Raw genomic sequence first — 72,089 nt, 5'->3', positions numbered from 1 at the left:
CGAGCTGGACCAGCTGACCGTCGGCGGCCTGGTCATGGGCACCGGTGTCGAAACCTCGTCGCACGTCCACGGATTGTTCCAGCACATCTGCGTGCAGTACGAACTGTTGTTGGCTGATGGCTCTGTTGTTACCTGTAGTAAGGTAAGTTTGAAGCCATATAAGTATGAAGATAACCAGAGAGCCAAGTGGTTAGAGAACCTGACTACAAAGCTTGAGGTCCTGGGTTCGATTCCCGGCCGTGGCAGATATTTGTATGAATAATACGAATGTTTGTTCTCGGGTCTTGTATGTTTAATATGTATTTAATAAGTAAGTACGTTTATCCGGTGCCTAGTATGCATAGTACAAGCTTTGCTTAGTTTGGGACAAGGCCAATTGGTGTCAATATGTCCCATCCTGATATTTATTATTAAAAGGTTCAACCCTGGTACGTGATTCACTTTCTTCGACTGTACATGTGTTTTTTAGCAACTTGACCCCTCATATTAATATCGAGCTTTCGTTTGAAACCTTGTCTATTTTAATGTTATTTATTTATAAGTCAAACTTGATATAGTATCTACTTAATTTTTTTTATATTTCAAGATCTATTTACCTACTCCTAAATGCCGTCTTCTCGTTAATGTTGCAGGATGAAAATCCAGATCTATTCTATGCGGTTCCATGGTCATACGGCACTCTTGGGTTCTTAGCTTCAGCTGTCATGAAAGTTATTCCTGCCAAGAAGTAAGCCAATGCCTAAGGCAATTATTTAATAAAGTGGTACCTAAACTAAAGTTAAAAATTATCATCATCATATCGTCCTATACACATCCCTCTGCAGGGCACAGCCCTCTCAGAACGAGAGGGCTTGGACCGTAGTTCCCACGCAGGCCTAATGCGAATAGGGAACTTCACACACACATTCGAATTTCTTCGCAGGTGTGTGAAGGATTCGTGTAGATGTTTCAAATTTAAAAAGTAGTTTCGCATATAAATTTCGAAAAACACAGTGTGTGCCCGGGATCGAACCCACGAATCTCTACGCGCCATAAGTTAAACCACTGGCTACCAAGGCTTGTTTGAAATGTACGGCAAATTTAAAATTACTTAATATAATTTCATATCTGTTGGCTTAAATTACTATATTTTTCAGATATGTTCGCCTCGAATATCACCCATATACCAGTTTGCCTGAACTTTCAAAGAGGTTTCAAGAGGAGTCTCTGAAACAAAACCCTCACCAGTTCGTAGAAGCACTTCTCTACAACAAGGATCAAGGAGTAGTCATGCTCGGAGACATGGTGGATGAAATTGGAAGCGATGGCAAGGTATTATAAAACATTATTTGACATTTATCTTGATAAATGTCGTTATTCGTGGCCAGCATCATGTCAGCCGTAAAAGGTCCATTGTTGGCAATAGGTTTTTCCCATAAAAAGAAAGAAAGAAAGTTTTTAATTGCCAACAGTACAAACAATACAAGACAACAATATAAACAATACAAGTGTTGCGGCAGGATATTAATATAAATATATTGAAAGATTGAAACAGATCGTTTTATTGGTTCATTATAAAATTAGGTCACAAATCGCCATCTTGGATTTGGCCAAGCAGTGCAGCGGGGGAGCATCCCCGAAAATGCGCCATCTATCCTCACAGGTTCGAACTAACAGAGAAGCCAACAGTTCTCTCGGTTGAAGAGACCTCTGTTAGCTCGGCTGAAAGTAGATAGATGGCGCTGTGTGTAACAACAAGATAAAATAGTACAATACAGCACAGATTATAAAAAAGAGTATTAAAAAAAATAGGAATATAACTTTGCAAGTAGTCTGTCCTGCGGCAAAAGGAGCAAACTCAGCTAATGCTGCGCTTACGCGGAAGCTGCCAGCGCTGGTTTTCAGTCTGCCCCTGTTGACACATGCTGGAATATCGTCTATAGCGGGTTGGATGGCGGACAAAAGACAGAAACAGTAATACCAGTACAACAACATTACAGATAAACCTACCTCACACCTCGAAAAGAACGATGAAACGAAAGACGAATGAAACGTTTAGCCGTCGACTAAAAGACCTTTTGTTGGAAAAAGCGTTTTATTCCGTAAATGAATTTATGAATCTGAAATTTTAATTTTATTGTTTAAATTGTTATTATTATTTCTTGTTTTATTTTATTGTTTTTACATTGACATTTAAATTGTTACTCAATTATTGCCTAATGTATTAATCTTTACATATCCTTGACATTTTCGCCATTATTCTTTATATACATTTCAATGTGTTTTCAGTCTGACGATCCCTTGAGGAGAACCAGTCTAATTTTAATTGTTTCCATTCACATGACATGCTTAGAATTTTATTTTTTATAATTATTACTAATCTTATTACCTTTGACGATTTTCAATAAAAATTCTTATAACTGACATTTATGTAAATTATAATGTAATGATGTATTGAATGAATAAATAAACTAAACTAAACTAAAAACGAATACAAAATAATTAAACTAATATTTTAAACTATAAGTGAGAATCACGAAAGTTTAATAAAACATAGACCTCCAGTTACAACCAATCCATTCATCTCGTTGGTGAGCATCCTACGCTGCACTTGCCCATCCACGGTCTTCATTCGAGAGTCATTACAATGAGGGCTATCGCGTATGAATTCGCCACTAGAGGCGCTAGTGTAGCGTGAGGTCTCCGAAATGTCAAATCTCATAGTTTTTGGGTGAGCTCCGCGGGTTTATTTATAATTAGAATTTTTTTGTGAATATTTTGCATTACCTGAAATTAATTATGGCAATTATGCGTTACGGGGCAATGAATGTCTGTGTTTTGAGACAGTTTTGTCTTTCGGAAACTTTTGTCCTCCCTTTTTTTCCGAACAAAACGGGACTAAGCAACACTGTTGTGGCTGGATATTTTTATGGTACGGTTTTAAGGTGTTTTAAATATGATTTTAATCTAAACTTTGTTTTAACGCCCGTAATAACAGACTCTGAAAGCCACACTTAAAAACCTCACGCAACAGTGCGCCATCTAGTGAGACAAAAAACGATAGCCCTCATTGCATCAGAACATATTACCTAACCATACTGATTTCGATGCGTTTTTTTTTACTTGAAAGCAAGTTCCCTTACGGTGGTTCTTAGCTATTTTTGTCAAAAATCGATTCTGGCGTTTATGAGATATTGACCTTTGAAATGACAATGCTTTTAAATTTTCTAAGTTGGTTAGCTTATTTAGAACGATGGTAACAGCGAGTTTCTTAATTTTTGTTTGTTTCTTGCAGTACAACCCTATCGGCAAATGGTATTCAGAGTGGTTCTTTAAGCAAGTGGAGAAGCATCTCAATGCAAGACAGTCTATTGTCGAGTATATACCACTCCGGGACTACTATCACAGGCACACCAAGAGCCTTTTCTGGGAATTGCAAGTGAGTTGGTAGAATTAGATGGAGAAGAATGCTTCAACGGCGACTCCGAAGCAGAGCGAGCCACATCAATCGACGCGGAATCGGCAAAAGTCGATAGAAATAACCTAACTAACAAAATGTTGGAAAACCCCCGACTTTGTCACTTCAAAGTTCGATATCTCAAAAACGGCTGAACCGATTTTGATGAAACATGTATAAGAATCATTGCTAAAAACCCTGCTTTCAAATAAAAAAAACCGCTTTCAAATCGATCCACCCGCTTAAGAGCTACGGTGCCACAGACAGACACATAGTGGTCAAACTTATAACTAGTTATGACACCCCTATTTTTGCGTCGGGGGTTAAAAAGCTTTACGTCCACGTAATAAGAGCTAAAATGGGATGGTTCGGCTCGGATCGGCTGACGCCTGCCGACGCGGCAACGTCTTTTTCGCTCTTGTTGCGTAGACACAGCTTTTTTCTATCGGCTTTTGCTGATTTCGTGCTGATAGATGCAGGGAGACCCTTACAGGTTCTTCGACGTTTTCTGACTGATTCGTAGGCTTTAAATCTGATCGACGACCGATCGAATCTGATCTACCACATCCAAACAGCCGTATTATTCATGCAAGTGTCTGCCCCTGCCGGGGATCGAGCCCGGGACCTCAAGCTTCGTAGTCAGGTTTTCTAACCACTTGGCCACCCGGTCGACATATTTTACGTAGGACGTCCACCAACGAGATGGATGGATGACCTGAGGCTGTATTGCCTAACGTTTCTGACGCTCGCGATCGCAATCAAATGACGGTTTTTGTATGGGAAAACTGTCATTTGATTGCGATCGTGAGCATCAGAAACTTTAGGCAATACGGCCTCTGGTTAAAGTCGCAAAGCAACTTGAGATCTATGGGGAGACCCATGTCCAACCGTGGACGTCCCACGGCTGATATGATGATATAATTATAAACTTTAAATCTAAATTTAATAGTTTAACCTCTGTTTTATAACTTGCATTGGTTTTTTCTGAGCCTCTTCTAACACCGCGAAACTCCTACCCAGGACATAATCTCTTTCGGCAACAACGTGATCTTCCGCTACCTGTTCGGCTGGCTGATGCCGCCGGAGGTGTCTCTGCTGAAGCTGACGCAGCCCGAGGCGGTGGGCAGGCTGTATGACCGCGCCCACGTTATCCAAGACATGCTGGTCCCCATACAGACTTTGGAGCGCGCTATACAGCTGTTCCATGACAAATTCAGGGTAAAACACTTGTAGAGATCCAGATTTTTTTCAGTTTTTTCCCAAATGAGTAATTCTCAACTGTTTCATAAAGACGAACGAGTTTTTGAAACTGTAAACTATTCAGGATATATTATCTGCGGTTATACATGGTGTTCGAATAGCTTGTTCAAACGGAAAGTTTAAAAAATGTATAGGCGGTAAATTAAACTATTATTTACTTGAATACCTAGTAGTTATTTTAATTTTCAACACACTTGCTCGTAAACAGTGCCGTAACATGCAGGCTACCTTGGTTGCAACCCCCCAAATAAAACCCTTGACCTTAATATGCTTGTCATGAAACCCGTGGTCGGTAAATGAGTCATCCCGTACCTACTAATTTTCATGTCATGAAGCCCAAGGTCGGTAAATGAGTTTGTTACTTAGTTTTTCTTCTACAAATATACAATTTTACTCGCAAATGTGATGAAAAACATTGTATGTCGACTCATTACAGCCCTCAATCTTCGACTTCGGGCTTCTAATAGACGCTCGTTCGTAATTCCTTATTTACCGCCCTTAAGACACAATGTACTATTTAATATTTTCTCACATTGTTTGAGAAAAGCACTATACAATCCTCGGCCACCACAGGGATTGCAGGACTAGTTTTATCCAGTCTCGTTTACGACTCGGCCGTCTAGCCCTAACTTGTCCATCAGTCCCTTACTTCATAGCCTCTGCAGTAATGTACTATATTTGACAGGTGTACCCTATCTGTGTTTTGGTGTACTGATTGAGAAATGTAAAGCATGTTTACTTGACAGGTGTACCCTATATGGTTGTGCCCTTTCAAAGTACCGAACAATCCCGGCCAGCTGCGCGTGAGTGGCGATTGGCAGATGTTCGTCGACATCGGCGTCTACGGAGTACCTAAAGCTCCTGGTTTTGAGACTGTAAGTTTTATCAACACAACATCATCATCACCATCATATCACCCGTAGGACATCCACTGTTGGTCATAGGCCCCATAGACCTCCAGTTGCTTCGGTTAAAAGCGACCTGCATCCACAGTGCTCCAGCTTTAACCAGGATTACGTGTGGTAGAGCCTTACTGTAACCAGTTGCTGGCTGCAATATGAATGGGCCGGCTCGACCGGGTTAGTACCACACTCCCACAGAATACCGGCGTGAAATAGTAGTTTTGCTACTGTGATTCGTACGGTGAGTGGGAGATCCGGAGACCCATCTCCCCTCTCCCCTTTTACTCCCCTCCCCCTTCCCCGCAGTCCTAATTATGCTGTAGGTGTACATGGGTGGCGGTGATCGCTTACCATCAGGTGACCCGCATGCTCATTTTCCAGCTATTTGATAAAAAAAGGTACATTGGTAGCCGGGTGCCTGCCGGGGATTCTTAGGCACCCCTCAACCCCTGGAATGCTTAAGACGCAGATCCGTGTCAAATTTAAGGCTACCTTTTTTTTATTACATATGAAATTAGCAGAATTTGTGCTTATTAAAACAGATGAGACTAGAATGCGCTGCACTTTTTTTAGTTCCCGCATACGAGGGACCTCTTTAAAGACCCCTTTTAAGATAAGATGTGATGGATTATTTTCACCCGCAATGTATTGAATTCTCTGCTTAAGCTAAGATGCACCACTACTTTAACCTCTTGACAGCCACATTCATCTATTCGTGACAGCCAATGGAATGCCTCACACGCCACGGTCATACATGACCAACATTCAACTCGAAATTAATCCTTCTCCAAAGGAATTAAAAATCAAATTGATTTTTGACACTGATTTTTCTGTGGCATACAGAGTCAAGCCCGTCATTTCGTAGTGTGGCGGTCAAGAGGTCAAACGTTTAAGCTGTAAGAACTTCTTTCACCAAAAACTGACTACAAAATCGTTGTCCCCAGGTATCAGCCACTCGCAGCGTAGAAAACTTCGTGACCAAAGAAAAAGGCTTCCAGATGCTATACGCAGACACTTACACCACTCGCGAGGAGTTCCGGCAGATGTTCGACCATACCCTGTACGACAGAGTGAGGGACACGCTGCCGTACTGCAAGGAAGCTTTCCCAGAGATCTATGGCAAAGTTAACAGAAGCGTAAGGAAATGAAGCAAAGCTAGTTTTTGATTGTGATGTTTCTCATTATAAACAATTAGTTGAAAGTATTTGTTTTATTTCTTCCCCGATTCTTTCGTAACGAAAATTATAGTACAGTCGGTGCCCTAACATAAGTATGTATTTTCCTATGCAACTAGTATGAAAGAGTGAATAATAGCGTACGTTTCGGTTAGCTTTTCTAATACTCTATGAAATGTAATAATAATAGTATGTATATAAAAACTAGCCAAGTCCGACCTTAGGCTTCAATATATTATTCTAAGTTATAAGAAGAAATGATATTTTAAGTTGTTATAAAATATTTTATATTGTCATAAATAAATTTCAGGGCTGACCATTGAACTTGGCACCTTGGCACTTGGCACCCATTTAGATCTCACTTCTTTTGTCGTTAAAGACAACAATCAAGGCATATGTCATAATATTGAACTTGGCTCTCATTTCACATTTATGTTTTGATGGCATATTATTACTTTTTGTACAAAAATAATTTAATTTAAAAATTATGATAAAATGATGAAAAATTACTACTTTCTGATTTATCCCTTTGTATTCACCCAACTGCCTATCTGGATGCCAAATTGGAACTTTCTAGGTCTCCTGGAACTGGGTTAGAATTTTGATCTATAGGTGAGTCAGTGATAAAATTGACGATTTTTGGATGGATGGATGGATGACATGTTTATATGAAATAGTTTTGAGTTATGAGGGGGTCAAAAGTGTCGAGGCGTCGAAGTCAAACTGACTTAGGTCGGACAAAACTTTGACCGTGGATCGAACTTCTTACACGCTAGTAAACTAAATAGTCTACTGTCTACTGGAAGTACTGGATATAGGTCTTGCTACTCCCAGACCAGTGTTTTTTCCAAACTTTTTCATGACGCGACCCCCTCGGTTTGAAAAATATTTGGCGACGCCCTGCTTACCTGCTTACAGTTATTTGTATTATTTTACGTTGATAACACATCGAATAATCATACATAATAACTACCGTTGAATTTTAAAGTTACTACGACCCCCTCTAAGGGGTATTTGCGGGGGAGCGCGACCCATAGACAAGGGAGTCGCCAACCGATAATCAAGGGGGGGGGGTAGTAGAAACATAGAAGATGGGAAAAGTATATACAGTCGAAAGCTTATGAAGCAAGCGAGAATTTCAAAGCGCTCTTGACTGTAGACTTTAATGGCAACATTGATTGAAATAAAGGCTATTTTTTTTTATTCTCTAGGAGAGGGCAGCAGCCCCCTTTGCCGCCCCTTGGTGACGCCCACAGATTGATAAACACTGCTCTAGCTAGACAATAACCGAAAACCCAAGTAGAGTTCCTTCTCATGGATGTTCCAATTTGTAAATTAAATTAACTGATTAGATGAATAAAAAAAATATAGGTATTTTATTATTTATCTACATACAGGCTAGGAACGTATTAACCTCAAATCAGTAGAGTAATTTCTCCTCTTAATACTGTAGTGTTTGGTAGAAGGCCGTTAATACTGTAGTATTTTACGTTCAGTTTAATTTATTTGGCGAAAACATAAAATACATAAGACTTATTCTAGTTCTTACAATATTATGCACCCTGGTAGGGTATAGCCACAATCGTTATGTATGTAAAAAACTTGCTCTTGCCCGCGGCTTCGTCCGCGTGGAATTCGGTTATCGCGCTGGAACTGTGAATTTTTCCGGGATAACAATTATCCTATGTATGTCACTCTCTGGCCCATAAACTATCCATAGGCCAAGAAATCACGTCGATCCGTTGCTCCGTTTCGACTCGAAAGACGGACCAACATACAAACACACAAACATACAAACACACACACTTTCTCATTTATAATATTAGTATGGATATGGATATCTTATTTTATTTACTATTACACAACTAAATACACGTTTTATTCGTCTTTGTCCGGAGGGTAGAGACGTATAATTCCACAATCAAGCTTACTTACAACGAAGAAACTAATAAATAATGCGTCTATAGTATTTACCTTTGACAGATTATCGTGTAAACTCTTGCAGCGAAGATAATTAAAAACACACCAGATTTAGTAACAATATTATTGACTTGAATATAGCAATATTATTAGTGGGTTTCTGATTCGTTTGTTTTTAAAACCTGTGCAAAGATGAGCGTCCGATTACAGAACAGACATCTAGATTATACTTTTGCAATTAGAATTGACACTCGTTTGTTTGACAATATGAAATGGTACAGTTACTAGCTATCACTAAGTGTTATTCTTACTACGTAAATAACTGAAGAAACTGTGACCAATGAGAAAAATAAATAATGACAATAATACTGGCATTTGTTTACTGATATCATAAGTATCCTCAAAGTATTTATTTAATTTTGTCATAAAAACTAGATGTTGTTTTGTAATTTTTGCGATTTCTGATATTACATTTTTTCAGTTCCCATATGGAAATTTATTATTACGGAGCAATACACAAAACAGTAGTTAATCATTTAATTAAATTACTACTGTTTAGCTAAGCAAATACATAAATTAAAACAACCAGGGTGAAGCCTTTAACAGGAGCAAAAAAATTAAATCGTGGATTCTACTGCTCAAACGGTAGTTACCTTTGTTCAACCACATTTAAAAACAATGGAGTCTTTTGATTTTCTCTTTTTCGTACAAATTAAATAGTATTACAATGTACTTACGCCATCCTAGTCCTTATAGCCCAGACTGATGACGTCGCCTGTCACGCTAAAATCATTAAAAATTTTGCTTTGAATTGGTTCTTCGTATAATAGAAACAAAAAAACTGATATCGTTCAGGCTGACGAGTTACGACCTTTTTTTTATTTGACTGGATGGCAAACGAGCAAGTGGGTCTCCTGATGGTAAGAGATCACCACCACCCATAGACACCTGCAACACCAGGGGGATTGCAGATGCGTTGCCAACCTAGAGGCCTAAGATGGGATACCTCAAGTGCCAGTTTTTCTCCGGCTGTCTTACTCTCCACGCCGAAACACAATAGCACTGTTGCTTCACTGTCGGATTAGCGAGCAAGATGGTGGTAGCAATCCGGGCGGACCTTGCACAAGGTCCTACCACCTGAAAAAACCTGCTAATTCTTTAATTAAAATTTCATCAAATTTTTAAAATAATTTTTTTACTTGTTCTTGTTGTTTTCTGTTAGTGAGAAACGTTTTCTTTCGTCTAAACATTGCCGATCACGCAACACATTATTATTTACTTTTTGGTAAACTACTTATTTACATATTATCTATGTTTATAAATTTTCTCCGTCATAGTCGCAATATGCAATTACTATTTAACTGAAAGTATGATGTACAGTACCAATACCAAGAGTTTACAGTGACCGTACTCGATAGCGACGGCGTAAATTATTTGTATGAAGAATTGTACCTCAGAGCCTCTACAAATAATTTACGCCGCCACTATCGAGTGCGGTCACTGTAAACTCATGGTAGTGTACAGAATGCCGGCTTTGTCGATGAGTTTCCTCGACATTTTGTGTGCTGACATTTTCCCGAGCTATAAAGTAAAATGTCTGATTGTCCGCGGCCAGGAAACGCAGACGTACGTTACAAAATTGTACGCAAGTAATACCTACATACACTGTAGCCTGAGATCATAGGTAGAGCAAAAAATTCACAAAAATGATATCATGGTCTTCATTAATGTTGCACTATAAGTAAAAACCAACCGTGCCATATCACATGACTCTAACCCAGCGGTTGAGACTTTAAGATTTTATCCCGATCCTGTGTACCTAACTGTGTTATTCCAGATGTCCAGCTATCTGTGTACATACCGAATGTTTCGCATTTATTATATTATTTTATGCTCGTATATAGTGTCTTAAGACCAACGTGATGATGTCATAAATTTCTTGTCATTCGAGTCGCTCAAGAACACAGATTCAAGTATTACCGCGAATGAATGTGTCCTGTCCTTATAGCAACCTAGATGGAACGATGGATTGGATGGATTTCGGCAACATCGACCATGGGAATTGCCGAACCGAAGTGACATCACATTTTTTTAAGGGTGATTCATGTTTTGACGGCTCGGCAATAAATACAATTTACCGGTTTTATTATAAAGGTAAAGTTATAAGTATTGTACAGCCGGTGCCTTAACATAAGTACTTATCCACTTTTCTATACAACTAAAGTATGAAAAAGTGGATAAAAAGTTAGGGAACTGACCGTACATATACCTAGCCTTTTTTCCCGATGGTACTTATAGCCCTATTTGACATAAGAAATCCTAGGTATTTTAAACAGATTTTGTAGCAGTGTAAAATATATGACGATAATCTTGAACCTATTTTTTAGCTCGTTCCTTATTTCCTTCCTTCCTTAGATCTAGACGTACAGTCAAGTTCATAAATATTATGTACGTTGCCAAAACGTCAAAAATATAATATATGTAAAGATATTTTTAGAAAACGTACCTCTTAATTATTTATTAATTAAAAAGGATGAATTGAGGTTACACTAAACTATCCTAAAAATAAATTAACTATATATACAGTTCGCCCAAGTCTTGTCCCTGAGGAAGAGTGCCCCATAAGGCTGGCTGCATTTCCGCGCTGGATCGTGATTCCAATACGTTGGGCGAGAAATGCACCAGCCCTATGGTCATTGGTAATTTCGATTTTTTTTTTATTTGTCCAAAAAGTTTGTGAGCGTCCGAACTCCATGGACCCAAAGTTTCAACAGCAAAAGCTGTAAATATGTAGTCTTTAGAGAGACCTGTATATTTGCGGCGTTTTTGCTGTCTCTGCCTGCGCTGCTGCTCCGCCCGCCTTGGTAGATGAAGAGGCTAAATACATTTTTGTGCAACTAAATAATGATGTCAGTTCAAACATTTGACGCGAAGGCCGTAGGTATACATACATATTTATGGCCTCAAGTGTACAGTCAACCATTTTGATTCCAAAGCCACCATAGAACCGTGTTATAATGAAATCTTACGTCGTTCGATAAACATTGTTAAAGATGAATTAAATTTGTTACTATAAGGTTCCATAGTGGCCCAGGAAACAAAGTTGACTACTTACCTACACATTTATTTATGTGTTACGGTTTTCCCGTATCAATGTATAAAGAATATTTTCTTTTTAATAAGTAGGATAAAGATACCGAATGACTAGAATTTACCTAAAGTATTTATTCTTGTATTATCAGTGGCATGAACTTGACCTCATGGCCGTGGCTAATTTAAAGATATGGCAGTATGGCAGTTGTGAGCGACTGACTAACAAAAAAAGATAATTTATAAATTGATATATGGTCGGTTTGAACCTTGGTTTATCCTAAATAAATTCCTGGATTAAAAATTGTTTTCACGAATCAACTTTATACCGGGTGTGGCCTGTAATATGAGCAAATAATTAAAACATAGATCATACTCCTCAAACGAACAACATGTTCAGCGACTTTTAAAATTAATTAGTTTTTTAATTTTTATTACACTTTTAAGTTTATTCTAAGAAGCAATGTTTGTAATGTGGTTGTGTTCTAGGATGGCGTCGGTACATTGATTGCAGTAAGTATTTAATTTGTATGAAAAAAGGAAAATTCAAACCTCCATTATTTTTAAAAGTCGCTGAACTTTGACGAGGATGATCTATGTTTTAATATTTTCCTCGTATTACGGGCCACACCCGCTATACTAACAAGAGATGTATCCGTCGACGCCCGACACCATGGGTCAAATGAGAAGCAAAATGTCGTGCCTATTTTGGTAGGAGAGTATGTACCTACACTATTTATTTATTTTTATTTATTTGAATGTTTTGTCAGCGTAGTTAGCAAGTACACCCATGCGAAATTACGGCTTTCTATTATAGATCTCCGTGCTAACCCACGGACAGACAAGCGGGCAGAAGGACTCGGAGAAACTACCTATATACATTTACATTCAAGAGTTTCATTATTGCTATTTTCACTAGAAATCCGAAAAATTTGGGTTATCTTTGAGATAAATTCTGTCTCTACCATAAGGGCACTCTAGCCGGCCTTCTGTCCGAGGCCCTAAATACCTACGGAAGGGTTTTTTTGTCACCCCCTTTCTTGTTAATCCTTCGATTTTTTTACTAGCATAATAATAAGTCGTACTGCTGGGCAAAGAGTTCTTCTCTTGACCTCCACAACTCCCGCCGCAGTGTCTAACGCCTGAGCTCCCGCAATCATATTCACCATCTCATTCTCCCATACTACTGTGACAGAAAGAAGTCGTGAAAACGATTGTGATTCCGAATGCGTTAGACAATAAGGCCTTAGGTCTGGAGCAGAGGTTCCCAAAGTTTTTTTTCTCATAGACCACTTTCAAAGTTTTACTGTTTTCGGTAGACCCCCTGCTGCTACATACTACTATATTCCCAAAATATCCATGTTTTACGCCTACATGTTTTCCGTGGGTCCCTGGGGGTCCACCTGGACTACTTTGGGAACCTCTGGTCTGGAGCAATGTTAGACCAATTCTTGACGCGTCCTAATCATCCCGCCATCTCCTTTGTGCCGTATGGCGAAACGCTATCCTCGATTTTGGTGATGTAAATTCCATCCAACAGCAGCTTAATTCAGCTTACATGCATGCCCTAATTATTTAAGCTACTTTTAAGTGGCACACGTTCATTTATCTCGACTCTTGGGCATCTTAATCTAATCGTGGCAGCAATGGCGCGGCGTGGACCACCGGACGCGAGTTGCGATATTTCGCAAAACTTAAAATTGATAATGATAATACTTAGCATCTAAATACATTAATGGATGTGATGTGGAAACTCTTCGAAATAAACGATTTAATTTATTATGAGTCACAAATTTCTTTAGCACCCTGTGGTTTCATTTTAATTAATTTTGTATAGCTTAAAACAAACAATCAATCAAGCAAATAATATTTTTATTCGTCGAAAATAGGTTATATACACTGCTGTTGTAGTTACTGTTGAGATAATGTTCAGCTACATCTTACCCGTTCGGGGCATACGAATTATTATGAGTAGGTAAGTACCTACATTATGTATTAAATACTAAATTAAAAAAACCGGCCAAGAGCGTGTCGGACAGACCCGAAATAGGGTTCCGTAGCCATTACGAAAAAATTAAGTAAGTACCTAATATTTTTCTAAGGATTTCGTATTTTGTACGGAATATTCCAAGTTTAGGTATATTTAAACTTTAGGCTGCTATTTACTCTTAAACTACTAATAATTCTCAAGAAAACTTAGCCGTTATAGTTTTACTTGAAAGTTTGATACGCTTACTACCATCCTGAATTTTTTCAAATTTTTCCATCATCCTGTTTAGAGGGGGGGGGGGGGACGCTCGATTTTAATGAAAATTTGCATTTTAAAGTTGAATATTTCGCAAACAAATCACTAAATCGAAAAATCGTCTTAGCAACCCTCTAATCCACCGATACCCCACACTATAGGGTAGGATGAGAAAAAAAAATCACCCCCACTTTAGGTCTATGGGAGGTACCCTAAAGAATTTTTTTTTAAATATTTTTTTATTGTACTATTTTGTCGGCATAGTTTACGTATATATCCGTGCAAAATTACAGCTTTCTAGCATTGATAGTCCCTGAGCAAAGCCGCGGACGGACGGACAGACAGACAGATAGACAGACATGGCGAAACTATAAGGGTTCCGTTTTTGGCATTTTGGCTCCGGAACCCTAAAAACAAAATATTACAGAATACAGATACAGTCGAGTTCATAAACTTGTGACCAAAAATTTGGTCAAAAATATCTGAACACGCTTCTAAGCCGTTAACAATAAAATCGTGTTCAGATATATTTGATCAAATGCGTATGCTCACAAGTTTATGAACTCGACTGTACAAGTTGGATTAAACTCTCGTTTTGGTGCAAGTATTTAGCCTTTGGATTAAATTAAGTGATTGCTACTTTATGTACTCGTAATGGTTAGGTATGCAGTACTTAGTTCTATACAATACTCGTAACCTAGCGTATAAGGATACTTCGGCATCAACCTTTAAATATCCACCCTGCTGTAGCGTAACGTAAAAATTATCGTTAAATAACCCGGAGCAAATAGTTTTTTAATATCAGGAGAAAAGCGTAGCATTGGGGGATACAGGACACACAGGTAGGTACAAAACAAACCACATCACATCACTCATACCCATTTATTAATTAGCAATGAAAGTTTACAACATTACAGTTTGCATATTTCAAAAAACGAGACCCATATTTAGATGGGTCTGAACATGAACATAATATTCCGAAATGTCGACAGCGAATATAATCATCATAATAATCATATTTTTGTAATATTAAACTTAACGTAATAATGTAACATTTGTTTACACTGTATATGACCTCGGCCGCAATATGAGTTAAATTGGGAAATATCAATCCATTTCTGTTTCAATTTCTGTAAATTAACTCTAGCATTTGAAATGCTAGAGTTGATTTACATCATTTGTTACTGTTAACTCTGAGAGAAAGATTTTTCCCAGATACAGTTGTAAATTGAATCCATATTTAATAAACTACATCGATTTCGAATGTTTTAAAACTACCTACTTAAAGTTGGGTGAAAACACAATCTCTACGCCGGTTTTCTCATCGTGATTATACTTAAGAAATTTTGGTCTGTTTTCTTAGAAACGTTGCGTTGTTTGCGAACTGACATGCGCAGAAATCTTATCATACACCTTCCAACTATGACCCGCCGCACTCTCGAGAAAGACACGGCGACGTACGCGCGTGAAGACGTTCGCGGAAATGAAATATCATTAACGAAAACAACCGATAATTAATAATGAAATGATTATTAATGATTAAACTGTTTCTACTTGTGATATTTCAGTGGATTTAATTGAAAATGAAGTTATTTGAGTTGTTGTTTTTGTGTTGCGTGAGTTGGAACTTGGCGAGATGCGACGGTGAGTTTTTAGTTCATTTTGCATTTGTATAAACATTAGTCATATTGTTAATATAGGTATGTAATTCGTGTTAGCCGGCCGGCGTATGAAAGAGTTTTTTAACTACACCATTTGTTTTCAAGCGCTCTACCTACTCTAGGTAAATTAAAACTTTCGTGAATATCTTATATGCTTTAAGGGCAGTTATATTGATTGTTTTATTGTATTGTTTGTTTTTCGAAATTCATGTGCGGAATTACATTTGAAATTTAAAACGAGCTTTACGGTGAAGGAAAACATCGTGAGGAAACCTGCACAAACCTGCGAAGCAATTCAATGGTGTGTGTGAAGTTCCCAATCCGCACTGGGCCCGCGTGGGAACTACTGCCCAAGCCCACTCATTCTGAGGGGAGTCCTGTGCCCTGCAGGATGATGATGATGATATTGATTGTTTAAAAATTCCATCTTTCTACTAATACCCAACAGATTTTCAATAAGAAGCCCAGATAACTTCGCTATTTCTTGTAACCTAACAAGTAGTAACGTCCCAGTTTCGTAACGGGTAGGTACCACTAATACGTATGATTTGGTTCCTTTTAACTAAAAAAATAGAAAATTTTCAATAAAAAAATTAAAAAAAATTCGCTTTAAGCAATCAATCAATTAACATTTTAGAATGCAGAAGTTATTTAGGTACTAAGCGTTTACAAAGTTAAATATTGAAACAATAAATAAAGTTTATTCTATAACCACCAATTAGATACCCTTAAAGCAGGCTCATAACTAATAATCTACTTCCCACTTTATCTCCAGTTCAAAGGTGTGGGTTGCCGGTTCAGTTTTGTAGAAACACAAGCAATTTACGATTTGGCCAAGCAGCTCGATTACCGAGAGGAACTTGTGTGATCATGATGCCCTGAATTGAAATGCAGGAGTTCATATAAAATTAATTAAAAAAAAATATGGGACAATTTACACCGAATGACCTAGTCCCAAACTAAGCAAAGTATTGTGGGTGCTAGGCAACGGATAAACATACTTATATAGATAAATTCATACTTAAATACATATTAAACACCCAAGACCCGAGAACAAACACTCGTACTATTCATACAAATATCTGCTCCGGCCGGGAATAGAACTCGGGACCTCAAGCTTCATAATCGGTTCTCTAAGTATTAACTATCCAGTCAATACAATTGAATAACAGATCTCGTTTTGGGGCTTAAAATAACTAAGGTTCACAGTTGGCCTGACCTAGATTTCGATTTAGTGCTTAGGATGAAGGTTTTGGGTCGACCCACGGGAAATTGAAGGCGTCAAGTTGCCAGTTCCAGATTCCATTTGCAGACTGTTTACACGAAATAATAGGGTGAAAACGAGCAGAGTGTCAATGAAGGAATCTAACCAAAATAAAATATAAATATAAATATCATGGGACACTTGACACCAATTGACCTAGTCCCAAACTAAGCAAAGCTTGTACTATGGATACTAGGTAACGGATAAAGATACTTATATAGATAAATACATATTTAACATCCAAGACCCGAGAACAAACAATGGATAAAGGATTAAATCTTCTAATGCGTCTTAATTGTCATTTGACATATAAGTACATCATGGTGTTCAGAGTCTGAACATGGCTTTAAGCTCTACATATATTGTCTATTTTTATAAAATAACTTTATTCTGTGAATCATTCATTCGTTCTCGCTTTCTTACTTTTTCACCTCAACCATCAAGTACCTACGTATACGCTCTGTAAAATTGTGAATTTAATTAATAAAACCCAGTTTTCAAGATAAAAAACTTTTAATTTATGTTCCCACGAACACATAGAGTAATTAATTATTCAACACAATTCGTTCAAATATTCAGCTGTTCTAATTTTATTTGTAAAGCTATAAATTATCATCTTTCACGACGTAACGCACCATTTGTGTAGGTAAAAAGAACGTACCTATTGTATGTAACGTATGTAATGTATTAAAAAGAACGCGGACAACAGCTTTGGACACCTTATAATGTACCTATTTATGTAAAGCGAACGTGTCTGTGTCAACTCATCTAATGAGCGGATATACGAGTATATGCTGATAGCTTATTGATTATAGACCCTATAACAAACCTTGAGGTCCTGGATTCAATCAGCCGGGGCAGATATTTCGTTAGAAAATATGAACGCCTGTTTTTCAGTCAGTGGACATTTAATATCCATTCCTCCAATTTAATATCCATTAATTCCAACGGAAATACTCAAAAATTACATTGTGGACGTTTTGTTTCGGAGATTCTCTATGTGGCTGATATCCCACTAATATAATAAATGCGAAAGTTTGTAAGTGTCTGTTTGTTTGTTTATTTGCTTGTTTGTTTGTTACTTCATCACGTCTAAACCGCTGAACCGATTTAGATGAAATTCGGTATACAGATAGTGTGATTCCCGGGGAAGGACATAGGATAGTTTTTATCCCGGAAAATGTCATAGTTCCAGCGGCTGCAGCGGGATAGTGAAAACCTAATTTACGCGGACGGAGGCGCGGGTAAAAGGCTAGTAGTCACCTTAGTGTACTTAAGCCGAGTCAAACATAAGACTTAAAAAAACAGTAGCTAAGTAAATACCTACAAACCATTTGGCTTGAAAACATAAAAAGCAGACTCGCTCATATTTTAAAGAAACACTACTTAGTTATAGATTGTTCAAGTAATAGGTGCTAACTTTACCCCAGTCATTACCCGTTTGACCCAGTACCCGAACCCATAGTAACAAGACGATCGGCTCGAGTGTCGCCTAATCTGCTTTAAGACTAAGCTAATCTATCATGCTTAGGTGGACGAATACATGACTTCCAATTAATTGGTAAATTGTTGAAAACGATCATAAAGACATAAGTAAAAGTGATCTTAACGCGTTCTCCAGCTACTCTTAAACTAATAATAATTCTCAAGCAAACTTAGCCATTATAGTTTTTCTTGTAAGTTTGATATACTTACTACCATCCTGAATTTTTTCAAATTTTTCCACCCACCGGTTTAGATTTGAGGGGGGGGGGGGGGGGGCGCTCGATGGAACTTTAAAGTTGAATATTTCGCAAACAAATTACTGAATCCAAAAATCGTGTCAGGAAACCCCTGATGGTTTTAAAACACCTATCCAACGATACCCCACACTATAGGGTTGGATGAGAAAAAAAAACACCCCCACTTTACGTCAATGAGAGGAACCCCAAAAATTTTTTTGTACCAATTTGTCGGCATAGTTTACATATATATTCGTGCAAAATTACAGCTTTCTAGCGTTGATAGTCCCTAAGCAAAGCCGCGGATGGACAGACAGACATGGCGAAACTAAGGGTTCCGTTTTTGCCATTTTGGCTCCGGAACCCTAAAAAGTGTATAAAATTATATAGAACTAGCTCTTATAAAGAAAATCTCTTAGAAATAGTTATTTGTTGCGAGTGATGATTTTGAATCCCGAGTAAGCGAATTAAGGATTCTATAATTGATTCACGAGCGTAGCGAGTGATTCTATAATTGATTTACGAGCGCAGCGAGTGATTCTAGGTTAGAATCCTGAGAGAAACAAGAGATTCAAACACAAGAGATGCAAAAAAACTTTGGTCTCGTGTGACACATACAAAACGTTAAACGCTAGAAAACGTTAAACGTTATATGTATTATTTGGTATACACATATATCAATCCGTGAAAATTTATCTATTCTGTATATAAGTGATGATAAAAACTATCAAAATCCGTTGCATAGTTCAAAAGATATATATAGGCCTAAATACATACATACATACATACAGTTACTTATATACTATGTAAAGAAGATACAATAACAAAAAAGAAGCATCAAATTCTACGTAATCGATGATTCATCGATTCATCTTCCCTAATATATTGACACATTATGTGTCAATTCGCATATTTACATGCAACACCACAAGGAGCTATGCAAATCGAACAAAGATGCGCTGACATTAACATAAGGCAAACATAAGGCACATTTATTGTTAACAGCTGGAAAAGCAAGGCTGCCTTGGATGTCTCATTCAGTTGTTTACTTCGATATAGCTCCGGGTACAAGCGTCATGCAAGTATCAGCCTGTAATCCCGTATGCTTAAATTGATTATTAACATCCTAAAAAAATAAAAAAATCGGTCAAGACGTCGGGCCATGCGCAGTGTAGGGTTCTCTATGCGACAAATATTTAATATTAGTTTGATTGATTCCCGTACTAATTATGTTTTTTTTAATAAAGCAAAAAATACGCATTTCCTAATAACCTCCTCGTGAAAAAAAATAGGTTAAAGTAAAGTGTAGAATGTGCCGAGTGTATTTGAAAAAGCATGATTACAGTTTTACTTCTTTTTCCTATCTTCCCTGTTTAGACTACGAGTACGTAGGTAGTACGAGTCTTTGTAGAAAGACGATGTTAATAGTAGATTATTGTCGTGGCCTGGAAGTAGGCAATTGCTGGCTGAGTATGAGTATTAAACGGACGAGCTTGCGAGTCCGTTTAACTAATACGAAGCCAGCAATTGCTATTCCAGCCGAGACTAATATAAAGCTTTTCTCAAAAATGGTGAATAATTCTGAAATAGAATAAACTTTTTCTCAAAATATATTGTAAAATTTAATTTTATTCCAATATTTTTCTTATGCTTTCCCGCCTTTTTTCATCAAAAATAAACTGCAGGTGTATTTTTCCACCGAAAACACCACAAGCTATTTCAGACCCAATAGAAAAAGTCCGGAGTTTCAATAAAATATCTGATACCGGCCATTAAACTTGGCTGTATACGACTTGTGCCAACATTTCCATGGCCTTTTTAACTTAAAAAAAAAAATTAGACTGATTGCAGGCGCGCTAATTCATTATTGTCGAGCTAGCGCGCCTGCAATCTTTTTAACTTTTTAATTTTTCGCTGACCATAAACTATGCACTTCACCTTCTGATATGTAAAGAATAATGTCAACTTTTACGGACATTTTTGAGAAAAAATCAATCTCTGCCAAGTCCCTTAGACGTTCTCGCGAGTAACATCCGCCTGCTGATTAAGGATTTATCAGGTGTTTTGAACTTGGGAATTACTTTAGGCTGTCATCATAGCTATATGTAGCACTAGGTCATGACACTGAGTAATAGTACAAGTGGTCACATGTTATATGTTTTCCTATCAACAGTGTCACAAGATCCACCACACAACGATTAGAATACCGGACTAGTAGTAATAAACTACAATATGTTTATATCTATACTAGCTGTTGCCCGCGGCTTCACCCCCGTTGTATTTTTTCTGTATTTTCGTCCATAAAAACCTTCTCAAGACAGTACCGAACACAACAAAAAAAGAATTAGCGAAATCGGACCAGTGGTTCCCGAGTTTTGCGCTTAGCAACACATTTTACGGTTAATTTTTATTTATATAGATAATATAGATAGATAAGTATATTTATCCGTTGCTTAGTACCCATAACACAAGCTTTGCTAAGCTTACTTTGGGACTAGGTCAATTGGTGTGAATTGTCCCGTGATATTTATTTATTTATTATTTATTTTATTTATGTTTACCTCACTTCTCCACTAGACAGAAAAAGGCGCAAGGTAAAAGATATTATGTTGTAGTATCCCACTTATATTTTGTAAAGTTTGTAAGTGTTTGTTTGTTACCTTTTCACGTCCAAACCATTGAACCAATTAAGATTTTAGATTGTTTGAGTTCCGGGAAATGACATAGTTTTTATCCCGGAATATTGCATAGTTTCCGCGGGGTAACTATAAACAAATTAAGAAAGAAAGAAATAGTTTATTCGGCAAACTTTAAATAGCATACATCAGGTACATAAATTAATGTTTAATTAAAGTCAACTTATAGCTAGCCGAAAGGGCTGGCAGCTCAGCAATGCTGAGGTACGGAACCAAAGCGCTGATTTTCAGCTGCAGCCAAATAAAGAGCAAAAGAAAGAAAAATTGTGCATGCCTATTTGACACCTTGAAAATATGTTATACGTATATGTTATACATTATGGCCTTCTGACGGAGATTCTGCAAAGGGATTAGCCTTTGTACATGATATATGTATCTCATTATTTGAAAATGGAATTATTTCTACATCTTTGTATAGGTATTTCACTTAATTCTAAATGTTTACATGATACATGATGATACTGTACAATATCGCCAATTAACTGACGCTTTGGCAAATGATCCTTTAATTTTAGCTTAAAACTAGCAATAGAGAGCTTCGATTATAAAATCTACGCGGATGCAGTTGTAGGCGAAAACTAGTAACAACTAAAATAATGTAGCATGGGAGGTAGGTGGGAATCACAGCAGTTTTCCGATCGCAAAGCTACTCTAACTATCGCGGTGAAACTTTGTCTCTAGAATGGTAGAGAGCGACGTATGTAACTATTATGGACATTCCTCATACTAGTAGAGCTCGTGACAGAATTTATCCCATTAACATTTCAATATATTAATTCTGCTAACTAGCTGTATAATTATGAATCATCCTTATCTAAAAAGGTCAGGTAGGTCGTTATAAAACTAATTACTTACCTATTTATGGCGTTACCAGAAAAAACTTAAACGCTGCCTGCTGTCTGAAAATTACAGTTTTAATGTTGTGCTTTGCAGCTTTTTCGGCGGTTTAATTTTTTGTTATTTTTTTTTTTTTTTATATTTTTTCCCATCCTTAGGGTAGGATTTATTTCCATTTTTTTTCCGAACTAATATCTGTTGGACACTCATTCAACGATCGACTATTAAGTCAACAAAATCGCAAATCGCAACATATGTATACATAGTGGTCGTAGCGTCTAGACGGAGACGCGCGTCTTCTTAAACCAAATATTTTATTTACACTGTGTAATGTGTATACCTGAGGCGTATACGATACATCAATACCTAAGTATATCTGTGAACAAGTACATCAAGTGATATGGTCATAAATAAGGCACTGAGAAGAGTGAGATTTAAATCAACATCGCTTAACGCAGTTGACGTCCATTCAGCTAGATTGGATAATCGCGTATCTATTTTAGGCCTAAATAATGTTGTGAGTTGTGAGATTACTGTCGACGAGTGTTGATCGTGAGTGACGTGGTCTATGTAAATAATACATGCTCATGCTAAGGTCCCACAAAATGGTAGGTACAGATGTAGTGAATAATTTTCTCGGAAATGTTGGTTTTTTTTTTCAGTTAGCCTCAGTCAGTATTCATCAAGACAGTGTAGGGGACGATCGCATCGAGAGATTATTAATTGATATAGAGCGGTTAAGCGAGCGGTAGGTCTGACTGAATAGGACGTAAACGCGCGTAGACGACGTAGAGTCGCGGGCAACAGCTACTTCTCTATATAATTTGATTGTGGGAGTGACAATAACAACTAATATTAACTATAGCTAACCTAATTAACTAACTAACCCTAACCAACCAACCTAATTCACCAACTTAACTTAATTAACCAGCTAAAAAGCCGTGTTACCCTAGTCACTAGAGCCTAGTGGTTTGAGAGGAACGTAGAGGTTCAAACGCATTTCACGCATCTCTGAGTTTTAGGAATGCAGATGGATTTTTAGCAATGTATACCTAGTGCCATCCACGAAGACGCGTGATTTTGTCAAGATTACACTTTAATGACATTGTAATAAGAAAATACAAACTGAAACATAGATGCGCAGAAAAACCAGAAAAATAGACCAGCGCTGGGAATCTATTCCAGGTCCTCGGCATTCCGTGCCACGTGCTATACCGCTACACCACCACTGGACAGGGGTACAGACACGAATTTCTATGCACCACATATTTTAGCTTGTTTGTTTCTTATTTAGTCACTTAGCAGTGACACTAGCGACATCTGTGCTGTAGCCCTCATCGAGAAACTTTCAGAGTTCCATTGGAATAAACCGCTCACCCGGAAAAGAGATGTCGATGTCGCAATCAAATTTCGATATGGGTTTTACGGGATGAATGACCGTAAAAGTAACAAATTTAGAGTTGAAATAAAAAATACAAAAAGACTCCAAAAACCAATCTTAATTGTAATAAGAACCACGGCTCGCGTCATCGTGAATTATTAGATTAGATTAGATTATTAGATGACTAATACTAATGACTCTACCTATAATAGCCCATTCTTTTTTTCAGATTACCCAGATGAGCTCACCGATGTGTGCTGTTCCCATGGGGAGGTATCGGCGCTGCCGCTGTCCTCGGTCAAGCAGTGCCAGACCCTGGACCTTCCGGAGTACATAGAGTATGAGCAGGAAGAGGGCTGCCGAGCGGCCGCGACCAGCTGCTGCAATGAACACTTCAAGTAAGAACCTATTTCGCATATACGGACGTATATAGTTTAGCAAAAATGATGCAAACCTCTAAATGTTTTTTTATTTTGGGCCTAGTTTCAGCAGCATCAAAAGCGAAGTTAAAGAATAAATAACATGACAATGCTTCGGATAATTTTTTGCTAAACAACGTCCTAGGTGCTAATTTATTAAAAAAAAACTAGTGTTTTTAAAAGGAATTCCTTTTGAAAACACTAGTTTGCAAATTTGCATGTCATAGTCATATTGTGACAAAAGCGTGAGTAGTTTTCTCTCATACCATCAAAACACACGTTTTTATGTTTATGATGTTTATATGATTTATTTACCCGCGGGTCTAATGTAGAAACCATTAGACCCAGAAGTTCAATCATAAAGAGGCAGATTTCAGAGGCTATTTCACCAAATAGGTATTGTTGACGCTTAAAATGCCACAAGTTTTCAAGTTTTTTTTTTATCTAAACTACTGAACCGATTTTGGTATCTAGTGAAATTGTAAGCGAAGTGTGATTTACTATAATTTTAAGATAGGGACACTTAGCAATGTTGGTTATTTTATCTCTAAACTAATATTCCATAGGGCTGTTTCACCATCCATTAATTAGCGTTAACCGACGGTTTCGAACTCGAAACAAAACAAATTTCGAACAAAACAAATAGAGACGACATCACACCTAACCGCCACTTAACACTAATCAATGGATGGTGAAACAGCCCCTATAACTATTTTTTCTCTAAAATATCCACTTGGATTAACAGGGTAAAAATACCGTGTGTATGTGAACTAGGTGAACATGAACAGATAGGTATGACTAACGGGAATTCCATGTTTATTGACTACCGCTGTGTACGAATTTGAATTTTTAGAACGTCACAAATTGTTTTAAAGAGGATGGACTATATAATTAAATTAAAAAACCGAGCAAGAGCGTGTCGGACACGCCCAAAATAGGGTTCCGTAGCCATTACGAAAAAATTAAGTAATATTTTTCTAAGGATCTCGTATTTTTATACTGAATCTTCCAAATTTAGGTATATTTTATACTTTAGCGGGCTATTTACTCTTAAACTACTATTAATTCTCAATCAAACTTAGCCGTTATAGTTTTTAATTGAAAGTTTGATATGCTTACTACCATTCTGAACTTTTTCAAATTTTTCCACCCACCGGCTTAGATTTTAGAGGGGGAGACGCTCGATTTTCATGAAAATTTGCACTTTAAAGTTGAATATTTCGCAAAAAAATCACTGAATCGAAAAATCGTCTTAACAAACCCCTAATGGTCTGACGATATACCACACTATAGGGTTAGATGAGAAAACAAAAATCTCCCCCACTTTACGTCTATGGGAGGTACCCTAAAAAAATTTTTTTTGATTTTTTTATTATACCATTTTATCGACATACTTTACATATATATTCGTGCAAAATTACAGCTTTCTAGCATTGATAGTCCCTGAGCAAAACCGCGGACGGACAGACAGACAGACAGACATGGCGAAACTATAAGGGTTCCGTTTTTGCCATTTTGGCTACGGAACCCTAAAAAGCGCGGGAAACAGATTTTTCAAAATGAGCTAATTAATATTGATATTGTAATGAAAAAAGAAATTAAGATTGGTTTTTTGGAATCTTTTTGTAGTATTTTTTATTTCAATTCCAAATTTTTACTTATACGGTCATCCCGTAAAACCTAAATTGAAAATACAAACTGAAATAAGATGCACAGAAAAACCAGAAAATAAGACCATCACTGGGAATCGAACCCAGGTCCTCGGCATTCCGTGCCACGTGCTATACCGAAAAAAAAAGCGAAAGTTTCTCGATGAGGGCTACGGTATAGATGTCGCTAGCGTCACTGCTTAAGTGGCTAAATAAGAAACAAAAAAGCTGAGATATGTGGTGCATAGGGGAAATTCGTGTCTGTACCGTTGTCCAGCAGTGGTATAGCGGTATAGCACGTGGCACGGAATGCCGAGGACCTGGGTTCGATTCCCAGTGCTGGTCTTATTTTTCTGGTTTTTATGTGCATCTATATTTCAGTTTGTATTTTCAATTTTGAAAAAAGAGATATTACTAAAACTTCAGTCCAGTGGATGTTTATAAAAGATTTAATTACTTACCGTTTTATAATTTCAGATTAAAAGACGAATGTGAAGCTGGCTCCAAATATGCCGCGGCCAAACGATGTAATGTACCAAACACTGACGTCGGAAAGGTAAACAAGTTTCTGTAAAACTAATCATTTGAAAGCAAGCTGTGATTGTACCTTGTATTGTCATTCAAGCTATACCAGTAGGTACCAAAATTCAAGAAACCATATTCCTCACAGCGAAACATAATTAATTATTCCAATAAATTTACTAAAGTAACGTTAACTATGACTTATAGTGTCCCAATTTGGATACTAACCAAGTGGCGTTAGGTGGAGCACATTCTGGTGGAGGTCTGTTGTATTCTTTGGTGTGGTGGCCGCCACGTACCGAAAGTAGTAGCGTGGATAGTCCTCCACAAAGTCGACTGATGACTGAATTCGGGTGGCGCAGGATCACGCTGTAGCGTTCTTTGGGGAAGGCATATGTGCATCGGTGGACGTCTTTCGGCTGAAGGTGATGATGATAATGATGTTAAGCGTGCCTGCATTTTCAGACGTGCTGTGACGAGTGTTCCTTTGGGATTCTCACCGGAGAGTCGCAGGGCAAGGAAGCATGCGGAGGACCGGTGGAAACGGACGTCAGTCCGGTTACTTATTTAAGGAAAAACATTTATTATAGGTGTTGTGTGGTAAGAATAACTAATTTAAATGCATTACAAATTTTATAGGTATTGATAAACTAGAATTTTAGTTTAATTTGCATTAGTGTTCCTAGTTAATAATAATGAATTAATGGGTAGCCTAGAGTTAACTGACTTAACATTCACTACACTACAGAATATAGGTAGAGTCATTCACGATGACGCGTGCCATGGTTCTTATTACAATATCTTAAATGTCTAATTTTGACAAAATCACGCGTCTTTGTGGATGGCACTAGACTAGGTATACTTCTGTACGATCTGGTTCTATTTAAAATATTTATATCTCAGTTACATCTTTCTACGCAGTTGACTTCTGGAGTATATCGTGGCGTTCTAATTAAATACGTAACGTAATCATATTTTTAGTTTTAAAACATGATAATACCAAACTTAACATCAATCAATCTACCCTTCAGGAAGCGGCATCAAAGCCTGAGACCACGACAGAGAAGAAAGTATCATCAACGATGGAAGCAGTGAGGCAGGTCTGCAAGCCAGGGTCCTGCGAAACGGACCAGGAATGTGACGATTCAGACGGGGTGGTGAGATGCCCCTGTCGGAAGGGCTTTAGAAATCAGGGCGGCACTTGTAAAGGTAAGGTAAATTTTAATGGTGTAGTATGTAATACTAATTAGTATTACAAATCTCTGCACCAGAAGATCGTCAGAAGAGCAAATTGTTGAACAATATACTTTTTCTATTGAATAGTTTACTGAAATGAGAAGATAAAAGTACGTAGAAGAACACCGACATAGCTTAGCGAATTAGTTCGTTGAAGTGGCAATGTGCAGGCCATATAGCATGGAGAACAGATGGCCGCTGGGGCCGAAAAGTTCCCGAATAGAGACGATTGATTTGGTTAAAGTCGCGGGTTCACGGTGAATGCAGGCCGCTTCCAAACAAATAACTGGAGGCCTATATCTAATAGTGGACATCCTACAGCTGATATGATGCTGATATGATATTTACTTGTTGTAAAGTTTCTCATGTTTTTACGTTTTTTAATATTTCGTTTTAATGAAGGGTTTCAGAGTACTTGTGCTTTGCAAATCAAGGTTATTTTCGGTGACTGACGACATTGTGAGGGTTGTCAGCATCCGCTGGATGCAAGTGGCAAGTTATCGTTCAGTAATGGACGTCTTGCAGCTGATGATGATAGTGAGATCTATAATAATTATAGACCTGCTTCAATTACTTCCACAATACTATGATCATGCGCCTTTTGTCTTCACTGGTAATCAAGAACCAAAGCTATTATCCCCGAAGTATTTTCACCCTAAAAGAAACCGAAATGTTCAAATCTGTTTTAGATTCCTTTCCCTTATTATCCTATATTTATTCTTGGCTGACAGTCTATCCGAAAACGCTGGTAGTTAAAAAAAAGTGACATGTAAAAGAGCCCTTTGCAGCCTATTTCAGGATAAACGTTTTAAATTTTGAACTTCCTTCTTAGATATAAACGAGTGCCAACTTCCCCGCCCTCCATGCCCGAAGTACCTGTGCGAGAACACGATAGGTGGCTACAAGTGCAGCGGCAAGCAGATGGCCGAGGGCGTCACCGCGGCTCCGACTGTTGCGCCCGCGCCGAAGATTGAAATATTATGCCCTACTGGCTTCAGAGTTGGTTCTAAAGATGAATGTGTTGGTAAGTGTCGCTCTGCTTGTTTAAAGGTATGCCAAAAAAATGGTCGTGGTCTGCATAAAGCCGCGGGTTAAAGGTGGATCTGGTGGTGCAGGCCGCTTCCAAACAAGCAACTGGAGGACTATATCTAACAGTGGACGTCCTACAGCTGATATGATGATGATGAATAGTTTACTTGTTGTAAAGTTTCTCATGTTTTTACGTCTTTTAATATTTCGTTTTAATGAAGGGTTTCAGAGTACTTGTGCTTTGCAAATCAAGGTTATTTTCGGTGTATCTAGGCTATAAATAAAATGGGCTATTTACACAGCGGAGTTTTCTAGTAATTCTTTCAAATGTATAGCCACATTATCTTTCCTTTCCTAGATATCAATGAATGTGCTGAATCCACTGACAACCTGTGTTTCAAAGAGGACCATGTGTGCCACAACATTCCTGGCTCCTTCAAATGCGTGCCCATTAAGAAGCGGGAAGTGGGGATCAGCTGTCCGGCGGGATTTAAGCGCAATGTGGTCAACCAGGTTTGCGATGGTAAGGAAATTCATATGGTCTCTCTATCTCTTCTGTCTCTTCCACTATTAGAATAAATAATCTGATACGTCATCATAATATTATTACCTGGTCTTGAAAGAGATTTTCATGTAATATTTAATTTTTATGTCGTATGAACTCTATAGTATTTATATCCTCAAAACAAGTAGGGTCCATCAAATTACGACGGAGTCATAATCGATAAATCCATACATGGTAGAACTAGAAATGCGGAGCAAAAGTACCAGAGTCTATTATCAGCACTCCATTATCGTTAAACGTCAGAACTGTTAGGTCTGTGGTCACAGATAGATTAGAGGAGAAAAGTTCTCAAGTGGTGACTAAATACGAACCGGAAGATGAAACGTTGGCAGGCCTCTCACTGGGTGGACTGACGACATTATGAGGGTTGTCAGCATCCGCTCGATGCAAGTGGCAAGTTATCGTTCAGTAATGGACGTCTTGCAGCTGATGATGATAGTGAGATCTATAATACTTATAGACCTGCTCCAATTACTTCCACAATACTATGATCATGCGCCTTTTGTCTACACTGGTAATCAAGAACCAAAGCTATTATCCCCGAAGTATTTTCACCCTAAAAGAAACCGAAATGTTCAAATCTGTTTTAGATTCCTTTCCCTTATTATCCTATATTTATTCTTGGCTGATAGTCTATCCGAAAACGCTGGTAGTTAAAAAAAAGTGACATGTAAAAGTCCCTTTGCAGCCTATTTCAGGATAAACGTTTTAAATTTTGAACTTCCTTCTTAGATATAAACGAGTGCCAACTGCCCCGCCCTCCATGCCCGAAGTACCTGTGCGAGAACACGATAGGTGGCTACAAGTGCAGCGGCAAGCCCGGCAAGCCGATGGCCGAGGGCGTCACCGCGGCTCCGACTGTTGCGCCCGCGCCGAAGAATGACATATGCCCTGCTGGCTTCAGAGCTGGTTCCAATGATGAATGTGTTGGTAAGTGTCGCTCTGCTTGTTTAAAGGTATGCCAAAAAAATGGTCGTGGTCTGCATAAAGCCGCGGGTTAAAGGTGGATCTGGTGGTGCAGGTCGCTTCGGACAGAAGCAACTGGAGGCACAGAATGGATAATAGTACAAGTCTGGAGGTCTATGGAGGAGGCCTAAGTATGTCAGACCGTGGACGTCCTACAGCTGTTATTTGGGTGATGATGAAAAAATGGTAGAAAAAAAAGAGTTGTGGTATTATACAATAAAGAGCAGAACGGAAGCCACAAAGTTTTGAATACTCCTAAACTAATCTAGCTAAGCTTCAAGTAGGTGTCTCGTATTCTTGTTCAAATTATCAAGAACAAACATCTCATAAATAAAATTAATTAATTTCGCCGTGAAGATATTATTTGAAATAGCTCTATTGAAGGATATCAGCTCTTCTCATCTCTTCGCGCTGATCTATAAAAAGGTTAATCAACATGAACTCTGTTACCAGACATAGACGAGTGCGAGGAACGGCTGGACGACTGCCAGCGTCTGTCGCAGCATTGCATCAACACGCACGGCGACTTCTTCTGCCAGGACCACGTCTCCAAGCGATGCGCGCCAGGGTTCAAGGTCAACAGTGCCACTGGAATCTGCGAAGGTATGATACTTTAGATTGGACCTTTTTTGGCCTTAAAGACCGAACGATACTTGGTAAGAGCAGCTGATAGCGAACCTTGAGGTCCGTAATTATATGTGTCGGCGACCGATCGTAAAATTCGGTAGATCACGAAATTCCTAGGCATATCGTAAAATGATGAATGATCTGCCTAAACTGGCCAAATCATGAAATGGTGGCGTTTCATGATATGGCTAGAAATTTCATTATCTGCCTAAACGTCACTAGGCAAATCGTTAAACGGTGAGTTTTGATCGATATGGCGGATGTCCCTTAGCCAATTAATGAAATGGCGCCATTTCACGATATTGCCTAGGGATTTCGTAATCTGGAAAATTTTACGATCGGCCGCCGACATATGCATAAAGAATTAACTTTTGTCCGTGACTTCGTCAGCGGAGAATTCGTTTACCACGCATCCGCGATTTTTCAGGTTTCCGGGTTCTAATTTTTCTGGTTTAATTTCATCCTTTTTATTTGTAAGACCCAGGGTCTTCAACTCTAATGCCATGCCAAATATTATCACGATCGAACTCACTAGTGCTAACTCTCGCTAGTGGTAAGGTACTAAGATAAGCTTTGCTTATGTTGGGATCAGGTTAGGTAATTTATGTAATTCAAGAAAAGAGATAGAAATTAATAAAAAATATTTTCAGATATCGACGAGTGCGAAGAAAGCGCTGAAGTGTGCAGGCGGAACCAGATCTGCATCAACCTGCCAGGAGCTTACGACTGCAAATCCAAAATCAGCACGTTGCCCAAGTGTGTACATACCACAACTTCGTGTATTCTATGCCCCTTCTTTTAAACCTAAGCCACATTATTTTTACAGAGCGATGGATAACTTTGACTAAATACCATCCTAATTTTTGATTCAAAACAGTATCACGCATTTAACACGGTACATTTTAAACATCGAACAAAATGTATATAAATAATGACCAACCACTTAGGGAAAAATTCCAGGTTCATTTTAAAACATTTTGAGAGGATAACATGTCAAAAAATCATAATAAAATATATTCCTAATTTTCAGGTTGACTACTAAGTCATGTCAGGAAGGAACAAGAATGCGGGTAGGGAGCTCGATTTGCGAAGGTAAATAACAATTCTTATCTTCATTGTCCGTTTTGGTAGTTAACACAAAAATAATACTCAGATCTAGGAAATACTTACTCGTACCTAGTAGTCATTTTTAAATCAGTTTGAAATTTCAAATTAGATACTTACTATTTTTTTCTCTCACTCTTCTTCCTACTTCGATTCCTTACAGCCTCCCACAGATGACGAATAAAAGTAATCTCTCTACCAATTTGTGGACTTAGCCACGCAAAATTGTGATTAAGTATATTCACTTATGACTTATGAGTTTCAACTGCATTACAGCAATACACTAGTGACTACGACTTAGACTGAAACAACAAAAACTTAGGAGCTATTTTGTGATTAAGTATCAAGTCATTATAAATCACGGAAGCATAAAAAGCTGATTTTTGAGCACACCGTGACTTTTCACCCTCACGTTCCAGACATCGACGAGTGCCGGGAAGGCACACACTTGTGCGACCAGTTCCAGAACTGCATCAACACATTCGGTGGCCACGAGTGCCGCTGCAAGAAAGGCTTCGGGCTCGATTCTGCGTCAGGGTCATGCGTAGGTTAGTAACCGGTTGTGCAAATGTAAAATTTGCATCCAATCGCTCTTTGGTTTCCATTTACAAGTGGTTGGTTGAGTTAGCGCGCGCGGTGCGCTGTTATACTTTCAACTTCCTTCTCAAACATACCTCTTATTTGTGGCACACATGGCGTATGTACCCGCCTGAGGACAGCAGACATTATGTTCTATCCAGTTGCTTGCTAGCTTTATGTCTATGACTAACACCAGTAACTCTGGTTGTTTTACACCGTCATTAGTAACTGTTTGTTTTGTTTCTTCGTTATTTTTTTAGGCAAAAGCGTATAAAATACAAGACTTTACTCTAGTTCATAGACGTTATGCATTCTGATATATCTGATAATGTACCTTTTACTTTTAGGTACCTACTTATTACATTTTTTAGCATCTTCTTCTGTGAATTAATTTCCTGTAAATGGATGTTTAGACATAGACGAGTGCGAAATGAAGCTGGACAACTGCGGGCCGGGGATGTACTGCCTCAACGTGCTGGGATCGTTTACTTGTACGCGTCGCTCCCCCACCACCTCTTCCACCACATCCCAGTACGAATATGAATACTACGACACCGAGTAAGTTTGTCTTTAGTTAGATGTAAAAAGAGGCACAGTGTGCAACTAACGACACCGCGGCGTAGTTGATTTTTTCTCAGAGCAGCTTTTATTAAACCTGGTCAAAGAGTAGCTCTACCCTGTACTAGGATTTACTAAACCGTACACAGGCGCAGATCCGCAGCGTCGTATCCTTAAACAAATGCACGCATGCTTTTGAAATCGAACACCATTGAAAGATCTAGCGCAGGAATTTAGTTTTGATCTTTTTGAATATCTCTTCAGATAGTCCCAAAGGAAAATCAGCGCCGTTCGCAAGACCGGCAATCTTTGCTGATTTGGGGCTATTTTGTGACATGCACTCTTCGAATGTTGACACGAATTAATGTTTTCTTTCTGTCTTCACATTTGAAAACATCATAATTTTCTACAACTTCAACTCTTTTTTTCAGTGGTGAAGACAACTCTACGAACGATGTTGGGTCAGCACAACCACCTGCGTCAACTTCGAGTACGTCTCGACCGACACCTAAACCTACTAATCCCAAACCAACTACCCCTAGACCGACTACCCGCAGACCAACCACCCCTAAACCAACTACTCCTAGACCAACAACTACTTCTACTACGACTCCGAGACCAACGACAACATCCACAACAACTTCTACATCAACAACCACATCAACCACTACACCCAAACCAACGTTACCACCATACCGCCCTCCACCATCGAGATACAATCCGTACGGTCGCCCAACAAGCACCAGACGACCATTTACTAGCAGACCGTATCCTGCATACCCGCCGACTTCCACAACTGAACCTACAAGACCTATTGGCCCAGATAATGGTAGATTTCCTAGTGTCGTAGTTCCAGTACCTACTGACCCAGATATAATTGAGAAAGAGAGGAATCCTGATGGAGGATATGAAGTGAATACAGGGGACCTGCCGAAGGACAGATGGATTAATGTCATCGACAAAGATAAGCCAGAGGATTTCGATATTAATGAGCTGCATTGTCTGAATGGTTATGAGAAGAATAGTGCAGGAGAATGCGTGGGTGAGTAGCGATATTGAGTTTATTCATGGTTAACAAAACGAAATAGCCCTTGAACTCATTTTAAGATCGTTTTAATTATAAAAACGTTGTTGTTTTTTTTAAACTCGGAAATTTCAACTAATTTCCACTCGAGCATAAAATTGATGCCATGTGAATGATTCATAAAATTAATTCAAAATATTTCAGCCTGTGAACCATCCCTAAAAATCCCTAGAGAGACCATCATGTCTTTGAACATCGGCAACATTGCGCCGAAAGATTTTTCAATCTCAATTAAAAATTCTTTGAAATCTTTCAAAAAGGTATGCAGTTTTACCACTTTCAAAAATATCCCTTTCTACTGTAAACAGACATAGACGAATGCAACGGCCGTCACATTTGCGGTGCTCTGGAAGCATGCAAGAACGAGCAAGGCGGTTACCGCTGCGATTGCATCCCAGGCTTCATGCGCGATGGCAACCACGACTGCGTCGTCATCCCCACCCCCACCACTTGGCGGCCCACCACCACCAGCACCACTAGACGTGCTAACAGAAGGACCACCACCACATCTACTACCGCTGGTAAACTGTCTTATGTGGAAGCTCGTAACAATGAGTAAACTGACTTCCATTGCGACTACATCCTGGACTTCATGTGCAATGGCAAGCATGACTGCGTCGTCATCCTCACCCCCTCCACTTGCTAGTGCTCTTGCAGCTCAGCCAAGTGGATATCCGGTCGAGCTCACCTTGACAAGGAACCACGGATTGTTTCGAAACAGTCAGGCGTTCCTCGAGTATTAAATAAGCGAGTGACTCCAACCCTTAAATAATTATATCTGTGTCTGATGATAGTTGTAACTCCTAGAAGTTCAATAGTGGGGATCACGATTTCATGATTCATTTACCAATGTCAACCAATGTGATTGACAAGATCAAGATGACCTCCTTAAAGCCACGGGTTCAAGGTCCTCCTTAAAGACGACCCGATGGCCTAGTGGTTAGAGAACCTGACTACGAAGCTTGAGGTTCCGGGTTCAATTCCCGTGTCGGGGCAGATATTTGTATGAAAAATACGAATGTTTGTTCTCGGGTCTTGGGTGTTTAATATGTATTTAAGTATGTATCTATCTATATAATTATATTTATCCGTTGCTTAGTAGTTAGTACCCATAACACAAGCTTTGCTAAGCTTACTTTGGGACTAGGTCAATTGGTGTGAATTGTCCCGTGATATTTATTTATTTATTTATTAATAGGTATCTCAAAAAATGTCGCTAAAAATAAATAAATAAAAACCGTTTATTTTAGATCATGAGATCCATATTAGGTGTTAGTTATAAAGTTACTTACATAGTATGTTAGTAGAAATTGTTAACTAAGACATGACATGATGATGAGATTATTCATTCATTTTCCAGCGCCCACGCCGTCGCCGGAGTGGTCTTATCCTCCGCCGCCGCCCAGGCCTCGGCCAGACCCACTGTTCTGCGAGATGGGGTATAACTTCAGTCCCAATCAAGGCAAATGCGTTGGTAAGGAGTACTTTAAAACTTTTAAATAACATACGTCCTAAACAGCCGAGTGGTTATAAAATTCATTCCTCAGTCGGGGCAGATACTTACATATCTATATTCTGTTTTCAAATGTTGTATGTTTAATATGTTAGCTATCCATTGCCTATAAACATCGATCAGTTTGGGATTTGGTCAATTAGTGTCAAAGCCTATGATATATATATATTTTTTACATTGTATCTAAATTTCGCAATATTCTGCGTAAAAACAGAACCCTCGGTGCACTGTTTTCACTGTCACCTTGTCCATATTTTACCCCCGACCCAAAAAGAGAGACGTAATAAGTTTGACGCCAATGCACACCTTTAAAATTAAACTGAAACAATTCGAATTTTTTTCATTTGAAAATTCAACCTTATCGTGTTTTATTTCAAGTTTATTTTGGAACTGTGAATCTCTCTCTCTCTCTCTCTCCCTTTGTGTGTGTGTGTGTGTGTGTGTTTGGCATCATAGCTCTCAAACGGATGGACTTTCACTTATATTTTGTAATCTTTTAGACACAGACGAGTGCGCTACGAACCGACACTCATGCGTGTCAAACGAGAGATGTGTCAACGTCGAGGGCGGGTTCCGCTGTGAAACACCAGCACCTGCAGGTATGATCCTCAGTCCCCAGCATTAATAATGTTCCACATTCCACTGCAATGTTACTGTTATCCTTCAAGTAACTTCTTAGTCGGCTAAAATGGAACCCTTTTCTTATAGGTTCACTTTGTTGTCCGTCTGTTTGTCAAGACCCTTTTTCTCAGAAACGCTGGGAGGTATCAAGCTGAAATTAATTCATATATGCTACCCTTTCAGGTGAATAGTTGGAATAGTGAAAAAAAAAACTTCTAAGTCAACACAATCAAAATATAAATTCATTCATTAAATAATAGCTTGTACAACAAGAGCATAAAACAAGCCATTTTACCCAAGACGTTCATAAGCCACGTGGATAGACACGACGAGGGGAAAATGAGTTTAAATGCTCGAGTTTTACACTCTGCTTTTCACTTAGATTGCGAGGAAATGAAATAGCAACAGTGGAAACAATTGTTCACTTTTGTTACCTTTGATTTTTTATGCATTATATTATTACTATTTTTAATTATATTTTATTAGTGTTATTGATTTATTTTGATTGATTTTAGGTTTTACATAAACTAAAAAATATTAAAAAATATGTAGAAACTTTTTTGTTTGTGGCTGTTGACACCTGATTACCTTGGTCTTAGACGAAGATTTTACTTTATGAACTAGAGCATAAAAAGTCGTTTTATGTCGCCTAGATCCAGCATAAACACGAACTTTACGAGCATGAGATGTGAAAAAAGTGTTTTCTACAAATCGGTGGGATATCGAATCCTTATAGGGTACTTCCAGTTGTCCTTCAAACATGAAATTAGATGTGAAATTAGCTCCTGCAGCAAATATTAAAATTCTTAATTTTATATATACCTGTTCGACCCCTGTTCCCCCTGTTCGATAAAACGACCCAACACTGCTTACATTTTGCCCAGGAAGGGCTTTATTAGCACTGGATTTTCATGATACCTATACTACGGAACCCTGTATGGACAATTAAAGTTTTTTTTTAAACGGATCACGAATTAAAGATCTTGAACGGTCAAGATCTTCGTCATCCAAGCTACAGAGCTAGAATGGCAATGCGTACGGCGTAGACAATACGGTATTTGACTATTTTGTATATGTTTTATAAATTAAAACTACACATTGCCTATTATCGAATAGAAAAACAATTTTTAAGCTACTTTTACAAATAACAAAGTTATAAAGGTTTGAAATTCAAGATTAGACAGAGAAAGACATACTGGCATGTGACGTCACACGCCAGTACCGCCATACTTGCTGCATAGAGAAAAGCGTTTGAGAAAGAGACAGGTGTACAGATTTTTCAAAAAATCACTATAAATCCAATTTTCAACCGATTTAAATTTTCTCTTCGCTAAACACTATCTGTTTATCTATATTTTCATAATAATATTAAGATATGGCAAAATCAGGAGTTGTCAAATACCGTATTAGCAAAAGCTTTTACTTACAAAACGTTTTTAATAAACATTTGTTTTTTTAAGTGACAGTCCCGCCTCGAGCCCGTCCTACAGAATCCCGCCCGCGCCTCAGCGACAACAACGTGATCACAGTGGGCGCCCAGTACGGGCAGCGGGGACCCCGGTACCTTAGGCCTTCGTACTCGCGGCTACCCAATTCCGGCGCCATTGTGGCCTCCTGCCCTTGGGGGTACGAACAGACCCCGGACAAATTGTGCTTCGGTGAGTGTTGAACGAAAGAATTTGATGTTTTAAATTTTCGCGGTTTCTACAGCTACAGCAGACTACAGCCTTCTGTAGTCAGGAGAGCTATTGCTAGAGCTATTTAATTCACATCATTCAATTTCCATTTTAGTTTTTGTAACTTAAAGTTGAGGTAGGTACCTACTTATTAAATACGGTAAATAAAAAAGAAGAAATTAAATACAATACTAAATTAAAACTTAAATAAGAAAAAACCGGCCAAGTGCGAGTCGGACTCGCGCACGAAGGGTTCCGTGCCATTATCTATACAATATTAGACATTAGCAAAAAAGGAAAAAAAAACAAGTTTTTGTATCGGAGCCCCCCTTAAATATTTATTTTATTCTGTTTTTAGTATTTGCTGTTATAGCGGCCACATAATTCTATACATAATCTGTGAAAATTTCAAGTGCCTAGCTATTACGGCTCAAGACATAGAGCCCTGTGACAGACGGACGGACAGACAGCGGAGTCTCAGTAATAGGGTTCCGTTGGCACCCTTTGGGTAGGGAACCCTAACTATTTAAAACTAAATTTAACTATAAAATGGCCCCGTGTGCGGCATAGTGCCCATAAGGCTAGTAGCGTTTCTACGTTGGGTAGTTGTTAAAGAGATAGCTGCCAGTCCTTTTATCAACCAGGAGCTTTTGCAAATCTTTTAAGAGATTTTTTGTATCTGTTTCATTTATAATATTTTTTGGAATTTTATTATAAAAACGTATGCAATTTCCCAGAAACGACTTTTTGGTTTTAGCCAGTCTGTAAGTGTGTTTCTAGTAGCCTTTGGCTTATCGACGTTAGTCGGAAAATCACATGTTCTTCCTTACATACATGATTATTTCAAAAACATAAAGCGATGGCAGGGTTAGGATACCTGTTTCCTTAAAAAAAAGATCTTAGTGATTCACGCGTCTTCAAATTATAAATGGCTCTAATGAGGGCTATCGCGAATGAATTCGCCGCTAGAGGCGCTAGTGTAGCGTGAGGTCTCCGAAATGTCAAATCTCATAGTTTTTGGGTGAGTTACGCGGATTTATTTATAATAAGATTTTTTTTGTGAATATTTTGCATAGCCTAAAATTAATTATGGCAATTATGCGTTACGGGGCAATGAATGTCTGTGTTTTGAGACAGTTTTGTCTTTCGGAAACTTTTGTCTTCCGTTTTTTTCCGAACAAAACGGGCCTTAGCAACACTGTGGTTGCTGGATATTTTTATGGTACGGTTTTAAGGTGTTTTAAATATGATTTTAATCTAAACTTTGTTTTAACGCCCGTAATAACAGACTGAAAGCCACACTTAAAAACCTCACGCAACAGTGCGCCATCTAGTGAGACAAAAACGATAGCCCTCATTGCTTTCTTTTGTAAGATAAAAATTTACTCAATGTCTGCAACAGTTCCCCATAAAATAAGGCCGTACAAAATAATGCTATTAAAGTAAGCAAAATGTATCATCACCCACCTTCTCTTAAGATCTCATATGCCTTGACCACTACTTTCTGCTTCTTCCAGACATTGACGAATGCGCCCGCAACGTGTCAGATTGCGGCCCCGTGCAGCGCTGCGAGAACTTCTTCGGCGGGTACTCGTGCCAGTGCCCCGGCGGCCACCGCCTGCTGGGACAGACAGAGTGCGAAGACGTCGACGAGTGCCAGTATGGCATCGTACGTAGATACTTGCACCTCCACTTGCATAAGTTGGAAAACCCCCGACTTTGTCACTTCAAAGTTCAATATCTCAAAACGGCTGAACCGATTTTGATGAAACATGTCGAAGAACCATCGCTAGAAAACCTGATTTCAAATTAAATAAAAACCGCATTCAAATTGGTCCACCCGTTTATGAGCTACGGTGCCACAGACAGACACACATAGCTTAACTTAGAACAGAGGGCTCAAAAAGGGCTCATTTATATAATGTCACTTTTTAAAACTGCCCGCGTTTTTGAAATACCCTCTTTGCGAAGAAGAATGCGTTGCAAGATTCAGAGAAGACAAGTATTTTTTTTTTCAAAAGATAAATTATATTGCAAACTTTTTTTCATCACACTTGCTCGTAAACAGTGTCGTGACATGCAGGCTAACTTGGTTGCAATCCCTTTAATAAAACCCAAGGGCCCTTTTTTGCGTATAACGCCTAATGGCGTTGCTGCTGCGCGTACTAATAGTGGTGCACGACCGGCGGGAGCACCACGCACGCGCGCCTCAGGCTCATGCTGCGGGGAGGGGGAGGGGCGGCGGGCTGCTGGCGCTGTCCAACACCTGCGCCAGCGGTATCGGAAATTTATGTAAAAAATGATTTTTTTTTATCTTGTACTAATATACAATTTTACTCGCAAATGTGATGAAAAAAATTGTATGTCGCACGGGCGGTACTAGAATTACGAACATCGACTCATTAAAGCCCTTCGACTTCGGGCTTCTAATAGACTCTCGTTCGTAATTCCTTATTTACCTCCCTTAAGACACAATGTACCTACTATTCTGAATGTAGGCTGCAAAAGGTGCTTTAACGTAACTCTTTGTTATACAGCCACAGCGCTTTCGATTTTATGATAACTGTTTTAGAGTTTATCTTTAATGAAAACGTGATTACTTATGTACATGCTGCCAAAACGGCAAACGCAGCTACTACTACGCTGCAATGAACAAAACGGTTCTTCATTCTACTAGGATGAGATGTGTGGAGTTGTTGGATGGAATAATAGATTCTAGCGGAATCTGTTTTAGACCATAAGTTCAGGTTATACCTACTCATCGGTCACTTTATTTTCTTTCCAGCCTTGTTCGTACACCTCAAAGTGCATCAACACGATTGGTTCTTACCGCTGCGAGTGCAACGCTGGCTTCCGCAATGCTCCTTCCAACGACAAGGTACGTTATGTTGCCGCCACGTTGCCACGTAGCAGCTGCCACTGAGTGTCATGTGTTGTTTTTCAATATTGTTTCAATTCTATTCGTTTATTACTTATGCAGACTAAAATAATTGGCCCTGTTAGTAACTATGATTGGTTATTTGGAGTCTTTTTGTATTTTTTATTTCAACTCCAAATTTGTTACTTTTACGGTCATCCCGTAAAACCATATCGAAAATACAAACTGAGACACGGATGCAGGAGTACAGACACGAATTTCTCCTATGCACACATATCTCAGGTTGCTTTTTCAGGTTGCTGTCCAGTGGTAGTGTAGGGGTATGGCACGCAGCACGGAATGTTGAGGACCTGGGTTCGATTCCCAGCGCTGGTCTCTTTTTCTGGTTTTCTGTGCATCCATGTCTCAGTTTGTATTTTCGACCTGTTAGTAACATTAAAATAACTTTTGCGTACGTACCTACAACACAAATAATCTGACAGCGCCGGCCAGGGAGTAAACCAAGAAGGAGCAGCCGCTCTGGTGCCAGATAACTAGGGACGCCATTTTCCAATTCAAAATAAAATTATGATGGCGCTTTTTGAGAAGTGCGGAAGCGGTGTAGGTGTAGACAATCTCGCTCTACCTCGATCAAGGGCTAGAGCTGGCGTTGCACTCTGATAGAGAGTCGTACCAGCAGGGCTACTACGAAACTCGAAGTTCGTGTCGTGCGGTCCCACTCGCTCTCGTATTAAATAGTATAAGTGTCAGAGGGACCGGATTCCCCATCATGATCATGTTATCATTAGGGGTTTAAAAACCCCTAATGATAAAAGACCTATCCAACGATACCACTACAAGGTTGGATGAGAAAAAAAAATCACCCCCACTTTACGTCTATGGGAGGTACTCTAAAAAAATTGTTTCTGAATTTTTTATTGTACCATTTTGTCGGCATAATTTACGTATATAAGTATTCGTGCAAAATAATAGCTTTCTAGAACTGATAGTCCCTGAGCAAAGCCGCGGACGGACAGACAGACAGACAGACAGACATGGCGAAACTATAAAAGTTCCGTAGCCAAATTGGCAGAAACGGAAAAATACAGTCAATTACAGCTTGCGCCTTACAGAGGAATATAACATCGTTCGCTTCAGCATTTACAAGATCAGCTTGGTTAATGCCCTTCTGCCAAATACTTAATATAAGTCTCATCAGGTATGCGTGGATGTCGACGAGTGCTCCGAGACGCCCAACGTGTGCCACCAGGGCTGCACCAACACCTGGGGCTCTTACCGGTGCTATTGCAACAAGGGGTACAAGCTTGACCTGGATGGCAAGTAAGTCATATACTATATACTATACTATCGGTCATGATGAGTATGGAAGTAACTTAATGGTTCTCAACTATAGTCTGCACCTACATAGACGACCGGTTGGCCAAGTGGTTAGAGAACCTGACTACGAAGCTTGAGGTCCCGAGTTCTATTCCCGGCCGGGGCAGATATTTGTATGAATAATTCGAATGTTTGTTCTCGGGTCTTGGATGTTTAATATGTATTTAAGTATGTATTTATCTCTATAAGTATGTTTATCCGTTGCCTAGTATCCATAGTACAAGCTTTGCTTAGTTTGGGACTAGGTCAATTGGTGTCAAAGTGTCCCATAATATTTATTTATTTTTATTTGCTAGGACCATTCCCCGTATCAAACATAGACTGTTACTGAACCAGTGTCTACATCGTCGGCCTTGTCTGCAATTATTATGAGCTGGGATAGAGATCATTCGCTGCCATCGCTGGGGACTTATAAATAAAACTTAAGTATAATAAGTTGAAGTGACAATGGGGCAGCCACATCGCTCGAAGAACAGTTGGGGAAGAAATATTTACGAATAGCGACCACGAACCGGAAAATGCAGCGTTGGCAAACCATTGTCCAACAGTGAACGTCTTCTGGCAAGTGAAGATGTTGCTGATAATTGATAAACCAGTGATATTTCAGGAAATGTGTGGACGTGGACGAATGCGCCGAGTGGGCAGCCAGCCGCGGCCGGGGCCGTCTGTGTGGCGGTGACTGTGTAAACGAGCCTGGGAGCTACCGGTGTGCCTGTCCGAAAGGCTACCGTCTCTCAGAGGACCAGCATAGCTGTATCGGTGAGAGCATCTGACATTCCTGGTGTTTTTAATTGTTGGTCGATTGTGATTGATTTACGTTTTGTGAGGGCTCTGGCATTGGTATTCTTTTACCCGGTAATAATAGATGCCATCAAATTGAAATATAATTCATGCATAAAACTTATTACATTTTTTTTTATTGGACTCGATGGCAAACGAGTAAGTGGGTCTCCTGATGGAGACAAATTAACATTGGTAACCTATTGTTAGCCTACAAATATATCCTTTTGCTGACAAATAAATAGAATACTTAGTTTTGCACGTCATAACGAGATGGAACACCAGACAGGTGCCTACCCCATATGCGCCTCTATGTCTGCCTTAACACCATATAGATCTAACTTTATGGTCTCCCCACATCTATCGACGCGAAATCGGCTTAAGCTGACCAAAAAACGCTTTATAACCGCGCAATAAGAGCGAAAAAGAGGTCTTCCCGTCGGTAAACGTCGTTTCGCGTCGGCTGAGCCGATCATTGTCTTTTTCGCTCTTATTGCATGGACACAATGAGTTTTTTGATCGGCTAAAGCCAATTCCGCGTCGATAGGTATGGGGTGATCCCTGGAGGTACAATCGCTTTCACCATTTCTTTCTGTCACATGTTAAAGGCTGTGAGTAGAAAGAGATGGTGAATCATCATCGTCATCAAGTCATCATTGTTGTCCTTGCCTGTTCCAGACATCGACGAGTGCGACACAGGCGAGGCAGAGTGCGCGCGTTCTGGAGATGCGCACCAAGTCTGTCAGAATACGCGTGGTAGCTACCACTGTCACACCATCAGCTGTCCCACTGGGTACCAGCTCGAGGCCAAGCAGTAAGTAGGCCCTACATGATCAACAAGAGAAGGAAAAAACCCTCATTCGGGCAAGGGCGGATCCACCGTTGTGGGCACGATGGGCATGCCCGCCCACAGCCCAAATAGACTATATAGTAACGACACATTTTCAAAAATCGTTCATGAGTCATGAAATCGGTTAATTATTTTTAAGTGAGCCTGCATTCACAACGGTATTGTATCCCATGTTATTTTTGATTTCCGTTAACTTTAAGAGAACATTCAACAGGTAAAAAATATATATATTTGTTTTCCATAAAGTTATTACCAGGGCCCAATTGCATAATAAAGTACAAGCTAATAGTATTAGTGAATTTCAATACAAAATCGCTAATAATATTAGCTTGTACTTTGTTATGCAATCGGGCCCAGGTAGTTTCTAATATCACGGTGTATATTAATCCATACTCAATTTCATCTAAATCGGATCAGCTGTTTAAGCGTGAAAAGGTAACAGACATACCTACAGCGTAAATGCGAAAGTGCATTTATAACACCTACTTATTTGTAAAGATGGACAGGGCCTTACGTCTTCCGGTTCAGCATTTATTCACTATGAATAGTAATATCTTGTCGTGTTTAGTCGGTGCTCGCGTATCCAGCGGTCGTGCCCGATGTCTGACTGGAGCTGCCTGCACCAGCCCAGCAGCTACAGCTACAACTTCATCACCTTCGTCGCCAACATCTATCTGCCGATGGGGAGCGTGAGTTCTATTATACAGTTTTTAATCGACTTGGAAAAAGATTAACAGTCGAGGGCATAAATATCTATAAAGCCCGTTCAAGGGCGGATCACAACCCTAATAGACTTGTGAAGACACACTTTGACGGTCTATTATTGAGATCGGTAGGCTGACGATAATAAACGCCATCCCTTAATAAAATGAAAAAAAAAAATACAGTGAAATGATTTTCGGGTGACTGTGACCACAACCTTTTTTGAGGGCTGGATCCGCGCCTGATAGCATTAAATATAATTATGTATACATCGACCTTATGATTAGTGGCATAAAGGTGTATATATATTTATGCTGACTGTATGTATGTTTACATGTTACATCACCATCATCATCATGTGAACCGTAGGACGTTGACTGTTGGACAATAGGCCTCCCCAAATTCGCCATAGACCTTTAGTTGCTTAGATGGGAAGCGGCCTGCATCCACCGTGAACCCGCGGCCTTAACCAGGTCATCCATCCATCTCGTTGGTGGACGTCCTAAGCTGCGCTTACCTTACGAGAAGTTTTCGGCCCCAATACCAGCAGCGACAACAGGCCATATAGTTCTCCGTGCTATATGGCCTGCCCATTGCCACTTCAACGAGCTGATTCGCTTGGCTATTTTATTATTTTTATTTTATTTATTCGACCGGATGGCAAACGAGCAAGTGGGTCTCCTGATGGTAAGAGATCACCACCACCCATAAACATATACAACACCAGATGCGTTGCCAACCTAGAGGCCTAAAATGGGATACCTGAAGTGCCAGTAATTTCACCGGTTATCTTACTCTCCACGCCGAAACACAACAGTGCAAGCACTGCTGCTTCACGGCAGGATTAGCGAGCAAGATGGTGGTGACGATAATCCGGGCGGACCTTGCACAAGGTCCTACCACCAGCAAAGCAGCTATGTCGGTGATCCTCGACATCTTTAAAACTATAAGTTGGATTGTAAAAAATCTATTTTTCTTAGTTGGACAAGGTATAGTAGGGTACCTCACAATAAACTTGACGTTGACGTGACTCGTTATGTTGGGCAGGTGGACCTGTTCACGATGCACGGACCGGCGTGGGCGGAGTCGTTCATGAGCTTCGAGATGCGGCTGGTGGGCGTGCAGGCCGGCCGCGCCGTGCAGCCCGCCGACCTCAGCTGCTTCGAGTGAGTACTGCCTTGGGTTATCATCATCATCATCATCATCATCAGCCGGAAGAGGTCCACTGCTGAACAAGGCCTCCGCCTTAGAACGCCACCATGAACAACAACTCGCCACTTGCATCCATCGGTTTCCCGCAACTCTCACGATGTCGCCAGTCCACCTAGTGGGAGGTCTGCCAACGCTCGTGGCACTCGGGTGCCACTCGAGGACTTTTCTCCCCCAACGGTCATCTGTTCTTCGAGCGATGTGGCCCGCCCCTTGCCATTTCAAATTGCATATTTTTCCAGCTGTCGGTGACTTTAGTTCTTCGACGAATTTCCGTATTCCGGGTTCTATCGCGCAAAGAAACTCCAGGCATAGCTCATCATCATCATCAGTCACTATTTTTCTCTTAATTTGAGCAAGGCTTAGAGGATTAAAAGGCTAAAAGACTAAGGGGCTACATCAGGACAAGCCATTCGAATTTTCAACGACCGTATATAGTTTAAAAATAAAAAAACAATTGGCTGTAAATGCTTTAGTAAGGCGTAAGCGACACAGAAGAGACGTGTGGGAAGGGTGGGAGTTGCAGTCGCGGCGCCCCTTGAATCAGACTTCATACTAAACATATAGATCTACTAACACTATCCCACCCACCCACTAACCCCTTCAAATAGCGAACCTACTTACTGTGTTAAAAATAAAGTTGTGTTAAATACTTGTGGTGTATACTATCATTTAATAATATTGTAAATCTGTTTAAACAAATACACCTCGTTGAGTTTCTTGCCGGATTCTTCTCAACACAGGTTTTTCCGAACCGGTCCGGTGGTAGATTTTTTGACATTCATAAGTGCTTGTTATAGCCTAAATTTAATGAAGATATTTTAACTTTGACTTTGACCTCGCGATCCAAAGCAGACAGAAGAGAAGAGGCTGAGACACGGCGCGGACGCAACGCTTCGACATCTGACCCTTTCCTACGAAGTGCAATATTAGAACTTCGTGTCTTGCCGTCCCGCTGACGCTCATATTATTTAAAACGAGAGTGAGAGGGACGAAGCGATACGAACTTCGAATTTCGTAGTAGCCCCTCAGCGCCCCGTCCGCGACGCGCCCCTGTCCCACGTCTCTTGTGGGCTTGCGCTAAACCCGTTCCATTGACCATTGTTGCAGCACGCGGCCCAGCGGCAACGTGTGCGTGGTGTCGCTGCTGTGCTCGCTGGCGGGCCCGCAGGTGGTCGAGCTGGAGCTGACGATGTCGCTGTACCAGCGCGGACAGTTCGCCGGGAGCGCCGTCGCCAGGCTCATCGTTATAGTGTCGCAGTACGAATACTAGCACTACCACTAGACTAGGTAGCACTACTTAGGCGTTAGGAAGTCAGGATATTTGTTCTGTAGGGGGCCAGTAAATTACGTCACACTTTTAAGGTGGGCGGAGGGGGACAGGAACAAAATAATAGCGATTTTCAGAATAACAATAACCTAGTCCTGAGTCGCGCGAGCAGAGCGGTGGCGCGTAGTGTGCGTGCTCCTGAGAGGAAGGGCTACGAAATAGCCTGAAAAATGTCGAGCTAAACTCGGTTTAAGACGTGAGTTATCCGTTATAATATCATTTAATACAATAACCTAACCAACAAAAAGTTGGAAAAGCCCCGACTTTGTCACATCAAAGTTCAATATCTTAAAAACAGCTGAACCGATTTTGATGAAACTTGTCTAAGAACCATCGCTGGAAAACCCTGATTTCAAATAAAAAAAACGCATTCGAATCGGTCCACCCGTTTAAGAGCTACGGTGCTACAGACAGACAGACACACATGGCGGTCAAACTTATAACATCCCTCTTTTTGCGTCGGGGGTTAAAAATAGGTGTGACAGGAGGATGGGGCACAAGATTGGTGTGACGTAGTTTATGGACGGCCTCTAATGTCAAACACTGGCTGCCCAGGGTTAAAACGAGCAAGCGGATCATCTGATGGAAAATTACCACCACCGACCATGAGTACCATTAACTACTCAAGCTCGGCCTTTTAAGAAAGTAAAAGCCCTTTACGTGACTGTTACATAATGACCGGGTACCAGGATACAGGGTCCGTCTACTTTGGGATCCATTGTATAATTAATGGTTGCATGTAATCTCCTGGTGTTATATGAAACATTTTTTTTCACTAGAAGCAATAAAATACTAGTGAAGCATGAAACGAGCCAACAGGCGTGTTTCATAATAACATCCACGGGTTTTTAGTGCATAATTATGTACATGTTACATAGCTTTATCTTCACACATATAATAAACAAAACAAACTAATATTTGCAACAAAGTGAGTGACGCACGCACCACATCTGTCTGTCCACTGATTTATGGCACCGCAGGCAGCGAATTTTTGACGTTAGTAGTCTCTAGTTTTAGCAGTAAGTGACCGTGCTTGGCAAATGGTGCTCTAAAGTCATTAAAAATGTTTTCTTTCTCTAACTTGTATATGCCGTTGATTAAGGAACATTAGACTGCTGTTTTTATAAAATACGCGGTGAAAACCTAGAACCCACTTAAGCGTCACTCTTTGTCCTAATAATCAAGGTCTTTTGTGGCCAGGATGTGGCAGATGTGTGTAAGTATCTAACTGTAGGAGTCTGCCCCTATACTACTAAATGCAAAATTCGAACTCGTATCTTGCAGTCCCGCTGACTGGATGAGCTGAAATTTGTATGGCGGCGCCCACGGCGGCTCGCGGCGGGCGCGCGAGAATGCATACAAATTTCAATTCTCGTCTCGCCTCGCCAGTGGAAAATCACCATTATACTGTTTAATACGAGAGTGAGAGGGATGGTACGATATGATCTTCCATTTTCGGATTTCGTAGTAGCCCCTGTCTATAGTGCATTAGTAAATAGTCGGTTTAAATAAAAAGGTCTATGAAAGCTCTTTGATTAAAATTTGTTGTCAACTTGACTCAGATTTTGGTTTTTTTACTACCAAATAATTAATATAAATATTTCCTTTGTTTTTGTCTTTGATGATGGACTTCATTTACATTAAAACAAATAATAGACATTCGACTCTTCTTTAGTAGCCTTTGTAGAAATAAATGTAAATATGTATGTTAGTCTGTAAGGTATTTATTGTGTGGGCCAAGTTGCCTGAAATAAATGAATTTATTATTATTATTTGTTAGTAGGTATGAGCTATAAAGGAGAAAGGTACGGCGTATTTTAAGATTTTTAGGTGCAAACACACATGTGCGTGAGTCATCGAGTCACGAAAACGTTGCGAAAACGCATATACGCGTTGCATTACTAAATGCGTAACAGTCACGGCCTAGTGACTACTTTTGGAACTAAGTTTAATTCATCGCTACTTATAGGTTCTTGTTTTATACATTAATAATATAAGGAATTAGTCTAAGTTTTTGTTATATTTATTTCTACCACAAAGCAATTATGACAGGTATTTAATGAAATAAATCCAGATAAATCATCTCCTAAATCGAGTTTAGCTCGGCAATGTTTCGGGCTCGCGACTCAGTGGCTGCTGCAACACGCGCCATCAGGGCGCGAATAATACGAATTAGCTAAACTCGATTTAAGACGTGAGTTAGGTGTCCGGATTTATTTAATTAAATATGAGTCTCATGGTAGTTTTATGTTCAAAATGATGACAGGTGTCGGAAACGACCACATTGGTCATGGGAAGTGTTCCTATATTTGTGCGTTTCACGTTCGATTACCTAACGATTTGTTTTGGAATGAGTTAGTGGGATGTAATAATTTTGACATGTACAGTGAAGCTCAAAAGTAGCTAAACAGTTTAGTGTCCTGACATTTTTAGTAATTTGATTTGATTACTGTTCTGTTATTTACTGCGACAAAGTGTAAAGTTGTTACTTAAGTAAAACTCATTTCCACGGTAGGCAGAAAGAAAAGTGTAGGTACAGTCAACGTCATAAATAAGTGATCATTTCTGTACCTTGTCGCTTTCAGTCATTACACAATTGTGTATGGCTTTTACAACATGACGTTAAAGTGACAAGGTACAAAAGTGATCACTTATATGACGTTGACTGTACTAAAAAGATGAGTTAAAGGCGACTTCAGTTATAAGAGCTTTGTGATTTCTACAGTAGACTGTTTGTAAATAAAACTATGAAATAAATTGGAATATATCTTTTTATTTTTCATTAAGCACAAGCGTTTCTGTTACACCATCTTGATAAACTGTTATCTGTTTATTTACACATACATAATTATAAAGTGCATGTGACGCAATTCAACTGAAAAGGCAACTGTCAAGTGGAAGTTTTGTCCTGCATCCCTTTCTTGCACGTACGTTTTCAGTGAGAGACACTGATATTCTGAGAGCTGGTAAACATTTTTGGGGTACAGTCACGGTCACGAGCGTTAATTTGGGACCGACTTAAGATCGAATACGTCATTTTGTATGACAATTCAAAGGATTTTTTTGACGAAATGGGTCCCAAATGAACGCTCGTGACCGTACCTACTTACTATGTATTTCAGGCAGCGTAATCATTTACAATTCTTCCTTTATAACTCAACACAACACACAAGCTGGCTGTAGGTTAGTGGAAAAGATCGCTCTATTTTAATGAGGAGACTGTCTATTTTCTATCCTGTTTTTTAACCCCCGACGTAAAAAGAGGGGTGTTATAAGTTTGACCGCTATGAGTGTCTGTGTGTCTGTATGTCTGTGTGTGTCTGTCTGTTTGTCTGTGGCACCGTAGCTCTTAAACGGGTGGACCGATATGAATGTGTTTTTTAATTGAAAGCAGGTTTCCTAGCGATGGTTATTAGACATGTTTTATCAAAATCGGTTCAGCCCTTTTTGAGATATTGAACTTTAAAGTGACATAGTCGGGGGCGTTTAAACTTTTTGTTGGTTAGGTATCTGAAATTTTTGGCTTTTAAACTTACTGCTTTGTGGTGTTAAATAAAGAATATACTTTACTTATTATATAACATTCCTTCATCGCACAATAGGTACCTAGTAGGTATGTCCCGCCGAAATAAACTGACTATTTAAAAATAATTTTACATTTTCAGTTACCTATAATATTTCGATATAATCTCAATATGTGTCAAATATATATTTTGATTGTAAGTACTTAGGTATATTTTCTAAGATATCAGGCCAAGTTATCGACCCGACTAAATTATCTAGCTCGTATATTTGTTTAAAGTTTATTTCATACTTCAGGCCGATTAAGCCTTGCATACAACCCTTTAGCCAGTTCTGTGTTTTATCCTTTAGATATCATATAAGTAGAAAATAATGTACAAATTGTACGTTACCTCAAATACAAACGCTTGAAAAATGTATACACATCAGCTCTCAGACCATGCCGGCCCACTAGTAGGAGCGACCGACGGTGCGACGAGCGTACAATCTGTTCATTGTGTGTGCTGTCAGGCGACCACTGTGCGACGAACATTCCGACCGCGCAATGGATAAAGAAATGCTCGTTTCGCCGCGTGCCGTTCGAGTACAGAGGTAACCTCACCGTGAGAGGCAAAATGTCCCTTGAACATTTTCTTTCCCAATTGAATCGCTCAACATATAAAATGATTAGATCCGCAGATCACAACGTAAGATATACTGGTTCATTCTGAGGCGCTGCCTTCGTAAAATTATCCGGAAGCAAGCTCCCAACATACTTAAATTGCACCAAATTTAACCTTAAACGACAATAGATAAATTATATCTAAACAACAGATGCAAAATAATTTGTATCACTAAGGTCTGGTCCCCGAGTACCTCATATCGCTCCAACAAATATAAAAATAATAAAAATATTTATCTTAAAAATAAAAATACACTTCATTTCTATCGGTACGCCATTGACAATGTTTGTGTATTGGCTGTTGGCGTGTTTCCAGCCGTTATCTTTGGCACTTGAACAGTGATTATAGTATGTTTTTTTTAAGGTGTCCCGATCTCTTTTAACACCCCCCCCCCCCTTTCGAACAAAGCCATTGTATTCTATTATGTCCTCAAGAGCCTCAGTTTAAAATGAACGGAAATATAAGATAAAATAGCTCATTGAAATAACGAGTTTATTTCCAATAGAGAGTTCATTTTAAATAAAACTTTGTTAGCAGATAAAATTTTTCAACATTGAAAACTAAAAGTATTATCTGCGAGTATTAATTTTAAAACACACTTTCTGCTCTAGACAATAAAGTCGTTATTTCAAGGATCTATTTTATCTTATATTTCCGTTTATTTTAAACCGAGGATTATGCACTTGAGGACATAATACCTATAAAATAGGTACAATGGCTTTGTTCGTAAGGTGGGCTGTTAAAGAGATCGGGACACCTCAAAAAATTCATACTATACTTTGAAGTAATGTGGACATCGAAAAAGTCTTGCCAGCTACATGAAAGAGGAAAAAGGCTAGAAACACGAAAACAAACAAGGCACGAAGATTGTCGAAGTTATTTTACCAATAGAGTAATATAAATTCCCACAGCAACGATATTGTGAAAACATAATTATAAAAAATAGTGTTAAATTAGGAACAAAGCTGTAAGTAAAATATTATTTATGGTGCACCACTAACTTTAATACTTTTATCGACTTTGTGTAATAAGAACCGAATGTATACATAATCTTGTTTAGTGACATTCCACTGCATAACAAAATGTACAGCGCCACAAACTGGTGGTCAAAATTGGCACTAACCATGGGGCAAGGTCAAGGCAAATGGGCAAGGCTCTACTAGCATAACTGAGCTACTTTTGTTCTGCATCTTTTAAAAACATGGCCAGTGTTAATTAGTTAAATACATTTTTGCCTTTGTACCAAGAGACAGCGATAACACCAACATGTCTGAGTCTGATACACTGATTTAAGAATTAAACATTAAAGATCAATAAATGATCTGAATTCAAATTATTTGAAAATGTTACAAAACAAAACTAGCTCAGTTACGCGAGTAGAATCGAACCTTGCATTTAAAGTTTGTGACATATTTCAAATCATGACAACACAATGACTACAAAAACAAGACACAGCATCTGGTTCTGACCTCAGGTGACCGCAGGGCTTAATCCCCAAACACTAGGAACAGCCGTTCAAGAGTACAGGTGATTTTCCACCGGCGAAGCGAGAATTGAAATTTGTATGGCAACCACAACAGCAACCGAAGATGCGCTAGGAGAGGATTGAAAATTAGCATAAAAATTTCAATTTTCGCCTCGCCGGTGGAAAAATCTTCAAATTTTACTCTCTTATATAAAACCAGACACAATTAAACATACATTTTGCTATAACCAGTTCGTAATTATTAAGCTTATTAAACAAATGAAATATATACTAACAACCTTTAGGTATACAGATATAGGACTGACCTAAATTAAAACATGCGCTTGAGACTGCAAGTAACCGAAAAACTTGAGAATTTCATTTATAATTCATTTAAAATATAAAGATACACGGATGTAAATTATTACTTTGCTTTTAAAATACTTAACGTCAGACAATTTTATAAATTTATTAAAAAGTTGGGCTCTTGTTTAATATAATATTTATAATATATCATATGGTCGTCGGTAGGTACGCGCGTATTATTTTTAACTGGATAAAAAGAAGATAAAAAAATATGGTGTCCTAATTTTAACAAAAAAAAAGTTAATCCATAAACACAAACAATTCGCAGTCTCCAAACCGCAACTATCAAATATAGCCAAAGTAGCCACACCTGCGCCTATTGCCAACAACGCTTTTGACACGGTTCAGCCCATGTTAAATTCAGTCTAACAAACAAAAGTTGACATTTGTTATGTATGACATATGTACTAAATTGAGTACGTTTGGTCTCTTGATGTTAATGGCGTTAGACATGGGTGTGGCTGGATAACGGAAGAACAGCTGCCGCTAAGCGTATTTAAACATGAAACAAATATTATATCAAATTTACAGTTGTGTTTGTCAACTGCGGTGATAGATATAAAATTTAATTCAGTTAGTAATTTTGACGTTATAAAAAATACACCATAGACATACTGGAGGCAGAATATAATTGGTGTATTCTTTACACACATTTCCCTCCAAATTGCTGAGAAATGCGTGGGATCATGGACTTTTAAGTTTCTTTGTAAAGATAAAAGTGAATCTCACCCAATCTCACATAGCGAAGACTGGGTCGAGGCGAATCTCACCCAATCTCACTTAGGCAGGGCGGGGGATCGCCTCATTAAGTAGACGCCCCCTTACAGAAGCATCTCAAAAACACGCAGTTGATCAAACCAACGCTGTAAATTGAAACTGTATTAACGTACAACAGAAGGCACCAACAGTGCGCATACAAATCTGATATGACAGTGTAAATTCGTACAATATTCGGAACTCTGATAGGCTCTTGTTAGTATATAAAAATATGCACTAGAATGAAGTTAGGAAAGGTTCACATCCCCTGGTTCGATCGGATTTATAAAAATTCAAAAGGTTCCCGACATCTAGCTTCAACTAATATGGATGCTGAGTAATTTGGTCAATTTTTAAAGTGATAGTGACGGGAGTGTCAAAATACATAAAGATTAAAGAAATAATCGAAATACATAATAGTTATTTGATATAACATATTTTTCGGAGAAACTATTAATTGGACTAAGTTTTTTGATCGTATAATGTACAGATTGGTTTCCGTGAGGTTAGGTTAATTTAATAACAAACATAACATGAACTAATTTCATAACATTGTCAATTTCTGGGAAAATAACAAGTAACTATTATGTGTTTTGTTCATTTTTTTTGTCAATATATATATAATAAATATAACGTTAAATAATGGAATCTTGCAAGAATATCTAAGTCTCTTCTATTTTTTTGTACAAAATTTGACACTATTTATATAAACAGTTAATTGGTTAATAATTGTAGTGCATTAATTTTGTTATGAATCGAATAACAGTCAATTTGAAAATGCATTAATGTGCTATATATAGTATAGTGCTGCAGTTGTAGTTTCTTTCTCAACAGTGAAGTGAATTATATTATAACATTCTATCCAACCAGAGATGGTAAACCTTTTCTAAACATTATAACTGTAGTACTACTAGTAACGTTTATTAATGTACATTTTATCTATCCCTAACACAAACACGGCAAACGATTAACTATTTTATTTTCATCTAATTTACAACACAATGTACTATTAATATCCGTTATACAGGAGGCACACCGATACTGTGTAGATATTTGTAAAAAATGCATTTTTATCAAGTTTATCTTTTTATATTCTGTGATATAAACGAATAATTAGTATTATTTTAGTGCATTGTTATTAGGAATCAGATAGCAGTCAATGCAAAATAAAAATAAAAATTAATTGCATTAGAAGTTAAAAACTATAAAAGGCTGTTTATCAGTACTCGGTACTTTTAAACTGTAATAAAATCACGAAGACGTCGTATTGCAAATAAATTCACTTAAAAACTATTTTTTTATCAACAAAATTTCAACAAAACTTTTCAATATTATTTATACAACAAGTAGCTCAATAAAAGCTAAAGAATGGCATTTGGAAAATCACTTAGTAATTTATTTAAATACAAAAATATTTAATTTCTCACATCACTAAGATACATTGATTGTCTATCCATATTTTAAAGTTGTACAAAGTAATAAATAATAATGTCAAAATGTACTCTGATTTATAAAATTATATCGAAAAACGACTCAACGTTTTATAACTGTAAATGTCAAAGAAAAAAAAGAAGTTTGCTACCGGTTTTCGAGTACATTATAGTAAATAACACATCAAGATCGGTAAAGTATAGAATGTTACAGATCACGAATATTCGAATCTAGTAACTTGATGCATAAACCGAATTTGAGGGCGATTAATATGCGATATAAAGCTTCTCTGGTGTGTACACAATATTACGTAATCCCTGAGTAGGAAGTACGTATTAACAACTTATGGGTTGTAAATGCTGCTTACCGCCCGGGTCGACGTAATATACTATTTCTTTTTAAAATAGGCAATCAATAAACCCTTTGTGACTACCTGTGTAAACGTTTAGGCTTCACATGTGGGGTTTACAACACAGATTTATATACTCTCTATACACATAACAAGTACATAGATTTGTTCAGAATTTAATGCTCATTTAAATTTCTAGTAACAGAATTATGGAATTGAAGAGTGGGTAAAATGCTGGGCCCTGAAACTTAGTTTTACGGACAGTTTTACGACTCTACGATAAATTGTGACATTTGAAGCGACAGGTATTTGTGATGTGATGACATCTCTATTTATTGAAACAAAATAAATAAAGACAACATTACGTATATCTGTTATATTAAATATCAAGAACTTATCATTGAGTCATAAAACCGGCCTATTAGTAAATAATATCAATCTATTATTTTATAAAGCCTTTCACATGAATCTGACCAAAAAATGCGTCTGAATTGTAGGCAATCTGCACTGACGAGCAAAAACAATGGGACCCTTTTTATGTAAAGCTGTATGAAAATTACCAGTTTTTTTTCGACAGTGTACATTCTATTTTAGGCATCCGACGCAATGTAGCGGTTATACTCCGCTACCATGAATATCCATCTTGATTTAGAACAATTTCAAGCCTTCCTCAATTCAATACACTTTATATTTTTGCATGACAATATTCCCCCACACTCCGCTACGATGTTTACTTAAACCGCATTGAACTAAACAAATCTATGCATTCGACGCTAAATGTGCTATGCACATTAACCTATATAGAATCTGAAGTGCAAAGACAACTAACTACTTAGCTACCCGCCGAGAGATCATTTCTTCTTGACGGTCGAGCTGCTGCCACTTGTACTCGACCGCGTCTGCACGCCATCCTTCTTTAGCAGACTGACCCCAAACGCGGGACATTTCTTTCGCAACGCCTTAATCTTGTACAGTTTATTCCCCTGAGAGTTATTAGTCTCTTCGAAATTCTCTGGAGTAACATCGGCCGTGATTATAGAATTGGAGATGCAATCCATCGGTTCGGGACTGCTCGATTTGTCCCGTTTCCGACGAAATCTGAACGGAGTTTCAAGAGAATCCGCGGATATGTTGGTGACGTTAGTGTCGCTGGAAGACAGGTCTTGGGTCGACTCTAAATTGCTTTTTCCCACGTTGTTCTTCGGTAGTTTCTTACGGGAGCTCGAGTTAGAGCGGACGATTAATTTCTTTCGCGAGTTTAAGTTAGTTGGAGTTGTTTTGGTTGCCACGGCTTTTAAATTAGGTTCGGAGGGAAGACGGTTCTTGCCGTTCAAATGGCAGTTCTCAGTTAAAGCGGACAATGTGGATGTTACGTTACTTAAGGTACTTACGACGGAAGTTTCAGGGTTGGTTGTTATTTTGGCGACTGTTTTCCGCGTGAAAGTCTTTAGAGGGCTGCTGCCGTGAGCGTAACCGATTGGCCGCGCTAAGTTGGCACGCTGTCCATGGAAGCTGCTTTTGCCCGTGAACTGCGCTTTGACACTTCCAGCTTTCGCTTGAGAGTTGGCACTTCTAGTTGGCGGGAAGGTTGACGTTTTAGACGCGTAGTGGGATTTTAGAGTAGAGTTCAGGATTCTTGGTTGGGGTTTCAGGTTTGTGTTGCTGGCGTTCCGTATGTTGTTGGTAGGCATCATGTAGTTGAGTTTGGGCGTGAACACAGTTTTGGTGGGCAGCATGGCGGTCGCTGTGCTCTTGTATTTGCCGATGACCGGCGTCACGTTGTTTTCAGAGTCCGTCTCGTTCGCGTTAAGAGCGTTGGCGTTATCGAGCTGTAAAAAAGTTAAGGTTTGTAACTGTAAGTTATTAAGATTAATTCAGTGTTCATTATCTAATTTAAAAGCTGTCTGTAAAATCATTACGCTGTCAGAAGTAGTTGAAAAGCCACAGTTCAACCCACTAGGCAACCACGACTAAATGATAATGACACAAACTAGGTAAGAAATAAAGAATAAAAAGTTGGTTCTTTTAGAACTCTTAAAAAAAAACAATTTAAAAGTCTTCTACTGACCTTCTTGTTGTTTTGTAATATACTCTGCAGCGACACGGGCTTGTCTTCCCTATTATCGGGGAGGTCACAGTAGATGCCGCGAGTGAACACGGGGAACGAGCTGATGTGGTGGCGGCGCCGGAACGCTTCGCCTTCGGCTAGCATGCGCGGCTGGACGCTGCGAAGGAAAACATGTAATGTAATCTCTCTCTTTTCAACTTGGGAAACTTCCTAAGACATTATGGTAGCGCTGGTTTAACTGAGGTGCATGAGGGCCTACTATACCAGAATCCCTATCATCTGAGCTCTGGGGCTATAAAACTTCGTTTTCGAACCTCTCGCTCGCTCTTGGGAGGTTATCAGATCTCTCGCACACATCACATAATTCCGCTGCAAAAGCGAGAGAGAGAGACAGAGAGAGAGAGAGAGAGAGAGAGAGAGAGAGAGAGAAACTGATATAAGTTTCTATGGAAGTGTACACGAAAAATTGGGTCGGTATTTCCATGTCGGTATTATCCGGGCCGGTCAATAGTGTCACCCAGTTCACAATCATATTTAAGTAAAACTTTTGCATCTGTAGATGTGCAAATTGTGGAAAGTTTCCAAAAAGTTGAAAAAAGTTCTCGGAAATTTGGTTGGTCCTGCAAAGGTCTTCCGAATCATCCTGTCATAGTTTCACCTCGAAAGATGGCCGAAAAACTTGAACAACCTGAATATCTAGTTGCGTATAATGCGGAGATTTAAAGACGGAGATTGTCCCGCAAGCTTCGGGGACTTAGGAGGGATCAACTCCGACTGCTAGCTGTTACTAGACACGCCTTGCTAAACATGCACTCACATAACCTAGGTGTTACAGACGGCCCCCTTTGCAGAGCATGCATGGAGGCAGAAGAGACAGCCACTTTCATCCTTCTGTAATGCTCTGGTTTGACGAACTACAGGGCATTACACCTCGGATCACCGGGGTCACTGCAGGAAGTGGCCGGCAACGTGAAGGGTCTGCTAGGATTCCTCCAGGAGCTAGGCTGGCATGAATAGTGCCTACAGCCTAAACACGCAAAATAGGCGCACTTAGACGTCGAGTTGCGGAAAACAGCCCGCTAATACCTATACCTAAGGACGGAGACATACGTCCTTAGTTCTATATCCATAGTATTTCCAGCATTCTCGCAGTGACCCAAAAAACGACTCACTTCTCGAGGAACCACTGCTGGTGTCCGATGACGGAGCCGGGCCGGCAGACGCGCAGCCAGGCGATGGCCTCGCGCGCCGTGAACCCGTGGTGCTTCATCATGTAACACGCGATCAGAGTGCCCGTGCGGCCTAAACCCGCTGCAAACAAACACAATATAATATACAAGGTGTCTTAAAATAACAAAAGTTGGTTAGTTGGTTGATGGTTGGACGGTCGGTTGGTTGGTTGGTCAGTTGGTTGGTTGGTTGGTCGGTTGGTTGGTTGGTTGGTCAGTTGGTTGGTTGGTTGGTCAGTTGGTTGGTTGGTTGGTCAGTTGGTTGGTTGGTTGGTCGGTTGGTTGGTTGGAAGTAAAAAAAATGAAAAACCCTCGTCTTGAAACTACATTTCAAAGTTCAATATCTCAAAGACTTTGATCTTGAGTTCAACGGATTTTAACGAAATTTAGCTAAGAACCGCCGCAAGGCAACGCGCTTTCACGTAAAAAAAAACGCACCGCAATCGGTCCATCCGTTTGAGAGCTACGATGCCACAGACAGACATTGGCGTCAAAACGTTGTACAAAGGCACCCCCCTTAAATTTTTCCTTTTAGAGAGGGAGGGGAGAAAGTCTCATAACGAGCTATAGAAAAAAAGCTATGCTCGGGGTGTCTTTGTGCGATATAATCTGGATTACCACCGAAGAATATGCAAGTTGAAGTGGCGACGGGAAGGCCAAAGTATTTAATCATTATCTGATGCACACATAGACAATATCACACTCGTTCAATTCATTCGTGCTAGCTGCTGTGAATCGATCAGTACCTATTACAATTAATATAAAAACTCGTATACCTTTACAGTGCACAGCAACAGCGCCCTTCGCAGCCTCTGATATCCTTATAAACCGATTCACAATCAGATCCGACGGCACGGAGCCATCCACAAAGAACAATTCCCTGTGCTCAAACCCATGGGCGGTAAACTGTCTTGCGTCGTACGACTTCTTGTTCAACCGGACTATGGTCGTCACGTTGTGCCGTCGGAAGTAATCGTGGTAGTGTTCGGGGCTGTGGAGGGGGTAACCGCGGTCCAGCCGCGAGCGGTGGTGGGGGCCGGAGAACGCAAGCATCTTGCCGGGTACTATCCAGTTCAGGTCGCCATTTTCTACTTTCTGGAAGCATAATACAAAACAAACTTTTTTTAACAATATAGTATTTGTCAACTTCAGAATTTGCTATGTCCTATTACAATTTTATGAAAATACTAGCTTTTGCCCGCGGCTCCGCCCGCGTGGTATTCGGTTATCGCGCGCTGTTCCCTCGGGAACTGTGCATTTTTCCGGGATAAAAAGTAGCCTATGTCACTCTCAGGCCCATAAACTATCTCTATGCCAAAAATCAACTAGATCCGTCGCTCCGTTGCGGCGTGAAAGACGGAGAAACAGACAAACACACTGTGACATTTATAATATTAGTATGGATAGATATACTTAGGCGACCCCCAGATCTACAATAACATTGTAAATTTGTAGTCTCTAAAATGACACTGAAAGAATTTTAACGCATAGTTTAATTTTGCAAGTTGACATATTTTGTTTAGTGACAGTCTCATTCTCAAGGTGCGAATATTGCGCAATAATACGAACTGCACAATGTTTTCGTGTTCAAAATATTTCGCAGTACTGACCCTACACGATCAATGGAAAAATATGGTGAAATAAAAATTAAACTCGCTCCAACATTCGTTCAATCAGTGCTTGATCATCAATTTTAAACCTAAACAGTCAATAATATTGCACAATTCGCAAAATTGCGCAATATAATTGATTGTCTAGGCTAGGGGCCGCCTTACAGATAATGTTTAGCGAAAAAAAATTGGGTTGAAAATTGGATCTACAGTGATGTTTTGATGGAGCGTGTAACCGAAGTGTACATAATGACTGATTCGACGAAATTACGTTGTTACATGGAAATTATAGGAAATTATAATTTTTCGTGTCACAACCGATTTTTCATACAAATTTTAATTGCCGTTGTTAAGATGTAAGAAAGAAAGAAAGAAATCATTTCCCTCTTTTTGAACACTACCCATCTACCTATATATACATAACTACATACGTCTATATCATTTTATTCTGCTTCCGCTAACCTCTGCATATTTGTGTTAGTAGGTATTAAAAATAATAACAATGTGTCCAACTATTTCGTTCCAAATCAAAACCGGGCCAATGTCATCTGACCTATTATTCAATCTATCTAAATTAATTTTATTTATATCTAATACATTTAAACAAGCAATTCTTGTATACATATTTGTTTATTTATTTCGGCGGACCGCAGCTGGAGGTATATTATGTGGGACGCCCATGTCCAACAGTGGACTGGACGCCCCACGGCTGATACAATGATTATGATTTATTTCAGGGATCTTGGATATTGGCTCTAAAGATTTTGATGAAATTTGGTAACAATCGGGGGCGAACAATCGATCTGGCTTGATCTTATCTCTGGGAAAACGCGTGTTTTCTAAATTCCGCCGAGATACTTAAACTCAATACTCATGTTCATAGAAAACTGTCATATTAGACGTGTTTGAGACGCGTTTTAACACGTTCGGCCCCGGCAACGATCCACTAAGCTCTTATGCTATGCCTACGCAAATCCCACAGCAGTCACTTCTATGCCAGTAACACGTATACGTGTTACAGACGCAATATATTCCGGTGCCAGTGACTTTTTAGTTCTTACTCTATGCCAATGACACGCATGTCGTGTCAAAATAATTCATACCTCCTAAAGGCTGGATAGCGTAAGGGCTTAGCGGAACGTTGCCGGAGCCGAATGTGACGATCCACTAAGCTCTTACGCTAGGCATAGCGCATATCCCACAGCAGTCACAAATGGATCCGAATTTCATAGCCGAATGTAACGTTTTCCATTTGCCATAAAGTAATTACTTCTGAAATAGTATTTCTTCAGAGTTGCTAAACCTACTGCTATATGATGACATCCTAAAACAGCACGGTTCTATATATTTTATGGCAAACGTTGGTATGCAAGTGAAACGTAAACGGTCACAAATACGTGTCACTGGCATAGGAGTAAGAACTAAAAAGTCACAGACGTTGTATCAATGGGCCGAACGTGTTAACTATATGTGGTAAGTTCATTAATGTCTAGTTTTGCATATCTTCAAACGCTGCATACACTCAAGTATTTCTTAAGTAAACAATTTTAGTGTGAATCAGCGGAATATTCCGAGGTAGCTGAAGTCACAAGGTGCAACACTACTGCGCGCGACTAGATACGCAGCGAGCGTTTTTGCGATGTCTGTCTGCTTGTCTGTCTGTGGCACAGTAGCTCTCAAACGGACCAATTTAGACGCAGCTTTTTACGTGAAAGCGAGTTTTGTTGTGGTGGTTCTTCAAAACTAGTATTTGCAGCAGAAACCTAATTTCGGTTCGTTTTATAGTTTCTGCCGCAACTGTAACTTCATTCGAAGAGCGATTCTAGTGTAGCTATATTTTTACACACCATTAAATTGCTCCGCAAGTACAGGTTCCCTCGCGATGTTTTCCTTCATCATAAAACTCATGTTAAAATATCTAATTAATTTCGTAAATGTTTTTTGAAATCCGTATTTAAAGCCCGGGTCAAGTTCCCAATCCGCACTGGGCTCGTGTGGGAACTACGACCCAAGTCCTCTCATTCTGTAAGGAGGCCTGTTCCCAGCAGTAGGACATAAACTGGGATGATGATGGATCGCGCATAGTCGCACACGGCCCGGTAGCCGTGACTCACGCGTTCTAATAACTCTATTAAGAATTTAATCTTAGTAGACCAGTCTTATCACAAATATTTAAAATACAATGAACTAGTTCTCCGCAAATTCATCTGCGAAGAATCCGGTTATCGAAATATTAAATTTTCCGGGATAAGAACTATTCTGTTCTTTTCAGGGTCTCGACTCAAACAATCTCGACGACAAATTTCATCACGATAGTTTGAGATTTACTTTAAGTGTGAAAGCTTAACAAACAAACAAATAAACAAACTGGCATTCGCTATTATAATATTAGTTAGGATACTTCCCTAAGGTTAAATATTATAACCTAGCCTAGATGTTATTTAGATTTATTTTAGCAATAGAAATGAATTAACAAATGTGGACCCGCTCCGCGCAATATTTATACTACAAAGGGTTCATTGCTTTTAAGAGACGATTTTGAGATTTTTTTTATAGAACGAACTACAAATAATCGACTCGTCGACTAAGTCGATCGTGTTTCTACAGTGTATTGATTTATAAAGTAAATCCTCAAACATTTACATGTGTGTTTTAAAACTAAAGCATTAAACATAGCTAAAGCAAAGTACAGTTGTAGACTCCGTCTGCGTAGAATTCGTTTATCGCTAACTGCAATTTTTCGGAATAAAAACTATCCTATGTCCGAATTTCATCTGAATTGTTTTAGCGGTTTAGACGTGATGAGGTAACAAACAAACAGACTTATAAACTTTCACATTTATAATACTACCGTTTACCCGCGGCTTCGCGCGCGTAAATCATTAAATACAGCAGTTGAATTGAAATTCCGGGATTTTATAAAATTTTCGTGGGAATTCCCTAAAATTACATCGTGGTTTTCATTGACGTTAAATTAAAACACCCATGCCAAATTAAAAGGTAGCCTATGTGTTATTCCAGATGTCCAGCTATCTACACTACATATACCAAATTTCATGGCTCTAAGTCCAGCGGTTATTAGTTAGAGATTTTATCCCTATCCCGTGGGAATATCGGAAAAAAAGTATCCTATGTTTTAATCCAGTTATAAACTAAATTTCATGCTAAGCCCATTTTATTTAAAGATTTTATCCCTATCCCGTGGGAATATCGGTAAAAAGTACATGTTTTAATCCAGGTTATAAACTAACTTTCTCATCCGTCACGTTTCACGTGAAGAAGTAACAAACATACTCACTCATCAGTAGGATACTCAGCGGCACAAAATTTGGCCCACTCTACATACGAAATAACCTATTACTGCATACATTTGAGGACCAGATTTCTTGCCGCTCATTATATTAGTGGGATCATACAGCAAGGGATCAAATGGATACAATAAATGAGCTAGAAGCTTGGCGCGCTCTTAAGGTTATTCAAACAAGTCGTCAACTTACCTCATAGAACAGATACTGGTCCGCGTCGAAATGCTCAAAATGGAAGAAGCCAGCGTCATGGGCGACCTTGATGCCGTGGAGGACGTCCAGCAGCGATATGTCGAACAGCGGCGGCCCGCCGGACGCGTCGCGGAAGCTCAGCAGGGACCACTCCGAGCCCGAGGTCAGCTGCTTGTACACCGCGCCGGGAGACCCGTTCTGGTATATTATCTGAAGAAAAATAAGTTTCTAATAAAAATTTCATTTTGAATACAAGCTTTTTTCGCTGACTGTACTTGCATTGTCATCTCAACTGCATATCCGTACCAAATTTCAAGTCGGTACTATTATAGAGGAGTTCCCTCCTGCGGAGACGATCCTGGCAGGACCACCAAGATGTCACTACCAGGTTATTGTATTGTCACCAAATTTAAATAAGTATGCCAAGTTTTAAGTCAATTGGACTGCTGAAAGTGGGTCAAATGTAGCTTCCAAGATTTGACCCAAACAAATAAACAGGGCAAGCTAAAGAAAAGCTTATCAAAACATACAGTCGAAGGAGGAGGCTCCTTTTATGAAGTCGGCTTAAAAGGTAGTAAGACTTAGTAGAGTATTGTTTCCAGACTACTACGACATTAATCATCATCCCAGCCTGTAAACGTCCCACTGCTGGGCACAGGCCTTCAGAATGAGAGGGGCTTGGGCAGTAGTTCCCACGCGGGCCCAGTGCTTATTGGGTACTTCACGAACACCATTGAACAAGGGCTAAAAGACAGGCGAAATATCGCTGTGGTTTCAGGTTTTTTTGACGTTACGGTCTTGAATACGGACAGAGAGCAGTGGAAGTATTGGGGAGAGGCCTTTGCTCAGCAGTGGGACAGAATAGGCTAACAATAATAACAATAATAATACGGTCTTGAACGTCAAAACAACCTCACGATACTAACGCCAGCGTTGTCTATTAGCCCTAATTGCTTCGCTCGTGATAAATTTCAAATCTGATAGAAGATCTCTGATAGAAGGCCACAGATCAAACTACTAGGCAAGCTGTTTGACAACGATGACATCGGGGCTTTTAAAAGGGCAAAAACGGAACCCTTATAGTTTCGCCATGTCTGTCTGTCTGTCCGTCCGTCCGCGGCTTTGCTCAGGGACTATCAATGCTTGAAAGCTGTAATTTTGCACGAATATGTATGTAAACTATACCGACAAAATGGTACAAGAAAAATTTCATTTTTTTTTCTGTGTACCTCCCAAAGACGTAAAGTGGTGGTGTTTTTTTTTTCTCATCCAACCTTGTAGTGTGGGGTATCGTTGGATAGGTCTTTTAAAATCATTAGGGGGTTGCGAAAACGATTGTTCGATTCAGTGATTTGTTTGTATCCCGTGAAACCATATCGAAAATACAAACTGAGACCAGCACTGGGAATCGAATCCAGGTCCTCAGCAATCCGTGCTGCGTGCTATAACCCCTACACCAGTGCTGGACCATTATTAGCAGCGAATACTGCGATCCGAGTATAGATCGGATTTTAGACTGATATTATCTCACGGAAAGTGAAAAATATCTGTTAAACAAGTTTTTACTTAACAATCTAAAATCCCGTCTATACTTAAGCAGAATTAAGAGCCGCACTTTCTGTTAATTCTCTAAGACCTGGATCTCCACGACACAGGCTGTGCCTAGTGTGGAGATCACTGCTTCTCTTGTATTGATGAATTAACTTTTTATGGTCAATAAATACATTTATTATTATTTTTATTTTTTATTATTTTCTGCCAACTAGGCTGTGACGGCAACTCGCCACCGTCATTACATCAAATACAAAAACAATTTATACTTTATTGAATCAGGCGTTTCTTTGCGGTGCTCCGTATCAGTGAACTAACCAAAACTAACCTAAACAATTAGTTTTCCCACCCGCCCGCCACCTTATATGATAGCTGCCTAACCTGTGAAAATACTGTGCTAGACTAACATCTGGTAGCATGGTGACCGGTTGTTGTTCTAAGGATGAACTCTGCTTGAGTTCGAAACGCGTCAGTGTAATGTGATGCTGCTGATAGTTGGGTTTGTGTGATTTGTGTGTGTTCTTAAAGTATGGAGGTGAAGGAGCCGCATGAACTACGTGTGTTCTTTTCAGTTGCACAGACGTCGCTATCATAAGGTCGCGGGTGAGCAAAGTAATTGTTAACTCTCAATACACTTTAATTGCCGCATAAGGTGCGTCGATTGGTTGCTGCAATGTCACGTGCGTTACCGACATACGGTTCACTTGTTTCGCCTTTTATTGGATAATGGATACGCGTGGGACGCTCCGTTCACATGCCCGGCAATTTTATTGTTTGCGCGGAGAAACGTAATATATCTATATTTACAACTAGTGTTTCCCCGCGGCCTTCCACGCGTAAACCATGAAGTCCAGCAGTTGAATTGAAATTGCGGGATTTCACTAAATTCAAATTAGCATTCCCAAAAATTATTGACGTTGCACTAAAAGCAATGCCAAATTTCATGACTCCAAACACAGCGGTTGAAATATCGAGATTTTATCCCTATCCCGTGAGAATATCGGGTTAAAAGTAGCCTATGTGTTAAGTCTTATTCCAGATGCCCCGCTACTTACGCTCCATCTCGTTGGTGGACGTACGCTGTGCTTGCTGATCCGCGGTCTCCATTCGAGAACTTATCGGCCCCAACGGTCATCTGTTCTCCGTGCTATGTGGCCTGCCCATTGCCACTTTAACAAGTTAATTCGCTTAGCTACGTCGGTTACCCTCGATCTTTTACGTATCTCATTTCTGATTCGATCCCATAGTGAACCTCTATAGCTCTCTGAGCAACTCTGAGCCTATTCATAAGGCCTATAGTGAAGCACCACCTAAATAGAATATGTAAAGTTATTTTGGCTAATGACTAGAAATATAAACGTACCTGATAGCTCCCAATAAGATAGGCAGCGTTGAGTCTGAGCGTCTCATTGTTACTAGTGTAGTAAACGATCTTCTTTTTAGGGTTCTTCTCCAGTTCCTCATTGAGCCTGTTGCAGAACTGGTACAAGTGGCACAGGTGGTAGGGACCAAAGTCGAAATAGAAGTTTTCGTAGACGATATCATCCTCGATGTGGAAGTACTTGCTGTTTCTGGTCGGCTTCGGCTTGTAGCCCGTCTTAAGAGTAGCGAAGTAGAGTCTGTCTGGAAATTAAAAAAGTGTGTCAGCATCATTTTTACCCGACTGCCCGAAGGAGGATTATGATTTTGTACATCACGTACACACACGTGACTACTGCATTTTAAGGCTGCGTTTCAAAGAGAGATGTGCGAGGATGTAGTGCGAGGCATGTACGAGTATTTATCATTAACCAATAGAAACGCTTCATTTACCTCGCCTCGCCGCTCCGCTGTTTCCACCAGAGCGGTGCTATTTTCTATCTGGTTGATATTTTGTGTGATGGAAAGAGGTGGATACCTACTGCGCTAAGAGAGGTGAGTTTGTCCATTCGTACGCACAAGGTCACTAGGAGACATTTTTAACCCCCGTCACAAAAAAGGGGTGTTATAAGTTTGACGCCAATGTCTGTCTGAGGCATCGTAGCTCTCAAACGGATGGACCGATTTCCGTGCAGTTTTTTTTTACGTCGAAGCGAGTTTCCATGCGGTGTTTCTTAGCTATGTTTCATTGAAATTGGTCCAGCCGTTCTTGAGACTTTAAAATGTCAATGTCCAGGGTTTTCCAACTTTTTTAAGTTGGTTAGGTTATGTACATCACATACACACACGTAAATACATACATAGTCATACGTGAGTTGACATTATCAATGTGTAATCCAGTATGTTTTGTACAAAAAAACTATTCATTAATCAAGTACTAGTCTAAACCAAACATGCCCACGAAAAGTTCTGTACAAAAAAGTGCTAAAAAAACACTATTTCGTATGGGATCCCTCTTTCATTTTTAAACTTTATTTTGTATTTAATGTTTCATATTGCATAACACTTTATTGTACATAAAATACATAAAAAGAACAGTATACCCACATCATTTTCATCTGATCATTCATTTTTCATTTCAATATCTTAAAAGAAAAAAAAAATTCAAGAGTCTGTCTCTGCCATCTTAAGTACCCTTCGTTACGCGTGGTTAAACCTACCTCGCATACATTATATTGTCACCGCAGTCAAAACAAAATCCTTTATGCAACTAAAATGTAAATAACAGCATAATACGACCATCCCCCGTACACTCACCCCCGTAAAGCACATTTCTGATTCAGTTTACGGGCAAAATTACTGCGGTTATGGTTTTTATTGCCCTGTTCTTTGCGAAATGATAGTGTTGTTGCAATACACGATTTTTAAGTCTGGTCACGTAGGATGATAAGAATATACAGAAAAATTCAGACAGCCGTTCCAGGCCCTCGTCGTTTTAGGGCTTATTACCTATTCGTGATAACATATTTTAGAAGCTTTTTTATCTTTAAACATACTTACTGAGCGACAGAAAATTTGGCCCTCATATGTACCTATTAAGGTAACTTTGTATGTAGAGTGGGCCAAATTTTGTGCCGTTGAGTATAAAATCTATAAATAAAAAATAATTGAAAGAAGATAGTATGTAGGTAAGGTAGACGACTATAGATCCACTCTTGCTGGCTCGCTGAGGCAGACTTCAAACAAACAACCATCAAAAAAAACAGATAATTAATCCCACAGTTTTTTATAAATCGATTTTTTTGTTATATTTTTGTTTTACTAGTATCGAAGAGATCTCAAGTCAAGACTGGTAATTGAATTCGTCTGAAACGTAATGGAATAGATAGACACGGTAATGCAATAAGGCAGAAAGTATCTATTCCACCCCCGTCTAAGCTTCGCATGTACACGAGTGGCTATAATTGCCATGGAGTTCCGGTACTTTACTTATGCAACCGTACTATAGTGGGGGGGTCTGATTTATGAGCGGTCAGCTGGTAAAAAAAAATTACAATCTGTATAATCCTTATTATCCTTTATCGCATTTACTGCCAATGTCATATGACGATCATTAACCCCCCCAAACAAAAAGAGGGGTGTTATTTGTTTGTCGCCTAAGTCAGTCTGACTGTGATATTTTAGCTCTCAAACCGATATACCGATTTCGATACGGTTTTTTTACAAGAAAAGTTTTCTTGCAGTGGTTCTTTGCTCTATGTTTAATTAAAATCCGTTTAGTCGTTTTTAAGATATCGATCTTTGAGTTTTTCTAACGATGTTTGTCCGTTAACTAGTATTCGTAATACAAGTTTTGCTAAGTTCGCAATGTCGTTCTTCCTTGTTATATCAACGTAATTACATAACGTTATTCGTGCTTAATAATTTTAAGAATAAGAATAAGAATCATTTATTGGCTGATAAAAATAGATACACATAAAGAAACTACTCTTCGGGACCAACCAACAACGGCGCCTTTGCATTTGTAAAACGCAGAAGCAAATAAAATAGTCATTAAAAATGAATAAGTACATAAATCATGGTAAATATCATGGCCAGATCGCATACATAAACAGTGCTATTGAACTTGTCCTGAACAATACAAAGGCTGTTACCAGATCTCTCAGAAGCATGGTACGCCCACCGCCCGCGCTTGTGCCACACCCTATTTAGCATTACGTAACCAAGGCCACGCTGACACTCGGCCGCGCCTCATCGCATGCTGTAAACGCTATTTCAGTGCACTTCAGTTTAAGGTTACTTCAGGCATTTCCAACGGCGTGACTTTTCAAGGTGCTAGGTGGTTTTAATTAAGTGTAGGTACCCTAGGAACTAAAACAGGGAGCGCGATTCATATGAACAGAGCCTATAGCCTTATGATCATAATAGCGTAGAAGTACCGGTTGTGGCCACTGTACCGTTTATGGCCATTTATTGTTTAAATATACGTTTGATAAATTTATAGTAATAAATAATTATAAACTTTATTCGTTTCATACAGGGTTTCTCAAACTTATGGCTCCACGTACCCCTGTTAAAGTTTCTAGACGACAGCAAACCCCTAACTCGACACAAAAAAGAAAGTAATAAAATTTACTGTTAGAGAAACTAAGTTTATTTTTATTTCAATCATCATTATAATATAATGTATATTATTTATTTCAATAAAAGGTAACAAATATAGGTAAGAATCGTCTTGCCAACGAAAATACAAACTAAAACAAACAACAACAAATAACAAACAAATAAGTAACAAATTTGGAGTTGAAATAAAATACAAAAAGACTCCAAAAACAATCTTAATCATCTTGCCGGTCTTGCAGCCACCATCACGTAAACCTTGTCGCGAACCCCTACCGTCGAAAGCGAACCTCAGGGTTCGCGTACCCACTTGAGAAACCCTGGTTCATTATAACTTTGAAAACACTACTAACATTATTATTTTAATACTATAACTTATTATATATGACTGCAAATGTCAACTGGCCAAAAACGGGCTTAAGGTGGCCAAAACTGGTACCTATGTTTAATTTCTGTCTATGCTTCTTATCCTCTTACGGGTTTGTCTTGCTCAGTGCTGTAGTGCAAACTATTATGCTATATCTATAAGTTGTTGTAAATAAATAAATTATAATAAATCATCAGCAGAATGACATCCATCATGGATATCACAAATAGTTATTTATTTAATCTTCAAGTACATACATACTCCTTTAGGGGTCAAATGTTTTAGTAGTTATATGAGAATTCAATAAATAAGTATATATTCCTAACCTAGATAGTACATCGGCGATATATATAAAGCTATTTTAAAAAAAAAAAAATTGACAGATTCGTGCCTTAATACGTACAATACGCCTTTAATTTAACGAACTAAAAATAACCGACGCAATTAGAGACATTTGATTAGAACTAACTCATTCTTAAGTAGTATAAATATAAGTACATATGTACGAAATTTACGTGACAACTCGTTCATTTAACAATCACAATTAAATGTAACAGTCGTCATAAGCTATCAAATACGCAGCGCTAAACAAGCTTTTACAGCGCTACAAGCACTTATACGAAACTTCATAATTGCTCCATTAAAAGTTAAATCGAATATTCAAATGCACACCGATCGTAGGTAAGGATAAGGGATGCAGGAATCCTCAAACTGTGCGGCGCTCTTGTAAGGGCCGACGCTAGCTGGCGCGGGTGTACGGAGCGGGCGCAGGTAAAATCCGTCGCATTTGACGCGTGCAGTTAGCGCTGCTTATACAATTTTTCAATAGGTGTCCGCCCACTCCGTGCGTCAGCTAGCCTAGGCGCTATATGTACAATCGTCCAGAGAAGCGAAGCGAAAACGCGGAAAAACCAACCAATTCAATTGTTCAAATATATCAACAGAGTTGTAGGAGAATTGTTTGAAAATTAAAAAAAAAATCCTAAACGGATGTTAAAAATTGTCAAGTAGAGAAACCTGGCACGTCATATCATACGGGACGACGACCATAGAAAGTCCACACAAAAAAATCCAACAAGAGCTGGAATGCAAACTGCAATGCATTCGCTCGTATCTTTTTTAATTTCCAACTGATATTAACAATTTTTACGTCATTAATTTTCCAGTTTTTTTTTCAAGTACTGCAAGAGAAATAATTATTTCTAAGCATTTAATTTCTTACTGAAATGTGCTAAACGGTGTAACTAAGAATGAGTGCGAAATTAAAACGATGATATCACGATAAGCCTCAAGTTTGAGAACCTATGGGTTACGTCATACGAATTTACAGTCGGCCCTAAACACCCGAGACACCCCCGGACGCGCCTTCCTTATCTACCGCCATAAGTTAGAAAAGGACGACAACGTAGGGGCGAGGTTGTCATGTCCTGAAATATCAACTTTTTCACGCGACCCATCCAAACTTACCGATTGTCTTTAGACATGTGATTTCCAAGTTCTTCCACAATATGGAAATACTTTGAAAGAGTGTTATGTTTTGCATAAGTTTATGATTAAGTCGTTGCCTTGAGAAATGGTCGATGTTTCGAATTTATCATAGTGTAAGGCAATTTTCAAGTGTACACTTTAAGTAGATTTTAGTATCAAATTGGTCTGCGATTTGTGTAAGAATATTAAACTAGCTACACTCGTAATCCCTGACTTTGTATAACAGACTTAAGAGCGCTTATACTTGCTGAGCTGGCAACGTTGCATTTTTGTTAGTTTTTTAAATTTAAAAAATTGAATGAAAATTAAATAATGTGGTCTGATAGACTCTTCTTAATAAGTTAATGTGTTTACTCTAATAAATATTCGTGATAGACTTTTATATTC

At 39.1% G+C, this 72,089-nt stretch overlaps 3 protein-coding genes across 3 annotated transcripts in view; 2 read left to right on the top strand and 1 right to left on the bottom strand.

Annotated features, from left to right (window-relative positions):
- Positions 1-6,784, top strand: part of LOC141438742 (delta(24)-sterol reductase-like) — a 9,821-nt gene extending 3,037 nt beyond the window's left edge. The window contains exons 4-10 of the mRNA XM_074102685.1: positions 1-142; positions 633-727; positions 1,137-1,311; positions 3,275-3,418; positions 4,457-4,654; positions 5,443-5,571; positions 6,543-6,784. The exon at positions 1-142 is cut by the window's left edge and continues 83 nt beyond it. Coding sequence (XP_073958786.1) covers positions 1-142; positions 633-727; positions 1,137-1,311; positions 3,275-3,418; positions 4,457-4,654; positions 5,443-5,571; positions 6,543-6,746 — 1,087 coding nt within the window. The 3' untranslated portion in view covers positions 6,747-6,784. The remainder of the gene's footprint in view (positions 143-632; positions 728-1,136; positions 1,312-3,274; positions 3,419-4,456; positions 4,655-5,442; positions 5,572-6,542) is intronic.
- An 8,670-nt stretch (positions 6,785-15,454) lies between these two features.
- On the top strand, positions 15,455-51,422 carry LOC141438734 (uncharacterized). Its single transcript, XM_074102661.1, has 26 exons — positions 15,455-15,672; positions 23,818-23,986; positions 26,134-26,212; positions 26,644-26,778; positions 27,210-27,387; positions 28,247-28,438; positions 28,802-28,966; positions 29,741-29,938; positions 30,428-30,577; positions 31,252-31,357; positions 31,632-31,693; positions 32,125-32,253; positions 32,698-32,842; positions 33,274-33,884; positions 34,235-34,447; positions 35,287-35,400; positions 35,940-36,038; positions 37,521-37,718; positions 39,254-39,405; positions 40,522-40,614; positions 41,813-41,934; positions 42,599-42,750; positions 43,450-43,585; positions 44,190-44,310; positions 45,371-45,489; positions 46,643-51,422. Exons 1-26 carry the CDS (start codon positions 15,612-15,614, stop codon positions 46,803-46,805), a joined length of 4,062 nt encoding a protein of 1,353 aa, XP_073958762.1. The 5' UTR covers positions 15,455-15,611; the 3' UTR covers positions 46,806-51,422.
- A 192-nt stretch (positions 51,423-51,614) lies between these two features.
- LOC141438609 (dual specificity protein phosphatase CDC14C-like) lies at positions 51,615-69,442 on the bottom strand. Its single transcript, XM_074102475.1, has 7 exons — positions 69,382-69,442; positions 66,732-66,991; positions 63,818-64,027; positions 59,487-59,805; positions 58,654-58,792; positions 57,482-57,638; positions 51,615-57,242 (listed from the first exon to the last, which is right to left on the bottom strand). Exons 1-7 carry the CDS (start codon positions 69,440-69,442, stop codon positions 56,265-56,267), a joined length of 2,124 nt encoding a protein of 707 aa, XP_073958576.1. The 3' UTR covers positions 51,615-56,264.
- Between the last annotated feature and the right edge of the window lie 2,647 nt (positions 69,443-72,089).

Source organism: Choristoneura fumiferana, chromosome 19, assembly GCF_025370935.1.
Source record: "Choristoneura fumiferana chromosome 19, NRCan_CFum_1, whole genome shotgun sequence".
Classification (NCBI taxonomy): Eukaryota; Metazoa; Arthropoda; class Insecta; order Lepidoptera; family Tortricidae; genus Choristoneura; species Choristoneura fumiferana.
The sequence above is the reverse complement of the archived record's forward strand: the minus strand, read 5'-3'. Positions and strand labels throughout refer to the sequence as shown.

Coding starts and splice junctions, on each gene's coding strand:
- LOC141438734 (XM_074102661.1), top strand. CDS start 15,612: ATGAAGTTATTTGAGTTGTTGTTTTTGTGTTGCGTGAGTTGGAACTTG. Junction 29,939..30,427: donor TTCCAATGATGAATGTGTTG/GTAAGTGTCGCT, acceptor CTCTGTTACCAG/ACATAGACGAGTGCGAGGAA. Junction 43,586..44,189: donor TACCAGCTCGAGGCCAAGCA/GTAAGTAGGCCC, acceptor TGTCGTGTTTAG/TCGGTGCTCGCGTATCCAGC.
- LOC141438609 (XM_074102475.1), bottom strand. CDS start 69,442: ATGCTAAATAGGGTGTGGCACAAGCGCGGGCGGTGGGCGTACCATGCT. Junction 66,992..69,381: donor CCATGCTTCTGAGAGATCTG/GTAACAGCCTTT, acceptor TTTAATTTCCAG/ACAGACTCTACTTCGCTACT. Junction 57,243..57,481: donor TATTACAAAACAACAAGAAG/GTCAGTAGAAGA, acceptor ACTTTTTTACAG/CTCGATAACGCCAACGCTCT.